This window comes from Cyclopterus lumpus, chromosome 18, assembly GCF_009769545.1.
Source record: "Cyclopterus lumpus isolate fCycLum1 chromosome 18, fCycLum1.pri, whole genome shotgun sequence".
NCBI lineage: Eukaryota > Metazoa > Chordata > Actinopteri > Perciformes > Cyclopteridae > Cyclopterus > Cyclopterus lumpus.
The window spans coordinates 8,846,419-8,900,484 of NC_046983.1; the positions used below are offsets into that span (position 1 = coordinate 8,846,419).

Below are 54,066 nucleotides of genomic sequence, written 5' to 3' on the forward strand. Positions count from 1 at the left end.
AGACAGGTAGGTTGTGAAAGACTTAAGGCTACCACTTTAAGATAATACATTTTTATTTATCATACATCTTCTTAGAACTTGCCATTCACTCTTTATTTCTAAAGGTCTCCTTTTAAAATTGACAAAGAAGCCATTTCTTTTTTCTTAGAGGCAAGCATAAATACTTTATAGGAACAACAAATGCATGCAAGTGCCGAAGCTTCACTCTATCGCAGCAGTTCACTCCCAGGTATAAAGAACCAGGCAACCACAACAGTGGAGAGGACAAGTTTAAGTTCAGTCACAAAACCCTTAAACTTCAGAACACTTTATTTCAATAATCATATACGTATATCTATCATTTATTACTTACTGTTGACTATAAATGTGGCTCGATTTTGAAACGCTGCAGATGATGGATCCAGCAAATCACTTGTAAATGTCTCTTCTTGAGATCTGAAAGTCAATAGCCTTGTTGTAGTGGTAACTGTAGTTGCAGCACTGGGAGCGTCAGAGGTGAACCTGCTCGGCTGGTGAGCGAAAACCAACTCACACTGCATGATGAAGGTGGCACAAGTCTCAAGATCGCCCTCGAACGGTCGTGGGCTGGAGAGGCTCGGCTCCCGGGGTACTGGGTTAGAAACCGCAGGGTTAACTGGGATGGCATCCACAGGGGGCAGGTTCACAGGCTGGTTCAGCGGCTGGGTGGTGAGGGCCACCGTCAACCCCCGCAGCTGTAGCAGGATCTCGGCTTGTTGGTCTGCCGACGCCGCCTGCTGATGAGTCAGGATCTCCACTGAAGCGTGGAGCGGCTGGACCTGGGCCTGGAGGTTCTTCACGGCAACGGAGGCCGCCTCCAGCTGGTGAGTGTGGGTGTTGGTCTGTTGAAGCTGCCTACTAAGGGCAATCTGAACAGAGCTAGACAATCCACTCTCTGTGTCGGCTGTGGTCGTCATGGCGAGTTCGTACTGTTAACAGGAAAGTTTAGTTTTAGCCGAACACACGGCGTAGTTTATTTGAGCATAACATTGTATTAGACAACATTCATTTATATTTGAAATGTGATTAATTAATGACATCTTTAATTGAATACTGCATTTGTTTTTGTCATCAGGAAAGAAGACTGATGTGGATGAGGCCTTGGTCAATATGGTGATTGAGGATTCTCAGCCCTTCACTATTGTCGAGGATAAAGGGTTCAGAAAGCTTGTTTAAGCTTTCAATCCTACCTATGTTCTCCCCACTAGGCAGGTGTGTACATGAGCACATGAAGCATTTCCCCTATTTTCCCATATGTGCCATTCCAAGAGTGTGCCGTTTTGTTTAAATTGCTGCAGACACTTGAATTAATCCAATTTTGTTGGCAAATCTTATAGGAGAGGCTAACACAGATGCAAGAGCAATTGGGCCGGCCAACACTGAAGCTAGTCCAAGAGGTGGATACTCGCTGGAACAGCACCTACCACATGCTCCAACGTATGCATAACCTCATGGAACCTGTGGGAGCAGCTTTGGCAGGTCTACGGACTGACATTGTGCCACTCTCATCCTAACAGTATGACATTATGGCAGAATGTCTGAAAGTGCTGTCGCCTTTCAATGACGCCACAGTTTAGCTTGTCAGAGGAGAAGAGAGTGTCCGGCTCAAAAGTCATTCCTCTTTTATCTATGCTACACCACACACTGGAGGAAGAAATGTGACGTGTCCAAACTCCAGAGACCAAAGCAATGGCTGAGAGTCTGAGGAGACAGTTAAGGGAGAAGCTGTCCACGCTGCAATCAATGAGCGTGATGTCACTGGCGACACTGCTCGATCCCAGGTTTAAAAAGATAGGCTTCTTTAGCCCCAATAAAGTGAGAGATGCCGAGAGGAGGCTCACTTCAGAATGTGCTGGTTTAAGAAACAGTGCGTCTTCCTCCTCCTCCTCGTCAACAGAACCGCAGGTATCAGAAGCTTCTCAGCCTGTGACTCAAGGTAATGGATACTGGATACTTTCGAATTGTGTTATTGTATTTAGTCACTTAAAGCCTGTTTGTCTGTCTTAGGAAGCAAACTGTGGAGTCGTTTGGACACCACAGTCCTGCAAACAAGGACCCCAAATGTCACTGCAGAGGCAACAGTGGAGGTCCAAGCGTACCTGGGTGAACCAAACATCAGAAGATTGGAGAACCCCCTAGAGTATTGGGAAGGGCGGAAAAACGTGTATCCAAATTTGTATACACTCACTGTTGCTTTTCTCTCAATCTCCACTTGATGGCGCAGTAGCGCAAGTGAAGCATCATGAAGCTTCGGCCCATGTGTGAACCAATTGGATGGAAAGCTTCAAAGCTTCAGGAAGCTTCATCTCGCCATCAATAGAAAAAAAAGCTCTAACCAGGTAATCCACTTGAAGGTCGAACAGAAAGTACCGGGTGTCACTGTGTGACCGGGCTGAGGAGGGAGACCGACTGGCTGAGTCCTGACAAACAGTGTATTTTTAACAAGCTGTCCAAGGAAAGGTTACACCGACCATTATTATAGACACGCAGGAAACATCTTTGAATACAAATTTTAATTGGGGAAAACTAGGATTTCAGTTAAAAGGTTGTAGCATGATATCACAAATTATTAGAAAAAAAGTTATGTTAGTTTAAATTATCACTAATATGAGAAAACTATATATCATTCAGATTGAGCTTCCTAGATCCTGTAGCAAAAGCAACCATGTTTGCTCCTGGTCTCATGGAGCTGACTGAAAGAATTAAACTCCCTCCTGAAACAGAAATGCCTGAACATTTCTTGAATTTTATAATAACATATCTGTTTGCATATCTGTGATATTCAAACCTTAAATGTTATGTGACAGTCTACATCCATTAAGGTCTTTATTTTGGATCAGAAAAAAAGGCCAATTATGTGTTATTACATTATAATCGCCTTTCTCAATTATGTGACACCTGTATGTCCATTCCTTACAGCTGACCCTGATCACATCAGATGTAATACACAGGCGTCTTCATTATGTTCTAAACAAGTCTAAATATGATTGGAGTTTTGGTGAGGGAAGTGAATCATGAACCAAATTGCACCTTTTTTCTGGATAACATGCAAAAATCGATTTTTGAAACGAGGCTTAGTTTTACACTGGTGAAACGTCTTTCTCCATTCACACAGGAGGAATGCAAATAATGCAGAACAAAAGATGGGATGGAGTGCCATTATAATGAGCCACACCTTGTATGTCATTCATCGTGATGTTCTTTCTGAAGAAAGATATCATGCATGAATCATGTCATTAAACGTCATTCCATTTCAATATAATTTAAATAGTATTGCATCACTTCCGGTTGCCAGCTAAGCAGCTCGCGATGTTTTCTTCTCCCCCTCCCGCTCCCTCTTGCTCAGAGTGTCTCATGTATAGCTATTCCTCTGCCTCCCTTAATGATAACGGTACATGCAACAAGTGTAGTTCATTTGCTAGGTTGGAGGCAGTTCTAAGTGGGTTAAATGCACGGCTCCGCACCATCGAAGCTCAGACAGTTACTCTAGTTAGCCCGCCTCCCCCCATAGCCGGTGCGGAGCTTTTAGCATTAGCCTCTGTTAGCTGTCCCCCGGCATCCCCCGAGTAGCCGGATGGCTGAGTGACTGTTCGAAGGGGTTTTAAGTCTAAACAGAAGTCCACTGAGCACCGCCAACCTCTTCACGTTTCGAACCAGTTTTCCCCACTCAGCGACGCACCCGCTGAGAAGCCCACTCTGGTTATAGGTAGCTTGTTGGGAGAGTTCACGAGGCAATTTAATCTTTTTTGTGACTCAGCACCTTCACTCACACCTGGAGCAAACACTGTACCCCCGCTACTACTGTACAGTAGTTAGCATAAATAAGCTTTAATTAAGTAATTTTAAATTGGTTCATCTACCAATCCATTTCATGCCGCGTATCCAGACCGAGTTTGTGTTAATTAAAATAATTATATCGCTAAGAATATTTTTAAAGACCATGTTTCCGGTGACTCAATATTCTGTGCCAACGGATGTCCAGAAACAGCATGTTACGTGATAAATAATGGATCTAGGTTTCAAAGTGTGCAACATTGGGCAAATGCCTTGTTCTCAATGACTCAGTAAGGGCACAAATCCGTGTCCAATAATAGACTGTCACATAACATTTAAGGTTAGCATATCACAAATACCAATTTCTTATTATTAAATTCAAGAAATGTTCAGGCATTTCTGTTTCAGGAGGGAGTATAATCCTTTTTTTGTGGTGTTTCAGTAAGCTCCATCAAACCAGGAGCAAACATGATATTTTAAACTAACATACATTTTTTTGTAATAATTTGTGATATCCTGCTACTTGACTGATATCCTAGTTTTTCCACAATTAAAATCTTTATTCAAAGAAATTTCCTCTGTGTCCATTATAATGGTCTGTGTAACCTTTCTTTGGACAGCGCGATAAAAATACACTGTTTTGGATACAAACACACTAGCATCCTGCACTGTAAACCTTAAGAGTACTACTAACTCATAATCATTATTCGTACATCAGGAAAGAATAAGTATAAATCTTTATAAAAAATGTGATACAGTACCGGTTCATGCAGCAATCTCTTTTTATCCTTCACATTCATGGAATTTGACTAGAGATAACAAAAAAAAGAATGCTTTGCTCAAAGACATTTTAGCCTCGTTAATGCTTGTGAGCAGTGGAGATTATTGCACCTGCCTGTTCAAGTACTATGCTTTTTGAGGTACTGCAAGTACACATGTATGTTCCATTAGCTCTAACGTGGATAAGATCTTCATGAAAAATACACCTGAGAAAATGAAGACGGTAAATGAGAAGAAATTTGTTGGTGAGGTGTGAAGAATCAGGAGGAATTTTTCAGACAGGGTTCAAATTCTGAAAACACAAAAGAAGACATGGTTTCTCTTTACCATTGTATTGCATTGAATTACATTGTGGCTGGTGAAGGGAACTGTGCCTTCTCCCAAAAATAATTGATAGCCACTGTTCCAATTGAAATTAAGTTTATTATCATTTGTTAAAATAAAAAAAAAAATAAAAAAAAAGATTAATGAAGAAAAAAGTTGATTTCTGCAGATATTGTTTTATCTATTTAAAACGTAACGAATGAAGCAACAGATTTTGACGTGTCTTAAAAAAAGTTTCTGTATTGTTTAATTTGATAGATTCAGAAAAATAGAAGATGGCTGTTGGAAAGATAGTATCGATTATCCTGATTCTGATAGGTAAGTTGTTTGATGTTAAATGAAATACTTTTGAAGGTTCACAATTACTAGTGAACAAGTTCTAGTGAACAATAAAAATAAAGTTACGGTGAAGTCCTTGGCAACATCTCATCCAATGTTTCTTGTAAAAACTCATAACGACAACAGCCGCCCAAACTAGAACAGCTGTGCCGACAACAGCCGCACCCACAACAACTCCCACTCCGACAACAACAGCCCTTCAGACAACAACTCAGGCACCCACCACAACTCATGCGGCGACAACAACAGCCGCACCGACAACAATGACCACGCCCACAACAACGGCCATACCCAAAACAATGGCCGCACGCACGACAACCGCCGCACTCACAACAACGGCTGCACCGACAACAACAGCTGTGCCGACAATAACAGTTGCCCCAACAACAACTGCCGTGCCGACAACAACAGCCGTGCCGACAACAACAGCGGCACCAACAACAACTCCCGCTCCGACCACAACAGCTGCAGCCACAACAACAGCCGCACCAATAACAACAGCTTTGCCGACAACAACAGCTGTGCCGACAACAACAGCTGTGCCGACAACAACAGCTGTGCCGACAACAAAAGCTGCACCCACAACAATTACAGTTCCGACAACAAGAGTCGCACCCACAACAACAGCCGCCCCAACAACAGCCGCACCAACAACAACTCCCACTCCGACAACAACAGCCCTTCAGACAACAACTCAGGCACCCACCACAACTCATGCGGCGACAACAACAGCCGCACCGACAACAATGGCCACGCCCACAACAACGGCCATACCCAAAACAATGGCCGCACGCACGACAACCGCCGCACTCACAACAACGGCTGCACCGACAACAACAGCTGTGCCGACAATAACAGTTGCCCCAACAACAACTGCCGTGCCGACAACAACAGCCGTGCCGACAACAACAGCGGCACCAACAACAACTCCCGCTCCGACCACAACAGCTGCAGCCACAACAACAGCCGCACCAATAACAACAGCTTTGCCGACAACAACAGCTGTGCCGACAACAACAGCTGTGCCGACAACAAAAGCTGCACCCACAACAATTACAGTTCCGACAACAAGAGTCGCACCCACAACAACAGCCGCCCCAACAACAGCCGCACCAACAACAACGGCTGCACCGACAACAACAGCTGCACCCATAACAGCGGCCGCACCGACGACAACAGCCTCCCCAACAACAACGGCTGCACCAACAACAACAGCTGTTCCAACAACAACAGCTGCACCCACAACATCTCCAGTTCCGACAACAACAGCCGCCCCAACAACAACAGCCGTGCCGACGAGAGCTGCACCCACAACAACGGGCGCACCAACAACAGCTGTGCCGACAACAACAGCCGTACCAACAACAACAGCTGTGCCGACAACAACAGCCGCACCCACAACAACTCCCGCTCCGACAACAACAGCTGCACCCACAACAACGGGCGCACCAACAACAGCTGTGCCGACAACAACAGCCGTACCAACAACAACAGCTGTGCCGACAACAACAGCCGCACCCACAACAAATCCCGCTCCGACAACAACAGCTGCACCCACAACAACAGCTGTGCCGACAACTACAGTTGCACCCACAACAACAGCCGCACCGACAACAACAGCTGTTCCAACAACAACAGCTGCACCCACAACATCTCCAGTTCCGACAACAACAGCCGCCCCAACAACAACAGCCGTGCCGACGAGAGCTGCACCCACAACAACGGGCGCACCAACAACAGCTGTGCCGACAACAACAGCCGTACCAACAACAACAGCTGTGCCGACAACAACAGCCGCACCCACAACAACTCCCGCTCCGACAACAACAGCTGCACCCACAACAACGGGCGCACCAACAACAGCTGTGCCGACAACAACAGCCGTACCAACAACAACAGCTGTGCCGACAACAACAGCCGCACCCACAACAAATCCCGCTCCGACAACAACAGCTGCACCCACAACAACAGCTGTGCCGACAACTACAGTTGCACCCACAACAACAGCCGCACCGACAACAACAGCTGTGGCAACAACAACAGCTGTGCCGACAACAACGGCCGCGCCGACAACAACAGCCGTGCCGACAACAACAGCTGCACCCACAACAACTCCCGCTCCGACAACAACAGCTGCACCCACAACAACAGCTGCCCCAACAACAACGGCCGCGCCGACAACAACAGCTGTGCCGACAACAACAGCCGCACCCACAACAACTCCCGCTCCAACAACAACAGCTGCACACACAACAACAGCCACCCCAACAACAGCCGCATCGACAACAACAGCTGTGCTGACAACAACAGCCGCACCCACAACAACTCCCTCTCCGACAACAACAGCTGCACCCACCACAACAGCTGTGCCGACAACTACAGCCACAACGACAACAACGGCCGCACCAACAACTCCCGCTCCGACAACAACAGCTGCACACACAACAACAGCCGCCCCAACAACAGCAGCACCGACAACAACTGCTGTGCTGACAACAACAGCTGCACACACAACAACAGCCGCCCCAACAACAGCCGCACCGACAACAACAGCTGTGGCAACAACAACAGCTGTGCCGACAATAACAGCTGCCCTAACAACAACAGCTGTGCCGACAACAGCCAAACCAACAACAACAGCCGTGCCGACAAGAACAGCTGCACCCACAACAACAGCTGCCCCAACAACAACGGCCGCGCCGACAACAACAGCCGTGCCGACAACAACAGCCGCACCCACAACAACTCCCGCTCCGACAACAACAGCTGCACCCACAACAACAGCTGCCCCAACAACAACGGCCGCGCCGACAACAACAGCCGTGCCGACAACAACAGCCGCACCCACAACAACTCCCGCTCCACAACAACAGCTGCACACATAAGTATAATGTCATCTTCACTGACGAATATGGCGAACTTTTCAACTTCTCTTATGTGATTGAGTTCAGGTAACATTTACTATGTTGAGAGTCCTACTTACTCTATTAACAATGTTTAAATGTTATAATGACACAAAAATTCAATAATAAACATATACATACATTTATAAGTTATTAATGTTAATATAATTTGATACATTTATTTTCTTTCATGATGCAGCCAAGCTGCCAACGCAACACGAGCGGATCAGACTAATTCAAAGGTCGGGCTTGTTTTCGCTCAAACTAATTCGACTCAAGAAATCCCAAAGGCTGCAGATGTTTCAAAAACCTTAGTAAACGCTGTGTCCAACAGTACCTTTAACGTCACTGTTGGTGCCGCTTCCGTCACTGTACTTCGTAAGTATACACTAAGCCTGAATTTGTTAACGGACAGAAATATCTATCAGAGTCTTTGAGTTGGTGTGTGTCCTTTTTTTTTACCATTTAAACTACCATGAAGTCCACTGTGACATTAACTGTGACTTAGCAAAGATATACTCATGTGTCTGTTTGTTCAATAGAATGCACTCTGGCTACTATTATTCATTTATTCCATCTTTTTTTTGTTTTTTACTGAAGAAACAACTACATTAAATTCGACAACTGCATCCCCCACCATTGCTGCAACTACAGCTTCCAGTGCTGCAACTACAGCTGCCAGTGCTGCAACTACAACTGCCAGTGTTGCAACTACAGCTGCCACTGCTGCAACTACAGTTACCACTACAACTGCTGAAACAGTCATAACAAGGCTATTGACTTTCAGATCTCAAGGAGAGACATTTACAAGTGATTTGCTGGATCCATCATCTGCAGCGTTTCAAAATCGAGCCGCATTGATAGAGTCAACAGTAAGTATTAGATGATAGATTGTTTCCCGTTTCAAAATTGGCAGCAAATAAGTGCCATTTTATTCCTGGTGTTGAGTTTTCAAATGAAATATTATTGAATACAGATCAATTATCTGGTAGTCATTAAAAACATTGGAATAGTGATACTACCGGCAGTTGTAGGTGAATTAAAAAGACAATGCACAAGTAAAGAAACACAAGCAAATTAAATAAATGTAGTAACAAATGATTTGTTTGTATTTCTGCAGCTCAGACCTTTACTCAAAGAAGCTTTTCCTTCGTTCCGCAATATCCGTGTGATTTCATTCAGGTAATTTGTTTATGTTATGATGATAAAATCTTAACAGCACTAATCATGAATGTATACGAATGAAACAATATAATATTTTGTAATTCCTTTTGCAGTAATGGATCAATCATCCAAAACTCACTCATTGGATTTTCATCAACATCTGCTCCTAATGGCACTGAGATTCGAAAAGTTTTGGTCGCAGCAGCTTCAAGCATCACAGCCTTCAACATTGACATCAACTCCATTTCTGTGGATGGCACACGTAAGCAATATTGAATGCTAGCACTTTTTTTTTAGATTATAGATTCCTTTTTTAATTTTTTTAAGCAATGTCTTGTTTTCTTTTCTCAACCTTTACAGAGGTTTCAAGTGGAGTAAGCCACAACATCAGTCTCATCACTGCATCCTTCCTTGTGCTGATGTCATGGATCCTGTCAAGCCAGCAATAGCATCATTGCTGATTACTGTTTGAATTTGCATTATTGCATGACTGCCATCACTAGCATGAAAAATGACTTCTTGATTCTTGTCAAAGAAGTCTTGTACAGCGTCAGATATACTTACTATCACATTTCATTTTGCAATTACTGCACATATTTAAGACAGTGGATTAGGTTTATGTCAATCTTAACACGTTTCTAGGTTTCACTTTATTCCATATCATTACATTACATTGCATAGAAATATCAGAGAGCATATTGTAAAGGGAACATGTGTCTAAAGTTAATTAAAGGAACAACACTGCAGGTCATCATGAGTCGTGGAACCAACCGTGAACCAAATCGTTTTATCATCATTATATATACGGCATATATGTCAAAAATATTGCAGTCAATTTGTTTTATTTATTCAAGGTGTATTTCTGTATTCATGCATAGTTTCATTCTGTGAGATTTCTAAATGTTTGTACAATATTTGTCAGAAACTTTACAATGATCAGAATAAAAGTCTTTGAAGAATTTAAATCATCTCTCGTTTGATGCTTTGCGAATTTGGTGGGAAGTTTATCAGGGAATGATTAATGTCTTACAATGAGCCTCAGCTGTTGGTGTGTCAGTTAATCAGGTTTGTTAAGAAGGAGAACTGGGAGGGGTGCAAAGTGTACTTGCCTATGAGATTATTCTATCTATTCACACACCACCAGACACGTTGTTATTAAATCAGCACCAGAAGCGCACATTTTTCATTTTCAAAATGACTCTCATAAATAGGAAGCATTTTAATAGATAGGTAGGTTGTGAAAGACTTAAGGCTACCACTTTAAGATAATACATTTTTATTTATCATACATCTTCTTAGAACTTGCCATTCACTCTTTATTTCTAAAGGTCTCCTTTTAAAATTGACAAAGAAGCCATTTCTGTTTTCTTAGAGGCAAGCATACACACACTTTATAAGAACAACAAATGTTGCATTGATGTCCATTAAAAAAGAAAAATATGCGTACATGACTTTCAAAAAATGAACAATTGAATAAAATTGTGAATTTTCAAACCAAAGCTTGTCTGGTAGTTTGTAGTCCTAGCAGGACAGACACAAGTACAATATCAACTATGAAGGGTGCTCTGTTTATCTGCTGCAGTAGCCCACAGAAGGTAGAAAATACACACAAGTATTAATGTACATGGAGTGAGTCGTAAATGCTCTTTCAGATACCAAGATGATGCTGGACGCACTGAGGCCTGAGGACTGCTCAGGAATGTGGACAGGGGTTGGGTTGACTGACACCTAACATGGAGAAAGAGAAATAACAACAGAACGAGGTCTTGTCCAATCGATGGACTGGAAGAGGATGAAGGGGGGCTTGACTTTAAGCTTACAAAGCTGGAAAATGTGGAAGATCAGGAGATCTCTTTGTGCCGACTGCCGGGCAGGTAAAACGATCTACGCCGGTCTGCCTGGGGCCGGGCACTGGATCTCTGTCCCATGGGATATATGTTGTGTAGTTATTGTTGTGATTCAATTTGTAATTGTGTTCGCTGTACTTTTTATATAGATCATTTTTATTGTATTTGGCTCAATTCTGTTAACCAGGCAACAGTGGGGAGGACAAGTTTAAGTTCAGTCACAAAACCCTTAAACTTCAGAAAACTTGAGTACAATAATAATATACGTACATATGAATACAATAAATATGACATCTACTTTTCACCCATACAAAGCATTTAGGAACAGTGGAATCTCTGCATAGTAATGTCAGGATCTGTAGTTATATGTTGTGTTTCCTGTTTTATTTTGAAGTCAGTGTTGGTCCATCCTGGTTAGATCCATAGTGATTGCTTGTGTTGGACCTGTTATTCCTCAATTTAAGTAATTCCACTGGTTAAGTGAAGAATAAAGTTTCTTTTCAACGTTGTTGGCATTTGGGTCCTGTCTCTCATGACAGGATTCTTTGGTTCATTTTGTGAAAGTCATCTGGACAATTATTTATTCTTTAATGAAGACCACTGCAACATGTTTTGTTCTTTTAAAGTGTGTTTACCATTGCCTTTTTAAAAGGAGAACTTTAGTAACATACTAACTTTAATAAGTGAATAACAAGTTTCTGAGAAGATGTATAATAAATACAAAAAATATTATCTTAATATGGTAGCCTTTAGTCTTTCACAACCTAGCTGTCTTTTAAATTGCTTCTTATTTGTGAGAGTTATTTCTGAAAATAAACAAAGGGTGCTGCTGGTGTTCACTTTAAGGTGATTTAATATCAATGTGTCTGGTGGTGTTTGAATAGATGGAAGAATCTCAAAGTTAAAGTACACTTTGCACCCCTCCCAGTTCTCTTTCTTAACAAACCTGATTAACTGACACACCAACAGCTGAGGCTCATTGTAAGACATTAATCATTCCCTGATAAACTTCCCACCAAATTTGCAAAGCATCACACGAGAGATGATTTAAATTCTTCAAAGACTTTTTATTCTGATCATTGTAAAGTTTCTGACAAATATTGTACAAACATTTAGAAATCTCACAGAATACAGCTATTCATGAATACATAAATACACCTTGAATAAATAAAACAAATTGACAGTGCAATATTTTTGACATATATGCCGTATATATAATGATGATAACACTCTAGGCCTATTTGGTTCACGGTGGGTTCCACGACTCATGATGACCTGCAGTGTTGTTCCTTCAATTAACTTTAGCCACAATATGCTCTCTGATATTGCTATGCAATGTAATGTTATGATATGGAATGAAGTGAAACCTAACATTTTAGTTGCATTTTTGGACAACAAAAGTGTTGTTCTGCTCGGTGAAGGATCCTGGACATTCCCACCCAGAAACGTGTTAAGATTGACATAAACCTAATCCACTGTCATAAATATGTTCCGTAATTTCAAAATAAAATGTGATAGTAAGTATATCTGACGCTGTACAAGACTTCTTCGACAAGAATCAAGAAGTAATTTTTCATGCCAGTGATGGCAGTCATGCAATAAAGCCAATTCAAACGGTAATCAGCAATGATGCTATTGCTGGCTTGACAGGATCCATGACATCAGCACAAGGAAGGATGCAGTGATGAGACTGATGTTGTGGCTTACTCCACTTGAAACCTGTGTAAAGACTGAGAAAAGAAAACAAGACATTGCTTTAAATAATACAAAAAAGGAATCGATGATATAAAAAAGTGGTAGTATTCAATATTGCTTACGTGTGCCATCCACAGAAATGGAGAATGTGTCAATGTTGAAGGTTCTGATGATACAAGATGCAGCGGCAAAAACCTTTCCAATCTCAGTGCCATTAGGAGCAGATGTTGATAAAAATTCAATGACTACGTTTTGGATGATTGATCCTTCGCTGCAAAAGGAATTACAAAATATTATATTGTTTAATTTGTATAAATTCATGATTAGTGCTCTTAAGATTTTATCTTAATAATATGAACAAATTACCTGAATGAAATCACAGAAATATTGTGGAACGAAGGAAAGGCTTCTTTGAGTAAAGGTTTGAGCTGCAGAAATACAAACAAATCATTTGTTACTACATTTATTTCATTTGTTTCTGTTTCTTTACTTGTGCATTGTATTTTTAATTCACCTACAACTGCCGGTAGTATCACTATTCCAATGTTTTCAATGACTACCAGATAATGTATCTGTGTCCTATTTGCTGTAAATTAAATAATTTTTAATTTGAAAACTCTTATTTGCTGCCAATTTTCAAAAAAAACAATCTATCATCTATTACTTACTGTTGACTCTATCAATGCGGATCGATTTTGAAACGTTGCAGATGATGGAACCAGCAAATCACTTGTAAATGTCTCTCCTTGAGATCTGAATGTAACCAATAGCCTTGTTGTAGGGGTAACTGTAGTTGCAGCACTGGCAGCTGTAGTTGCAGCACTGGCAGCTGTAGTTGCAGCACTGGCAGCTGTAGTTGCAGCAATGTTGGGGGATGTAGTTGTCGAATTTAATACAGTTGTTTCTTCAGAAAAAGAGAAAAAAAAGATGGAATAAATGAATAATGGTAGTAATAATAGTGCCTTCTCTTGAACAAACAAACACATGTGTAAATCTTTGCTAAGTCACAGTTAAGGTCACTGTGGACTTTATGGTAATTATGATTTTAAATGCTCATTGTCAAACCAGCAAACAAAAGATCAGGGCCCTATTTCTCGTACGTGTCTAACGTGTTTAGCGGGATAATTTCGCGGATGAGATTACACAAGCGAGGCTTTTCGATTCCTCGAAGCAAGTTTGGAAAAATCACCATAGCAACACATCAAAAAATTCAGTCTAGCTGGATAATCTGGCCCCGCCCCCTGAAGAAAGTGGCAGCTCATCTCCTCATTGATGAAGGAGCGATATTAGTTAGATTAACGTTTTATAGGGAGAGAGTTCTTATGACGTGATGATGACTTCCTATATGAGCGCTATCCATTCTGCCCACAAGGAATCATTTATTAAAGACCTTCTCGAGCCGTACATTGAACACGAAACGCCGCAGCATTGACTGCTTGCAGAGCCTTGTGGTACATTGTTGTACAGTGTGGTACATTGTTGTACAGTGTCGGTGATGCAGAACATCGGGAAAGCCGCTGTATGCCGTTGGTTTTGGTGAAATTTATGGATGTGTTCATTAAGTTCCCTGGCCATGTCCGAGTAAATGCAATACAAGTTATCCCGTATATGGTCATCTCCACATACATGAATATACACTTATATATTATCTACTTGTTCTGAAAGAGTTGAGATAGTTATGTTAGATCTCATTGGATGATGCATGCCATTACACCGACTGCCAGCAGGCACATTTAAAGAATGAGGCACTTAAAATGAGCCGATACATTTTCCACTGATGCTGCGTTGTGAGTAGATTCATGAATGTCAATGCAGACAAATGGATGTGAATAAAGAGGATTTCCATCCACTTATCTAAACGTATAGTCGGTGAAAGTCACCGAGCTGTGTGAGCCTACGGGTGATGTTATGTATAAATATATATATATATATATATATATATATATATATATATATATATATATATATATATGATATTAATGTTATGAACCCAAAGACGAGAGCATTAGATGTTCCGACGTTTGTGGGATTTCCACAACAAGTATAAAGCAGAAATAGTGGTTACTTTTTAATCCATGGTGAATGGCGGAAGTAATAAATGTTTCCATGGAGATAAGCCACGCCCCTCTCAAGCGCAAGTGAAGTGAATGAATTGATTAGATTTTGCTCTGATTATGGTCTGGAATTCCTCATATACGTTCATGATCATCTCCTGCTCCTCAGCGGAGAAAAACAGTCTCTTCCTTTGAGTTTATTTGCCTTTGTGGTGTTAGTAAATCATGGTTTCTGTAATCGACGCTTCTCCCTTTTGAAGTCGGACGGGCACGCGCAACTATCCTGTGAACTGACATCTGGTTCAAATTAACGAGATGGTTTGAGGGCAGATCAGCCTTTGAGAAACCAGGATAGCCTGATGTCAATCATCTTGTTAATTTTAGCTCGCTAATAGGACATTTGCTCGACTTTGTTGAGCCACGTACGAGCAATAGGGCCCTGGTAAACACACACACCAACTCACAGACTCTGATAGATGAATTACAAATTATATGGGATATATTTCTTTCCGTTAACAACTGTAGGAGTGAAATGCAGGCTTAGTGTTTACTTACGAAGTACAGTGACGGAAGCGGCAACAAAAGTGACGTTAAAGGTACTGTTAGACACAGCGTCTATTAAGATTTTTGCAACATCTGCAGCCTGTGGGATTTCTTAAGTCAAATTAGTTTGAGCGAACACAACCCCGAACTTTGCATTAGTCTGACCCGCTCGGGATGTGTTGGAAGATTCGCTGCATCATGAAAGAAAATAAATGTATCAAATTATATTAACATTACATGTGTAATATTACATTTTTCTTTAATTTTAACATTTAAACATTGTGAACTCTCAACATAGTAAATGTTACCTGAATTCAATCACATAACAGACGTTGAAACTGCCATATTTGGCACTGAAGATGCCATTACACTGTAGGAATAAAGAAAATAGTTAAAGTTAAAATAAGGTAATCTCCAAATTAAGTGAAGAACTGCAAAAGCAACAAAGAGAAAAATATTGAGAGTAAGTACTAACCACATCTATGAATCTTGCCTCAAGATCAATATATTGCGTGCTGCTTGTATTATTGAGTTCTTCTAAATATGGTTCATCGATGTCTGTTGAGAGGATCACAACTGTGGGAGCTTCAATAGTTGCTGCCAGCGCAGGAGTTGTTGTTGGTGCAGGAATCATTGCAGGTGTTGTTGGCGCTGGAGTTGTTGTAGGTGCGGCCGTTGTTGTCGGTGCAGCTGTTGTTGTAGGTGCGGCCGTTTTTGTCGGTGCGGCTGTTGTTGTCGGTGCGGCCATTGTTGTCGGGGCAGCTGTTGTTGGGGCGGCTGTTGTTGTTGGTGCGGCTGTTGTTGTCGGCACAGCTGTTGTTGTCGGTGCGGCCGTTGTTATCAGTGCCGCCGTTGTTGTCGGTGCAGCTGTTGTTGTTGGTGTAGCCGTTGTTGGTGTGGCCGTTGTTGGTGCGGCCGTTGATGGTGCGGCCGTTGTTGTCGGTGCGGCTGTTGCTGTCGGTACAACTGTTGTTGTTGTGGCGGCTGTTGTTGTCGGTGTCGCCATTGTTGTCGGGGCAGCTGTTGTTGCGGCGGCTGTTGGTGGTGCGGCCGTTGTTGTCGGTACAGCTGTTGTTGTCGGTGTCGCCGTTGTTGTCGGGGCAGCTGTTGTTGGGGTGGCTGTTGTTGTTGGTGCGGCTGTTGTTGTCGGTACTGCTGTTGTTGTCGCTGCGGACGTTGTTGTTGGGGCGACTGTTGTTGTCGGCACAGCTGTTGATGTCGGTGCGGCCGTTGTTATCAGTGCGGCCGTTGTTGCCGTTGTTGTAGGTGCGGCGGTTGTCGGAGCGGCTGTTGTTGTCGGAGCGGCTGTTGTTGTCGGTACAGCTGTTATTGTTGGTGCGGCCATTGTTGTTGGTGCGGCTGTTGTCGGTACAGCTGTTGTTGTTGGGGAGGCTGTTGTCGGCGCAGCTGTTGTTGTCGGTGCGGCCGTTGTTATCAGTGCCGCCGTTGTTGTCGGTGCAGCTGTTGCTGTCGGTACAACTGTTGTTGTTGTGGCGGCTGTTGTTGTCGGTGTCGCCGTTGTTGTCGCTGTCGCCGTTGTTGTCGGTGCGGCTGTTGCTGTCGGTACAACTGTTGTTGTTGTGGCGGCTGTTGTTGTCGGTGTCGCCGTTGTTGTCGGTGCGGCTGTTGCTGTCGGTACAACTGTTGTTGTTGTGGCGGCTGTTGTTGTCGGTGTCGCCGTTGTTGTCGAGGCAGCTGTTGTTGCGGCGGCTGTTGTTGTTGGTGCGGCCGTTGTTGTCGGTACAGCTGTTGTCGGTGCGGCTGTTGTTGTCGGTGCAGCTGTTGTTGTTGGTATGGCCGTTGTTAGTGTGGCTGTTGTCGGTGCGGTAGTTGTTGTCGGTGCGGCCGTTGTTGCCGTTGTTGTAGGTGCGGCCGTTGTTGTCGGAGCGGCTGTTGTTGTCGGTACAGCTGTTGTTGTTGGTGCGGCCGTTGTTGTCGGCACAGCTGTTGTTGTTGGGGAGGCTGTTGTCGGCGCAGCTGTTGTTGTTGGGGCGACTGTTGTTGTCGGCACAGCTGTTGTTGTCGGTGCGGCCGTTGTTATCAGTGCCGCCGTTGTTGTCAGTGCAGCTGTTGCTGTCGGTACAACTGTTGTTGTTGTGGCGGCTGTTGTTGTCGGTGTCGCCGTTGTTGTCGGTGCGGCTGTTGCTGTCGGTACAACTGTTGTTGTTGTGGCGGCTGTTGTTGTCGGTGCGGCTGTTGCTGTCGGTACAACTGTTGTTGTTGTGGCGGCTGTTGTTGTCGGTGTCGCCGTTGTTGTCGGGGCAGCTGTTGTTGCGGCGGCTGTTGTTGGTGGTGCGGCCGTTGTTGTCGGTACGGCTGTTGTTGTCGGTGTCGCCGTTGTTGTCGGGGCAGCTGTTGTTGGGGCGGCTGTTGTTGTTGGTGCGGCTGTTGTTGTCGGTACTGCTGTTGTTGTCGGTGCGGACGTTGTTGTCGGGGCGACTGTTGTTGTCGGCACAGCTGTTGTTGTCGGTGTCGCCGTTGTTGTCGGGGCAGCTGTTGTTGCGGCGGCTGTTGTTGTTGGTGCGGCCGTTGTTGTCGGTAGAGTTGTTGTCGGTGCGGCTGTTGTTGTCGGTGCAGCTGTTGTTGTTGGTGTGGCCGTTGTTAGTGTGGCTGTTGTTGTCGGTGCGGTCGTTGTTATCGGTGCGACCATTGTTGTCGGTGTGGCCGTTGTTGTCGGTGCGGCCGTTGTTGTCGGTGCGGCCGTTGTTGTCGGACCGGCTGTTGTTGTCGGAGCGGCTGTTGTTGTCGGTACAGCTGTTGTTGTTGGTGCGGCCGTTGTTGTCGGTGCTGCTGTTGTCGGTACAGCTGTTGTTGTTGGGGAGGCTGTTGTCGGCGCAGCTGTTGTTGTTGGGGCAGCTGTTGTTGTCGGCGCGGCTGTTGTTGTTGGTGTGGCCGTTGTTGACGGTGCCACCGTTGTTGTCAGGGCGGCTGTTGTTGTCGGTACAGCTGTTGTTGTTGGGGTGGCTGTTGTTGTCGGTACAGCTGTTGTTGTTGGGGCGGCTGTTGTTGTCGGGGCAGCCGTTGTTGTCGGTGCGGCCGTTGTTGTTGGTGCGGCCGTTGTTGTCGGTGCAGCTGTTGTTGTTGGTGTGGCCGTTGTTGGTGTGGATGTTGTTGTCGGTGCCGCCGTTGTTGTCGGTGCAGCTGTTGTTGTTGGTGAGGCCGTTGTTGGTGCGGCTGTTGTTGTCGGGGCAGCAGTTGTTGTTGTCAGTGCGGCTGTTGTTGTCGGTGACGCCGTTGTTGTCGGTGCAGCTGTTGTTGTCGGTACAGCTGTTGTTGTCGGTACCGCTGTTGTTGTCGGTACCGCTGTTGTTATTGGGGCAGCTGTTGTTGTTGGGGCGGCTGTTGTTGTCGGTGACGCCGTTGTTGTCGGTACAGCTGTTGTTGTCGGTACCGCTGTTGTTATCGGGGAAGCTGTTGTTGTTGGGGCGGCTGTTGTTGTCGGGGCAGCTGTTGTTGTTGGTGTGGCCGTTGTTGTCGGGGACACCGTTGTTGTCGGTGCAGCTGTTGTTGTTGGGGTGGCTGTTGTTGTCGGTGACGCCGTTGTTGTCGGTGCAGCTGTTGTTGTCGGTACCGCTGTTGTTGTCGGTACCGCTGTTGTTATTGGGGCAGCTGTTGTTGTTGGGGCCGCTGTTGTTGTCGGTGACGCCGTTGTTGTCGGTACAGCTGTTGTTGTCGGTACCGCTGTTGTTATCGGGGAAGCTGTTGTTGTTGGGGCGGCTGTTGTTGTCGGGGCAGCTGTTGTTGTTGGTGTGGCCGTTGTTGTCGGGGACACCGTTGTTGTCGGTGCAGCTGTTGTTGTTGGGGTGGCTGTTGTTGTCGGTGACGCCGTTGTTGTCGGTGCGGCTGTTGTCGGTACAGCTGTTGTTGTCGGTACCGCTGTTGTTGTCGGTACCGCTGTTGTTATTGGGGCAGCTGTTGTTGTTGGGGCGGCTGTTGTTGTCGGTGATGCCGTTGTTGTCGGTACAGCTGTTGTTGTCGGTACCGCTGTTGTTATCGTGGAAGCTGTTGTTGTTGGGGCGGCTGTTGTTGTCGGGGCAGCTGTTGTTGTTGGTGTGGCCGTTGTTGTCGGGGACACCGTTGTTGTCGGTGCAGCTGTTGTTGTTGGGGCGGCTGTTGTTGTCGGTGACGCCGTTGTTGTCGGTGCGGCTGTTGTTGTCGGTACAGCTGTTGTTGTCGGTACCGCTGTTGTTATCGGGGAAGCTGTTGTTGTTGGGGCGGCTGTTGTTGTCGGGGCGGCTGTTGTTGTTGGTGCGACCGTTGTTGTCGGAGCGGCTGTTGTTGTCGGTACAGCTGTTGTTGTTGGTGCGGCCGTTGTTGTCGGTGCGGCTGTTGTTGTCGGAGCGGCTGTTGTTGTCGGTACAGCTGTTGTTGTTGGTGCCGCTGTTGTTGTCTGTACAGCTGTTGGGGCGGCTGTTGTTGTTGGTGCGGCTGTTGTTGTTTGGATCGCCGTTGTTGTTGGGGCGGCTGTTGTTGTTGGTGTGGCCGTTGTTGTCGGGGTCGCCGTTGTTGTCGGTGCTGCTGTTGTTGTTGGGGCGGCTGTTGTTGTCGGTGCTGCTGTTGTTGTTGGGGCGGCTGTTGTTGTCGGAGCCGCTGTTGTCCGCACAGCCGATGTTGTTGGAGAGAATGTTGTCGGCGCAGCTGTTGTTGGTGGGGCGGCTGTTGTTGTCGGTACAGTTGTTGGGGCGGCTGTTGTTGTCGGTGCGGCTGTTGTTGTCGGAGCGGCTGTTGTTGTCGGTACAGCTGTTGTTGTTGGGGCGTCTGTTGTTGTTGGGGCGGCTGTAGTTGTTGGTACAGCTGTTGATGTCGGTGCCGCCGTTGATGTCGGGCCAGCTGTTGTTGTTGGGGCGGCTGTTGTTGTCGGGGCAGCCGTTGTTGTCGGGGACGCCGTTGTTGTCGTTGCGGCTGTTGCTGTCGGTACAACTGTTGTTGTTGTGGCGGCTGTTGTTGTCGGTGTCGCCGTTGTTGTCGGTGTCGCCGTTGTTGTCGGGGCAGCTGTTGTTGCGGCGGCTGTTGTTGGTGGTGCTGCCGTTGTTGTCGGTACGGCTGTTGTTGGGGCGGCTGTTGTTGTTGGTTCGGCCGTTGTTGTCGGTACAGTTGTTGTCGGTGCGGCTGTTGTTGTCGGTGCAGCTGTTGTTGTTGGTGTGGCCGTTGTTAGTGTGGCTGTTATTGTCGGTGCGGTCGTTGTTGTCGGTGCAGTCGTTGTTATCGGTGCGGCCGTTGTTATCGGTGCGGCCGTTGTTATCGGTGCGGCCGTTGTTGTCGGTGCGGCCGTTGTTGTCGGTGCGGCCGTTGTTGTCGGTGCGGCCGTTGTTATCGGTGCGGCCGTTGTTGTCGGTGCGGCCGTTGTTGTCGGTGCAGCCGTTGTTGTCGGTACAGCTGTTGTTGTTGGGGAGGCTGTTGTCGATGCAGCTGTTGTTGTTGGGGCAGCTGTTGTTGTCGGCGCGGCTGTTGTTGTTGGTGTGGCCGTTGTTGACGGTGCCACCGTTGTTGTCAGGGCGGCTGTTGTTGTCGGTACAGCTGTTGTTGTTGGGGTGGCTGTTGTTGTTGGGGCGGCTGTTGTTGTCGGGGCAGCCGTTGTTGTCGGTGCGGCCGTTGTTGTTGGTGCGGCCGTTGTTGTCGGTGCAGCTGTTGTTGTTGGTGTGGCCGTTGTTGGTGTGGATGTTGTTGTCGGTGCCGCCGTTGTTGTCGGTGCAGCTGTTGTTGTTGGTGTGGCCGTTGTTGGTGCGGCCGTTGTTGTCGGGGCAGCAGTTGTTGTTGTCAGTGCGGCTGTTGTTGTCGGTGACGCCGTTGTTGTCGTTGCGGCTGTTGTTGTCGGTACAGCTGTTGTTGTCGGTACCGCTGTTGTTATCGGGGCAGCTTTTGTTGTTGGGGCGGCTGTTGTTGTCGGTGCGACCGTTGTTGTCGGAGCGGCTGTTGTTGTCGGTACAGCTGTTGTTGTTGGTGCGGCATGTGTTGTCGGTGCGGCTGTTGTTGTCGTAGCGGCTGTTGTTGTCGGTACAGCTGTTGTTGTTGTTGCCACCATTGTTGTCAGGGCGGCTGTTGTTGTCGGCGAGGCTGTTGTCGGAGCGGCTGTTGTTGTTGGTACAGCTGTTGTTGTCGGTGCCGCCGTTGTTGTCGGGCCAGCTGTTGTTGTTGGGGCGGCTGTTGTTGTCGGAGCAGCCGTTGTTGTCGGGGACGCCGTTGTTGTCGGTGCGGCTGTTGTTGTCGGAGCGGCTATTGTCGACGCAGCTGTTGTTGTCGGAGCCGCTGTTGTCGGCGCAGCTGTTGTTGTCGGTGCCGCCGTTGTTGTCGGCACAGCTGTTGTCGTCGGTGTGGCCGTTGTTGTGGGTGGTGCCGTTGTTGTTGGGGCAGCTGTTGTTGGTGTGGCCGTTGTTGTCGGGGACGCCGTTGTTGTCGGTGCGGCTGTTGTAGTCAGTGCGGCTGTTGTTGTTGGTACAGCTGTTGTTGTCGGTATCGCTGTTGTTGTCGGGCCAGCTGTTGTTGTTGGGGCGGCTGTTGTTGTCTGAGCGGCTGTTGTCGGCGCAGCTGTTGTTGTTGGTGCCGCCGTTGTTGTCGGCACAGCTGTTGTTGTTGTGGCAGCTGTTGTTGGTGCGGCCGTTGTTGTCGTTGGTGCCGTTGTTGTCGGCACAGCTGTTGTTGTTGGTGCGGCCGTTGTTGTCGGTGGTGCCGTTGTTGTCGGTGCGGCTGTTGTTGTCGGGGCGGCTGTTGTTGTCGGTGCCGCTGTTGTTGTCGGGGCGGCTGTTGTTGTCGGCACAGCTGTTGTTGTTGGTGCGGCCGTTGTTGTCGGTGGTGCCGTTGTTGTCGGCACAGCTGTTGTTGTTGGGGCGGCTGTTGTTGTCGGTGCGGTCGTTGTTGTCGGTGCGGTCGTTGTTGTTGGTGCTGCCGTTGTTGTTGGGGCAGCTGTTGTTGTCGGTGCGGCTGTGGTTGTCGGTACAGCTGTTGTTGTCGGAATGGGAGTTGTTGTGGGTGCGGCCGTTGTTGTTGATTCCACTGTTGTATGCGGCACTGGTATGAGTTTTACAAGAAACATTGGATGAGATGTTGGCAAAGTCTTCACCGTAACTTTTTTTTTGTTGTTCACTAGAACTTGTAACTGTGAACCTTTTAAAAGTTTGTGATTTAATATCAAACAACTTACCTATCAGAATCAGGAGAATCGATACTATCTTTCCGACATCCATCTTCTTTTTTTCTGAATCTATAAAATTAAACAACAATAAACTTTTTTTAAGACCCGTCAAAATATTTTGCGCCTCATTCGTTACTTTTTAAATAGATAAAACAATATCTGCAGCAATCAACTTTTTTCTTCATTAATCTTTTTATTTTTTTAATTTATTTTAACAAATGATAATTAACTTAATTTCAATTGGAACAGTGGATACCAATTATTGTTGGGAGAAGGCACAGTTCCCTTCATTAGCCGCAATGTATTTTAGTACAATACAATCGTAAAGAAAAACTATGTCTTCTTTTGTGTTTTCAGAATTTAGTGCTTACTGAACCCTGTTTGAAAAATTCCTTCTGATTCTTCACACCTCACCAACTAGTTTCTTCTCATTTACCATCTTCATTTTCTCATGTGTATTTTTCATGAAGATCTTATCCAAGTTTGAGCTAATGGAACATGCATGTGTACTTGCAGTACTTCAAAAAGCAAAGTACTTAAACAGGCAGGTGCAGCAATCTCTACTGCTCACAAGCATCAACCAGGCTGAAATGTCCTAGAGCTTAGCACTCTTTTTTTTGTCATCTGTACTCAAATTCCATGAATGAGAAGGATGAAAAGAGATTGCTGCATGGACCGGTACTGTATTACATTTTTTATAAAGATTTATACTTATTCTTTCCTGATGTAGGAATAATGATCATGAGTTAGTAGTACTCTTAAGGTTTACAGTGCAGGATGCTAGTGTGTTTGTATCGAAAACAGTGTACTTTCATCACGCTGTCCAAAGAAAAGTTACACCGACCATTATAATGGACACAGAGGAAATATCTTTGAATAAAGATTTTAATTGGGGGAAAAACTAGGATTTCAGTCAAAAAGGTTGTAGAAGGATATCTCAAATTATTACAAATAAACTTATGTTAGTTTAAAATATCATGTTTTCTCCTGGTCTGATGGAGCTTACTGAATGACCAGAAAAAAGAATTAAACTCCCTCCTGAAACAGAAATGCCTGAACATTTCTTGAATTTGATGATAAACATATTGGTATCTGTGATATGCAAACCTTAAATGTTATGTGACAGTCTACATCCATAAAGGTCTTTTTTTTAAAACAGAATAAAGGCAAATTATGTGTTATTATGTTATAATCGCCTTTCTCATTTATGTGACACCTGTATGTCAATTCCTTACGGCTGCCCCTGAACGCATCAGACGTAATACACGTGTGTTTGTTTTATATTCTAAACAAAGCTAAATATTAACAGAGTTTTGGTGAGGGAAGCTGAACTTGAGCAGCCGAATATGGATATAATCCGACCCCCTGGATTTAAAGCCGGAAGAATTTCGCTACTTCTTCCACCCAACTTGGAAAGAGCGAAGCGAATCATGAGCAAAATTGCACCTTTTATTGGACACGGATTTGTGCCCTTAATGAGTCATTGAGAAAAAGGCATTTTCCCCATGTTGCACACATTGAAACCTAGATCCATTATTCATCACGTAACATGTTGTTTCTGGACATCCGTTGTCACAGAATATTGTGTCACCAGAAACGTGCTCTTTATCAATGTATACTTTTATTTAAAAATATTCTTAGCTATATAATTATTTTAATTAACGCAAACTTGATATAGATACGCGGCATAAAATGGATTGGTAGATGAACTAATGTAAAATGAAATAATTAATGCTTATTAATGCTTTTGCTTAAATTGACCCTTGCCCAATAAGAGCCAATCAGCTAACTACTGTACAGTAGTAGCGCGAGTACAGTGATTAAATTGCCTGCTGAATTCTCGCAACAATCTCCCTTTCAGATTGTATGGATCTATGTTCTGACAATAATATCAATAGATTTAAGAATGTACTTACCCAAAATGATAAGATATAAGATGAAACGTTATGAATTCCTCCTCTATTTCTGCTCTCAATGTTTTAAACTCTTTCAGTGTCTCATAATTCAGTCCAGGTCACATCTGTCACAGTGCAAACCTTTTACCTTATGTGACAGCCCAAATCTATGAAGGCCTTTATATTGAAACAGAATAAAGGTTAATGACGTAACTTTTTTTAACTTGTGATGAAGAGAAAACAAAGTGTATTTTTAATTGCAGCATTCAATCTGTTAGTTCCTTTGCATAATATCATAGGACACTCCCTTCTTTTGTCCTGTGAATTTCTGGTGCATGTGAATGTTAAAAGAAGTTCTACCAGTATGACAGTAAAACAAAGCTATAAAGTAGTGACGCAGCAATGGAGCAGAATTTACCATGTTAAAGGTCAGCTTTTTTTTAGACCTTTTTAAGACTACACAATGTACATTCATGCCATAATGTCATGTTCATAGTGGCCAAAATATGGAAATATGATTAAAAACCAGTAGAGGATACAGCATAAGATTATTTGTTACTATATCACACTTGGACTTGGATGAATGACATACAATTGGTTGATGGATTAACCAAAGTATAACTACATTTTTTACTTTAGCTAAAGTTGAATCTTGCCCATTATGAGTCAGTGAGCTTCCAGCTGTAGGTAGTAATTAGCTCGCTTACAGTGTTTGCTCGAATTCTTATGGTGCTGTCTGAAACTCTACAAAAAAGGTTTAAACTCTCTTCTGAACTCACAATCCACTAAATGATAGAAGATTATTACTCTTATTTATAATTTGAGCTACCTCCTTTACCTATATAAACCATCTTTTCTTAGTTATACAAAGACCTAATAATGTATTTGATTATAAATAAAAGAGTTTTTAACGATTTCACTATCTTTTAATTCAGTCCACGTCACATCTGTCATATTGCAAATCTTTCCCCTTATGTGATACATTAACAAAACGCCTTTACATTGAAATGGAATGAAGTTTAATGACATGATTCATACATGATATCTTTTCTTAGGAAGAACATCGCGATGAATGACATACAAGGGGTGGCTCATTATAATGGAACTCCCTCCCATCTTTTGTCCTGCATTATTTGCATTCACGTACAGCCACGTACGAGAAATAGGGCCCATGATGCTTTTGCTACAGGATCTAGGAAGCTCAATCTGAATGATACATCATTTTCACATGATATTTTAAACTAACATAACTTTTTTCAATAATTTGTGATATCCTGCTACAACTCTTTGACTGATATCCTAGTTTTTCTGCAGCAGCTTGCCTCCCTCTGTGTCTGCGTGCTGTTGCTGCTGCAGAGAAGGTAGTAATGGCATCACGTGACATTGTGGGGTATGGTGAGCTCACACTGATGGTTCCTCATGCTGTTTCACATATCCTGCACACTCAGAGAACATCTCACTTGTCAGCACAGCGATGGCTGAGGTATCACACAACCTTGTTAGATTTGCCTAACATTATTGTTAAACGATGCACTACCCTTGATCCTGCAACTCTTTTTCCCACTCCAGCAGAGGGGGAGTCACATAATTGTGTTGTTTCTCTTGAACAGGTCTGCACACCGAGACCCGATCTCAAAGACACACCCTTTCCGAATGCTGATTGGGAGCTGTATGTGGACGGTTCGGCTTCTCGCTTGCAGGACACGGGAGAAGGATTGATTGGGTTTGCAGTAGTTTCACAATATGACACTTTGTGCAGCGATAAGTTGGCATCACACTTGTCTGCTCAAACTGCAGAACTTGTGGCTCTTACAGAACTGCCTGTAAGCTCGCTGCTGATGAAACAGTTAACATCTACACAGACTCTCGCTAGGCCTTTGGTGTGGTACACGATTTTGGCGCTCTGTGGAAACACAGAAGGGTTTTGGACATCATCTGGTAAGCCATTACACACCACCAACTTGTGGCCGACTTGCTAGAAGCCAGATCGCTCCCTAAAACTGTTTGTGTTATGAAATCTGAAGCTCACACTAACGATGCTGATCCTATTTCAACAGGTGATGCTGCATATGCTGCTGAAAGAGAAGTTTAATTAAGTTCCTTTTCAGCTCATAACACTTATGCTAGGTGTGCCTTCACAAATATATTTCACTTATGATGTTAAGGTATAGCAGACGTTGGCAAACCAGAGTGAAGGGTCGGGCCTCATCTGGTGCAGTTTTAAAATGATCTATGGGAGGACCAGACAAATGCTAAGTGCTCTCTTCCATTGTTACGCTAAATTAGCTCACAGCAGAGATAACTGAGCAAAAGGGGAAATATGTATATGTATTTGATTATAAAGATGCCTCCACATTGTGTACAGTTTTTTAAAGTAAACGTCACTCTAAAAGACAGCAGAAATAAGTGATAAAAAAGAGGAGTAGGTTGAATTGACATACTTTGGTATTGTCCAATGCAGATTATAACCATTTTTGTTCAACTGTTCATTAAGAATATGAAGTGTCATCAAAGCAAATAAAAGCACTTAAATACAGATAGTATACATGTTTTAGAACATTTTATATATCTTATATGATTTCAATTCACAGGAAAACATTAAATAATATGAATGGAGCTATAGCGCAAGTTCAGACAGGAAGACCATACCCCTCAAGCCCACCATTTATTCCTCATACATTTGCCAATAATTTCTCACACACGCTCACTCATTGTTTACTCGCTGTCATCGTTCGGCGCCGTCAATCATGACACCAGCTGCACAGATCAGCTGGTCCCCTCTATCCAATAAGCACAGGGAAACAATGGCATGGCTCGCCTATCATCTTGCTGCTGTCTCATTTAAATATGACTGTCTCTCTACCTTCAGTTCATTTATGTTGCTGTTACGGACCCCTCCACCTCCCCATCTCCACCCAGTCTTCACGGATCCATCAGCTTCATCAACTCATCATTCTATCGTCTCATCAGCCACCACCAGGTCTGAACTCTACAGTCGGCCCTCAATTACAAATCTCCCCGTAGAGTCCAAGCGCCAAATTAGGGGAAAACCTGATCTGATGAGGAGACATGGCATTCATCCCATTTTGGATGGAGCCGGTCTCATTTCTGAAAATATGACCAAGTTGATTAACAGACTTAATCCATGACAACCCAAAGTTCAGATCAGGAAGCAGAAGCAGAGTTGTAGTCCTAGACCCTTCTCTGCACTTCCATTCGAGCAGTTACCCACCCACAACTCTATAGAGACTGTGTCTGTCCCACGGCCACTTCAATTAATTAAATCAAAAGTAACCAGAAGAGGAATCATACAAAATAACCTCATAAAGGTTAACACCACTATTTCAGCAGTCCAACAAAACAGAATAATTAAATGTGGACTCCTAATTATTAGATATCTGTCATCTAAAGCTGTATTAGTAAATGATATAATATCAGACAATCACATTGATTTATTTTGTCTTACTGAAACCTGGCTGAGTCATGAAGAATATGTCAGCCTAATTAATACTTATATTCCTCAAGGCACCGGCCGAGAAGGCGGAGTAGCAGCCATCCTAGACTCGAGCCTATTAATAATAAATCCTAAACCTAAATTAAACTACAACTCATTGGAAAACCTTGTTCTTAGTCTTTCACATCAAACCTGGAAAACATTACAGCCAATTCTATTTGTTATACTGTACTGGCCACCAGGTCCATATTCAGAATTTACAGTATATCTGAATTTTCACAGTTTCTATCAAGTTTAGTCATTGACATTGAGCATTTGGAGGTCTTCCCATAGCACCCTCTTCTGTCAGACCATTACCTCATAACTTTTGAGTTTTTACTACCGGAGTGTACAGAAATTTCTACACCAGATGTCTAACTGACAGTGCTGTAGCTAAATTTAAAGAAGTGATTCCTTCTGCATTTGATTCAATACCACGTCTTAATGTGACGGAGGACTCCTGTGCTGACTTCATCCCAGATTGATCATCTTCCTCGATTGTGTTACAGGCTCACTGAGAATAACACTAGACTTGATAGCCCCTCTGAAGAAGAAGACGGTGAGGCAAAAGAGGTTTGCTCCCTGGTATAACCCTCAGACCCGCAAACTAAAGCAAACATCACGTAAACTTGAAAGCATAAGGCGTTCCACCAATCTGGAAGAATCACTCTTAGTTTGGAGGGATAGTCTTAAAACACAAAAGAAGGCCGTCCGTAATGCCAGAGCCATCCCATAAACCCCTAATCTGCAGAACAAGACAAACTGTTAAAACTGTCCAAGTCTGGAGAGAAGAGTCCACTTCTCTGCTCCAGGATTGTTTTGAAAAAAGATGTTCGTGCAGAGCACAGACCTGGAGGAATACAGCTCATCTGTCTTGGCTTGCATAGCCTTCTGCACTGAGACCGTGCTCACCACCAAAACCACCAAGGTGTTCCCAAACCAGAAACCATGGCTGGACAGGAATGTTCAGTCTCAGCTCAGAGCACGAGATGCTGCCTACAGGTCAGGAGACAGCCTGGCTTACAGCAATGCCCGCAAAGAACTAAAGAAAAGCATCAGAGAAGCCAAGAGCAGATACCAGCAGCGTATCGAGGGCATTTTGAAAATAACAACCCCTGCAGCATGTGGAGAGGCATTAAAGTCTTAACAGACTATAAAAACAGCACCTCACAGACCAGCCATGAAGTCATGCTTCCTGACGTCTTGAACCAATTCGTTGCTCGCATTGACAACCACACCAGCAGAAGAACCCGTGAGAACCTCAACAACACCACCATCGGAGGACCCTGCCCTCGTCCTACAGTACTACCAGATGATGTCCACTCTGATGAAGATTGACATTACCAAAGCGGCAGGACCAGACAGGATACCAGGCCGTACACTGAAGTCATGTGCCGACCAACTAGCAGGGGTGTTTACCAACATCTTGTACCTCTCACTGCAACAGTCTGTTGTCCACATATGCCTCAAATCCACTACCATTACCCAAAAAACAAATAGTCAAAGGTCACAACGACTACCGCCCAATAGGCCTGACACCAATTGTGATGAAGTGCTTTGAGAGACTTGTACTATCTCACATCAAAGCCAACATCCCCAATGATCTGGACAGCCACAAATTTGCCTAGCGGGGAAACAGATCAACAGAAGATGGTGTCTCAATAGCCCTCCGCTCATCCCTGTCCCATCTGGAGAATCAAAACACGTACGCCAGGATGCTATCTGTTAATTTCAGCTCCGCCTTCAACGCAATAGTCGTGGATAATTGTATTATCCACTACACTCTGCTCATTGATTATGGACTTCCTTACAAACAGAAATCAAACATTCAGAATAGCAAGAAGGCTCGCAACATCAGCAAGGACAGGACCCACCCACCGCTAAAATGTAACAATCTTACTGAAACACTTGACACTTTATACTCTTCTACTATTACATTACATTACATGTCATTTAGCTGACGCTTTTATCCAAAGCGACTTACAATAAGTGCATTTAACCGTGAGTCCAAACTCAGAACAACAAGAATCAAGCAAGTACAATTTCTTCAATAAAGTTAAACTACAAAGTACTGTCCGTAAGTGCCATTTAAGTGCTACTAAAGTGCTATGGGTAAGGGACATTTAAGTGCTCCTACAGCATTTAAGTGCTACCTATTCAAGGAATAGTAGAAAAAAACAAAACAAAAACAAAAACACATATTCTATCTTATTTGACTTAGTAACATTTTGTATTCCTCTTGTGTATTTTTATCTTGTACATTGTTTATCCTTGTTTATTTTTTATCTTGTACATTGTCTATCTTTGTTGTTTCCTGATACTGGCAGGCTGTGGGCCATCAAACGAAATTCCGTTGTATAACAACAATGACAATAAAAGCCTCAGTATCTTATCTTTATCTTTATCTTTGTTCAGTTTCAAACATGCTGAATTAAATGTGTGTGTGAACATTAACTGCTAAAGACTATGTTTGTGTTGAGTCGGCTGCAATACACTTTGTACACTTAGTCGGAGCAGAGAAATAAAGCCAACAAGGAAGAGCAAAGATATGCAGTTCCTCGAATGGCCACTTGAGGTTGGCTCCAAAATACAGTCAATCTCCATTGAGCTTCGTATTAAAAGGCCCAACTTTACAGCAGTTAAAGTTAAACATAATTGAGGGCGTGGTCACTTTGAGTGACAGGTTGGTACAGTCTTGGTTCCCTCACCACAGCTGTTTGCTCTGCTGCTCAACATAGTTCACTGATGGTCCAACGGTTTGCCCATTTTTGACCTCGCCAATAGACCTATACCTATAGTCAGAGCAAAGGGAGGCCTTTAAATGTTGTTTGCTTCTCTCTAAGCTTTTTCCGCTCTATGAAGAACCAAATTGTCAATTTTAAATTCATCATCTATGATTTACTGGAGCCATGTTTCAGAAATGTCATGATATTGGGTTCATAACAAATAACAGAAATCGATCTTTGAAACAAGGCTTAGTTTTACACTGGTGAAATGTCTTTCTCCATTCACGCAGTAGGAATGCAAATAATGCAGAACAAAAGATGGGAGGGAGTGCCATTATAATGAGCCACCCCTTGTATGTCATTCATCGTGATGTTCTTTCTAAAAAAAGATATCATGCATGAATCATGTCATTAAACTTCATTCCATTTCAATGTAAAAGCGTTTTGTTATTGTGTCACATAAGGGGAATGATTTGGAATTTGACAGATGTGACGTGGACTGAATTAAAAGATAGTGAAATCTTTAATAACTCTTTTATTTATAATTAAATACATTATTAGGTCTTTATATAACTAAGAAAAGATGGTCTATAGAGGTAGAGGAGGTAGCTCAAATTATAAATAATAATGTGGAGATTAGTCAAGAACGAGTCAATTAAAGATGATTTATCTGGACATTTTAAATTGGTGTGTGGGTCTTTCAATGAGCTGCATACGATTTAATGAAACAGAGGAATCTTTGAAGGCATCAGAGTTAGAATTTAGCCAATCCCAATTTAGATCACCAGTTAATATTATTTAATTATAGGTCAGCTCAGCTAATAGCTGATTCAGAGAAGTTAGCGCTTCGGCAGTAGCTGATGGGGGTCTATAGCAGCCCACAACAGTAATGAAAAAAACATTTGAAATCATTTATCCAAGTCTGAAAAAGTGTGATATAGTAAGAAATAATCTTACGCTGTATCCTCTACTGGTTTTTAATCATATTTCCATATTTTGGCCACTATGAACATGAAATTATGGCATTAATGTACATTGTGTAGTCTTAAAAAGGTCTCAAAAAAAGCTGAAATTTAACATGGTAAATTCTGCTCCATTGCTGCGTCACTACTCTTTATTTATAGCTTTGTTTTACTGTCATACTGGAAGAACTTCTTTCAACATTCACATGCACCAGAAATTCACAGGACAAAAGAAGGGAGTTTCCTATGATAATAACCAAAGGAACTAACAGATTGAATGCTGCAATTAAAAATACACTTTGTTTTCTCTTCATCACAAGTTAAAAAAACAACATATGAGTTACGTCATTAACCTTTATTCCGTTTCAATATAAAGGCCTTCATAGATTTGGGCTGTCACATAAGGTAAAAGGTTTGCACTGTGACAGATGTGACCTGGACTGAATTATGAGACACTGAAATAGTTTAAAACATTGAGAGCAGAAAGAGAGGAGGAATTCATAACGTTTCATCTTATATCTTATCATTTTGGGTAAGTACATTCTTAAATCTATTGATATTATTGTCAGAACATAGATCCATACAATCTGAAAGGGAGATTGTTGCGAGAATTCAGCAGGCAATTTAATCACTGTACTCGCGCTACTACTGTACAGTAGTTAGCTGATTGGCTCTTATTGGGCAAGGGTCAATTTAAGCAAAAGCATAAATAAGCATTAATTATTTCATTTTACATTAGTTCATCTACCAATCCATTTTATGCCGCGTATCTATATCAAGTTTGCGTAAATTAAAATAATTATATAGCTATGTGCAACATGGGGAAAATGCCTTGGTGTCAATGACTCAGTAAGGGCACAAATCCGTGTCCAATAAAAGGTGCAATTTTATCCTTCTACAATCTTTTTGACTGAAATCCTAGTTTTTCCCAAATTAAAATCTTTATTCAAAGATTTTTCCTCTGTGTCCATTAAAATGGTCGGTGTAACCTTTCTTTGGACAGCGTGATGAAAATACACTGTTTTGGATACAAACACACTAGAATCCTGCACTGTAAAACTTAAGAGTACTACTAACTCATGATCATTATTCGTACATCAGGGAAGAATAAGTATAAATATTTCAAAAAAATGTAATGCAGTACCGGTCCATGCAGCAATCTCTTTTCATCCTTCTAATTCATGGAATTTGAGTACAGATGACACAAAAAGAGTGCTAAGCTCTAGGACATTTCAGCCTGGTTGATGCTTGTGAGCAGTAGAGATTGCTGCACCTGCCTGTTTAAGTACTATGCTTTTTGAAGTACTGCAAGTACACATGCATGTTCCATTAGCTCAAACGTGGATAAGATCTTCATGAAAAATACACGTGAGAAAATGAAGATGGTAAATGAGAAGAAATTAGTTGGTGAGGTGTTCCTTCTGATTCTTCAATCAGAAGGAACTTTTCAGACAGGGTTCAGTATAAGCACTAAATTCTGAAATCACAAAATAAGACATAGTTTGTCTTTACGATTGTATTGCATTGAAATACATTGCGGCTAATGAAGGGAACTGTGCCTTCTCCCAACAATAATTGATATCCACTGTTCCAATTGAAATTAAGTTAAATTTGTTAAAATAAATTAAAAAAGATTAATGAAGAAAAAAGTTGATTGCTGCAGATATTGTTTTATCTATTGAAAACGTAACGAATGAGGCGCAAAATATTTTGATGTGTCTTAAAAAAAGTTTATTGTTGTTTAATTTTATAGATTCAGAAAAAGAGAAGATGGATGTCGGAAAGATAGTATCGATTCTCCTGATTCTGATAGGTAAGTTGTTTGATATTAAATCACTAACTTTTAAAGGTTCACAGTTACATGTTCTAGTGAACTAAAACAAAAAAAGTTACGGTGAAGTCCTTGCCAACATCTCATCCAATTTTACTTGTAAAACTCATACCAGTGCCGCATACAACAGTGGAATCAACAACAACGGCCGCACCCACAACAACAGCCGCACCGACAACAACGGCCGCACCAACAACAACGGCCGCACCAACAACAACGGCCGCACCAACAACAACGGCCGCACCTACAACAACGGCCGCACCCACAACAACGGCCGCACCGACAACAACAGCCGCCCCAACAACAACGGCTGCACCGACAATAACGGCTGCACCGACAACAACGGCCGCCCCGACAACAACAGCGGCACCGACAACAACAGCCGCCCCGACAACAACAGCCGCACCGACAACAACAGCCGCCCCAACAACAACGGCCGCACCGACAACAACCGCCGCACCTACAACAACGGCCGCACCAACAACAACGGCCGCACCTACAACAACGGCCGCACCAACAACAACAGCGGCGACCACAACAACAGCGGCACCGACAACAACGGCGGCACCGACAACAACGGCCGCACCGACAACAACAGCCGCCCCAACAACAACGGCCGCCCCGACAACAACGGCTGCACCGACAACAACGGCTGCACCGACAACAACAGCCGCCCCGACAACAACAGCCGCCCCGACAACAACAGCGGCACCGACAACAACAGCCGCCCCGACAACAACAGCCGCACCGACAACAACAGCCGCCCCAACAACAACAGCTGCACCGACAACAACAGCCGCCCCAACAACAACGGCCACACCAACAACAACAGCCACACCGACAACAACAGCCACACCGACAACAACAGCGGCGCCGACAACAACAGCGGCACCGACAACGGCCGCACCGACAACAACGGCGGCACCGACAACAACGGCGGCACCCACAACAACGGCCGCACCGTCGACAACGGCCGCACCGACGACAACGGCCGCACCGACAACAACAGCCGCCCCAACAACAACGGCCGCACCTACAACAACGGCCGCACCCACGACAACGGCCGCACCGACAACAACAGCCGCCCCAACAACAACGGCTGCACCGACAATAACGGCTGCACCGACAACAACGGCCGCCCCGACAACAACAGCGGCACCGACAACAACAGCCGCCCCGACAACAACAGCCGCACCGACAACAACAGCCGCCCCAACAACAACGGCCGCACCGACAACAACCGCCGCACCTACAACAACGGCCGCACCAACAACAACGGCCGCACCTACAACAACGGCCGCACCAACAACAACAGCGGCGCCGACAACAACAGCGGCACCGACAACGGCGTCACCGACAACAACGGCGGCACCGACAACAACGGCGGCACCGACAACAACAGCCGCCCCGACAACAACAGCGGCACCGACAACAACAGCCGCCCCGACAACAACAGCCGCACCGACAACAACAGCCGCCCCAACAACAACAGCGGCACCGACAACAACAGCCGCCCCAACAACAACGGCCACACCAACAACAACAGCCACACCAACAACAACAGCCACACCAACAACAACAGCCACACCAACAACAACAGCGGCACCGACAACGGCCGCACCGACAACAACGGCGGCACCGACAACAACGGCGGCACCGACAACAACAGCGGCACCGACAACAACAGCCGCCCCGACAACAACAGCCGCACCGACAACAACAGCCGCCCCAACAACAACAGCGGCGCCGACAACAACAGCGGCACCGACAACGGCCGCACCGACAACAACGGCGGCACCGACAACAACGGCGGCACCGACAACAACGGCGGCACCCACAACAACGGCCGCACCGACGACAACGGCCGCACCGACGACAACGGCCGCACCGACGACAACGGCCGCACCGACGACAACGGCCGCACCGACAACAACAGCCGCCCCAACAACAACGGCCGCACCAACAACAACAGTGGCACCAACAACAACAGCGGCACCGACAACAACAGCCGCCCCAACAACAACGGTGGCACCGACAACAACAGCCGCCCCAACAACAACGGCCGCACCGACAACAACGGTGGCACCAACAACAATGGCCGCACCAACAACAACAGCCGGCCCAACAACAACGGCGGCACCAACAACAATGGCCGCACCAACAACAACGGCCGCACCGACAACAACGGCGGCACCAACAACAACGGCAGCACCGACAACAACGGCCGCACCGACAACAACAGCCGCCCCGACAACAACGGCAACACCAACAACAACAGCCGCACCAACAACAACGGCCGCACCAACAACTACGGCGGCACCGACAACAACGGCCGCACCAACAACAACGGCCGCACCTACAACAACGGCCGCACCAACAACAACAGCGGCGCCGACAACAACAGCGGCACCGACAACAACGGCGGCACCGACAACAACGGCCGCCCCAACAACAACGGCCGCACCGACAACAACGGCCGCACCTACAACAACGGCCGCACCTACAACAACGGCCGCACCAACAACAACGGCCGCACCGACAACAACAGCCGCCCCGACAACAACGGCTGCCCCGACAACAACGGCTGCACCGACAACAACGGCCGCCCCAACAACAACGGCCGCACCGACAACAACAGCCGCCCCAACAACAACGGCCACACCAACAACAACAGCCACACCGACAACAACAGCCACACCGACAACAACAGCGGCGCCGACAACAACAGCGGCACCGACAACGGCCGCACCGACAACAACGGCGGCACCGACAACAACGGCGGCACCCACAACAACGGCCGCACCGACGACAACGGCCGCACCGACGACAACGGCCGCACCGACAACAACAGCCGCCCCAACAACAACGGCCGCACCTACAACAACGGCCGCACCCACAACAACGGCCGCACCGACAACAACAGCCGCCCCAACAACAACGGCTGCACCGACAATAACAGCTGCACCGACAACAACGGCCGCCCCGACAACAACAGCGGCACCGACAACAACAGCCGCCCCGACAACAACAGCCGCACCGACAACAACAGCCGCCCCAACAACAACGGCCGCACCGACAACAACCGCCGCACCTACAACAACGGCCGCACCAACAACAACGGCCGCACCTACAACAACGGCCGCACCAACAACAACAGCGGCGCCGACAACAACAGCGGCACCGACAACGGCGGCACCGACAACAACGGCGGCACCGACAACAACGGCGGCACCGACAACAACAGCCGCCCTGACAACAACAGCGGCACCGACAACAACAGCCGCACCGACAACAACAGCCGCCCCAACAACAACAGCCGCACCGACAACAACAGCCACACCAACAACAACAGCCACACCAACAACAACAGCGGCGCCGACAACAACAGCGGCACCGACAACGGCCGCACCGACAACAACGGCGGCACCGACAACAACAGCGGCACCGACAACAACAGCCGCACCGACAACAACAGCCGCCCCAACAACAACAGCGGCACCGACAACAACAGCCGCCCCAACAACAACGGCCACACCAACAACAACAGCCACACCAACAACAACAGCCACACCAACAACAACAGCGGCGCCGACAACAACAGCGGCACCGACAACGGCCGCACCGACAACAACAGCCGCCCCGACAACAACAGCGGCACCGACAACAACAGCCGCCCCGACAACAACAGCCGCACCGACAACAACAGCCGCCCCAACAACAACAGCCACACCAACAACAGCCACACCAACAACAACAGCGGCGCCGACAACAACAGCGGCACCGACAACGGCCGCACCGACAACAACGGCGGCACCGACAACAACGGCGGCACCCACAACAACGGCCGCACCGACGACAACGGCCGCACCAACAACAGCCGCACCAACAACAACGGCGGCACCGACAACAACAGCTGCCCCGACAACAACAGCTGCCCCGACAACAACGGCGGTACCGACAACAACAGCAGCCCCAACAACAACAGCCGCCCCGACAACAACGGCCGCACCAACAACAACGGCCGCACCAACAACAACAGCGGCACCGACAACAACAGCGGCACCGACAACAACGGCCGCACCGACAACAACGGCGGCACCGACAACAACAGCCGCCCCAACAACAACAGCTGCCCCGACAACAACGGCCGCACCAACAACAATGGCCGCACCAACAACAACGGCGGCACCGACAACAACAGCCGCTCCGACAACAACAGCCGCCCCAACAACAACAACTGCCCCGACAACAACGGCTGCCCCTTCAACAACGGCAGCACCGACAACAACAGCCGCCCCAACAACAACGGCCGCACCGACAACAACGGCCGCACCGACAACAACGGCTGCACCGACAACAACAGCTGCACCGACAACAACAGCCGCCCCAACAACAACAGCTTCCCCAACAACAACGGCCACACAAACAACAACAGCCGCCCCAACAACAACAGCTGCACCGACAACAACGGCCGCACCAACAACAACGGCCGCACCAACAACAACGGCCGCACCAACAACAACGGCGGCACCGACAACAACAGCCGCTCCGACAACAACAGCTGCCCCGACAACAACAGCGGTACCGACAACAACAGCAGCCCCAACAACAACAGCCGCCCCGACAACAACGGCCGCACCAACAACAACGGCCGCACCAACAACAACGGCCGCACCAACAACAACGGCAGCACCGACAACAACGGCGGCACCGACAACAACAGCTGCCCCGACAACAACGGCTGCCCCGACAACAACGGCTGCTCCGACAACAACAGCCGCCCCAACAACATCAGCTGCCCCGACAACAACGGCCGCACCAACAACAACGGCGGCACCGACAACAACGGCGGCACCAACAACAACGGCGGCACCGACAACAACGGCCGCACCAACAACAACGGCGGCACCGACAACAACGGCGGCACCGACAACAACAGCTGCTCCGACAACAACAGCCGCCCCAACAACAACAGCTGCCCCGACAACAACGGCCGCACCGACAACAACGGCGGCACCGACAACAACGGCGGCACCGACAACAACAGCGGCACCGACAACAACGGCGGCACCGACAACAACGGCGGCACCGACAACAACGGCGGCACCGACAACAACGGCAGCACCGACAACAACGGCAACACCAACAACAACAGCCGCTCCCACAACAACGGCTGCACCGACAACAACGGCAGCACCGACAACAACGGCAACACCAACAACAACAGCCGCTCCGACAACAACGGCCGCACCAACAACAACGGCTGCACCGACAACAACAGCCGCCCCAACAACAACAGCTTCCCCAACAACAACGGCCACACCAACAACAACAGCCGCCCCGACAACAACTGCGGCACCGACAACAACAGCGGCACCGACAACAACGGCCGCACCAACAACAACGGCGGCACCGACAACAACAGCGGCACCGACAACAACAGCCACCCCAACAACAACAGCTGCCCCGACAACAACGGCTGCCCCGACAACCACGGCTGCCCCGACAACAACGGCAGCACCGACAACAACAGCAGCCCCAACAACAACGGCCGCACCGACAACAACGGCTGCACTGACAACAACGGCTGCACTGACAACAACAGCTGCACCGACAACAACAGCCGCCCCGACAACAACTGCGGCACCGACAACAACAGCGGCACCGGCAACAACGGCCGCACCGACAACAACGGCCGCACCAACAACAACGGCCGCACCAACAACAACGGCTGCACCAACAACAACGGCCGCACCAACAACAACGGCCGCCCCAACAACAACAGCTGCCCCAACTACAACGGCCACACCAACAACAACAGCCGCCCCAACAACAACTGCGGCACCGACAACAACAGCGGCACCGACGACAACGGCCGCACCGACAACAACGGCTGCACCGACAACAACGGCTGCACCGACAACAACGGCCGCACCAACAACAACGGCCGCACCGACAACAACGGCGGCACCGACAACAACAGCTGCCCCGACAACAACGGCTGCTCCGACAACAACAGCCGCCCCAACAACAACAGCTGCCCCGACAACAACGGCCGCACCAACAACAACGGCCGCACCAACAACAACTGCAGCACCGACAACAACGGCGGCACCGACAACAACAGCGGCACCGACAACAACGGCCGCACCGACAACAACGGCGGCACCGACAACAACAGCCGCCCCAACAACAACAGCTGCCCCGACAACAACGGCCGCACCAACAACAATGGCCGCACCAACAACAACGGCGGCACCGACAACAACAGCCGCTCCGACAACAACAGCCGCCCCAACAACAACAACTGCCCCGACAACAACGGCTGCCCCTTCAACAACGGCAGCACCGACAACAACAGCCGCCCCAACAACAACGGCCGCACCGACAACAACGGCCGCACCGACAACAACGGCTGCACCGACAACAACAGCTGCACCGACAACAACAGCCGCCCCAACAACAACAGCTTCCCCAACAACAACGGCCACACAAACAACAACAGCCGCCCCAACAACAACAGCTGCACCGACAACAACGGCCGCACCAACAACAACGGCCGCACCAACAACAACGGCCGCACCAACAACAACGGCGGCACCGACAACAACAGCCGCTCCGACAACAACAGCTGCCCCGACAACAACGGCTGCCCCGACAACAACAGCCGCTCCGACAACAACAGCCGCACCAACAACAACGGCCACACCAACAACAACAGCCGCACCGACAACAACAGCTGCCCCGACAACAACAGCTGCCCCGACAACAACGGCCGCACCGACAACAACGGCCGCACCAACAACAACAGCGGCACCGACAACAACATCTGCCCCGACAACAACAGCTGCTCCGACAACAACAGCTGCCCCAACAACAACGGTTGCACCGACAACAACAGCCACCCCAACAACAACAGCCGCACCGACAACAACAGAGGCACCGACAACAACGGCCACACCCACAACAACAGCCGCTCCGACAACAACAGCGGCACCGACAACAACTGCCACACCAACAACAACAGCCGCTCCGACAACAACAGCGGCACCGACAACAACTGCCACACCAACAACAACGGCCGCACCGACAACAACAGCCGCACCAACAACAACGGCGGCACCGACAACAACGGCCCCACCAACAACAACAGCCGCTCCGACAACAACAGCGGCACCGACAACAACGGCCGCCTCAACAACAACAGCCGCACCAACAACAACGGCGGCACCGACAACAACGGCCACACCAACAACAACAGCCGCACCGACAACAACGGCCACACCAACAACAACAGCCGCTCCGACAACAACGGCGGCACCGACAACAACGGCCCCACCAACAACAACAGCCGCTCCGACAACAACAGCGGCACCGACAACAACGGCCGCCTCAACAACAACAGCCGCACCAACAACAACGGCTGCCCCAACAACAACAGCCGCACCAACAACAACGGCGGCACTGACAACAACGGCCCCACCAACAACAACAGCCGCTCCGACAACAACAGCGGCACCGACAACAACGGCCGCCTCAACAACAACAGCCGCACCAACAACAACGGCGGCCCCAACAACAACAGCCGCACCAACAACAACGGCGGCACTGACAACAACGGCGGCACCGACAACAACGGCCGCACCGACAACAATGTCGGCGGCGCCAACAACAACAGCGGCACCGACAACAACGGCCCCACCAACAACAACAGCCGCTCCGACAACAACAGCCGCTCCAACAACAACGGCGGAACCGACAACAACGGCGGAACCGACAACAACAGCTGCCCCGACAACAACGGCGGAACCGACAACAACAGCCGCTCCGACAACAACAGCGGCACCGACAACAACTGCCACACCAACAACAACAGCCGCACCGACAACAACAGCCGCACCAACAACAACGGCGGAACCGACAACAACAGCTGCCCCGACAACAACGGCGGCACCGACAACAACAGCCGCTCCAACAACAACAGCAGCACCGACAACATCGGCCGCACCAACAACAACAGCCGCACCAACAACAACGGCGGCACCGACAACAACGGCCACACCAACAACAACAGCCGCACCGACAACAACGGCCACACCAACAACAACAGCCGCTCCGACAACAACGGTGGCACCGACAACAACGGCGGCCCCAACAACAACAGCCGCACCAACAACAACGGCGGCACTGACAACAACGGCGGCACCGACAACAACGGCCGCACCGACAACAATAGCGGCGACGCCGACAACAACAGCTTCCCCGATAACAACGGCCGCACCGACAACAACAGCTGCCCCGACAACAACGGCGGCACCGACAACAACAGCTCCCCCGATAACAACGGCCGCACTGACAACAACGACTGCACCGACAACAACAGCTGCCCCGACAACAACGGCGGCACCGACAACAACAGCCGCCCCAACAACAACAGCCGCACCGATAACAACATCGGCACCGACAACAACGGCCGCACCAACAACGGCGTCACCAACAACAACAGCCGCACCGATAACAACGGCCACACCAACAACAACAGCTGCACCAACAACAACAGCCGCACCAACAACAACAGCCGCACCGATAACAACAACGGCCGCACCAACAACAACAGCCGCACCAACAACAACAGCCGCCCCTACAACAACGGCCGCACCAACAACAACAGCCGCCCCAACAACAACAGCCGCACCGACAACAACGGCCACACCAACAACAACGGCCGCCCCAACAACAACAGCCGCACCGACAACAACGGCCACACCAACAACAACGGCCGCACCGACAACAACAGCCGCCCCAACAACAGCTGCCCTGACAACAACAGCTCCCCCGATAACAACGGCCGCACCAACAACAACAGCCGCACCGATAACAACAACGGCCGCACCAACAACAACAGCCGCACCAACAACAACAGCCGCACCGATAACAACATCGGCACACACAACATCGGCACAAACAACAACGGCCGCACCAACAACGCCGTCACCAACAACAACAGCCGCACCGACAACAACGGCTACACCAACAACAACGGCCGCCCCAACAACAACAGCCGCACCGACAACAACGGCCACACCAACAACAACGGCCGCACCGACAACAACAGCCGCCCCAACAACAGCTGCCCTGACAACAACAGCTCCCCCGATAACAACGGCCGCACCAACAACAACAGCCGCACCGATAACAACAACGGCCGCACCAACAACAACAGCCGCACCAACAACAACAGCTGCACCGACAACAACGGCGGCACCGACAACAACAGCTCCCCCGATAACAACGGCCGCACTGACAACAACGACTGCACCGACAACAACAGCTGCCCCGACAACAACAACAACAGCCGCACCGATAACAACATTGGCAACAACATTGGCACCGACAACAACGGCCGCACCAACAACGGCGTCACCAACAACAACAGCCGCACCGACAACAACGGCCACACCAACAACAACAGCCGCACCGATAACAACATCGGCACCGACAACATCGGCACCAACAACAACGGCCGCACCAACAACGGCGTCACCAACAACAACAGCCGCACCGACAACAACGGCCACACCAACAACAGCCGCACCAACAACAACAGCCGCACCGATAACAACAGCGGCACCGACAACAACGGCCGCACCAGCAACGGCATCACCGACAACAACGGCCACACCAACAACAACAGCCGCACCAACAACAACAGCCGCACCGATAACAACAACGGCCGCACCAACAACGGCCGCACCAACAACGGCGTCACCGACAACAACAGCTGCCCCGACAACAACGGCGGCACCGACAACAACAGCCGCCCCAACAACAACAGCCACACCAACAACAGCCGCACCAACAACAACAGCCGCACCGATAACAACAGCGGCACCGACAACAACGGCCGCACCAGCAACGGCATCACCGACAACAACGGCCACACCAACAACAACAGCCGCACCAACAACAACAGCCGCACCAGCAACGGCATCACCGACAACAACGGCCACACCAACAACAACAGCCGCACCAACAACAACAGCCGCACCGATAACAACAGCGGCACCGACAACAACGGCCGCACCAGCAACGGCATCACCGACAACAACGGCCACACCAACAACAACAGCCGCACCAACAACAACAGCCGCACCAGCAACGGCATCACCGACAACAACGGCCGCACCAACAACGGCCGCACCAACAACGGCGTCACCGACAACAACAGCTGCCCCGACAACAACGGCGGCACCGACAACAACAGCCGCCCCAACAACAACAGCCGCATTAACAACAACAGCCGCACCGATAACAACAGCTCCCCCGATTACAACGGCCGCACCGACAACAACGATGGCACCGACAACGATGGCACCGACAACAATGGCGGCACTGATAACAACAGCCCCAACAACAACGGCCGCACCTACAACAACTCCAGCGCCAACAACACCTGCAATGATTCCTGCACCAACAACAACTCCTGCGCTTACAGCAACTATTGAAGCTCCCACAGTTGTGATCCTCTCAACAGACATCGATGAACCATATTTAGAAGAACTCAATAATACAAGCAGCACGCAATATATTGATCTTGAGGCAAGATTCATAGATGTGGTTAGTACTTACTCTCAATATTTTTCTCTTTGTTGCTTTTGCAGTTCTTCACTTAATTTGGAGATTACCTTTTTTTAACTTGTTTGTTTTTTTCTATTTTCTTTATTCCTATAGTGTAATGGCATCTTCAGTGCCAAATATGGCAACAGTTTCAACGTCTGTTATGTGATTGAATTCAGGTAACATTTACTATGTTGAGAGTTCACAATGTTTAAATGTTAAAATGAAAGAAAAATGTAATATTACAGATGTAATGTTAATATTATTTGATACATTTATTTTCTTTCATGATGCAGCGAATCTTCCAACACATCCCGAGCGGGTCAGACTAATGCAAAGTTCGGGGTTGTGTTCGCTCAAACTAATTCGACTCAAGAAATCCCAAAGGCTGCAGATGTTGCAAAAACCTTAATAGACGCTGTGTCTAACAGTACCTTTAACGTCACTTTTGTTGCCGCTTCCGTCACTGTACTTCGTAAGTAAACACTAAGCCTGCATTTCACTCCTACAGTTGTTAACGGAAAGAAATATATCCCATGTAATTTGTAATTCATCTATAAATGTGAGAAATCGAAAAGCCTCGCTTGTGTAATCTCATCCGCGAAATTATAGAAATAGGGCCCTGATCTTTTGTTTCCAAATTGCTGGTTTCGCAATGAGCATTTAAAATCATAATTACCATAAAGTCCACAGTGACCTTAACTGTGACTTAGCAAAGATTTACACATGTGTTTGTTTGTTCAAGAGAAGGGACTATTATTACTACCATTATTCATTTATTCCATCTTTTTTTCCTCTTTTTTTGAAGAAACAACTGTATTAAATTCGACAACTACATCCCCCAACATTGCTGCAACTACAGCTGCCAGTGCTGCAACTACAGCTGCCAGTGCTGCAACTACAGCTGCCAGTGCTGCAACTACAGCTGCCAGTGCTGCAACTACAGATGCCAGTGCTGCAACTACAGCTGCCAGTGCTGCAACTACAGCTGCCAGTGCTGCAACTACAGTTACCCCTACAACAAGGCTATTGGTTACATTCAGATCTCAAGGAGAGACATTTACAAGTGATTTGCTGGTTCCATCATCTGCAACGTTTCAAAATCGATCCGCATTGATAGAGTCAACAGTAAGTAATAGATGATAGATTGTTTTTTTTGAAAATTGGCAGCAAATAAGAGTTTTCAAATTAAAAATTATTTAATTTACAGCAAATAGGACACAGATACATTATCTGGTAGTCATTGAAAACATTGGAATAGTGTTACTACCGGCAGTTGTGGGTGAATTAAAAATACAATGCACAAGTAAAGAAACAGAAACAAATTAAATAAATGTAGTAACAAAGGATTTGTTTGTATTTCTGCAGCTCAAACCTTTACTCAAAGAAGCCTTTCCTTCGTTCCACAATATTTCTGTGATTTCATTCAGGTAATTTGTTCATGTTATTAAGATAAAATCTTAAGAGCACTAATCATGAATTTATACAAATTAAACAATATAATATTTTGTAATTCCTTTTGCAGCGAAGGATCAATCATCCAAAACGTAGTCATTGAATTTTTATCAACATCTGCTCCTAATGGCACTGAGATTGGAAAGGTTTTTGCCGCTGCATCTTGTATCATCAGAACCTTCAACATTGACACATTCTCCATTTCTGTGGATGGCACACGTAAGCAATATTGAATACTACCACTTTTTTATATTATCAATTCCTTTTTTGTATTATTTAAAGCAATGTCTTGTTTTCTTTTCTCAGTCTTTACACAGGTTTCAAGTGGAGTAAGCCACAACATCAGTCTCATCACTGCATCCTTCCTTGTGCTGATGTCATGGATCCTGTCAAGCCAGCAATAGCATCATTGCTGATTACCGTTTGAATTGGCTTTATTGCATGACTGCCATCACTGGCATGAAAAATTACTTCTTGATTCTTGTCGAAGAAGTCTTGTACAGCGTCATATATACTTACTATCACATTTTATTTTGAAATTACGGAACATATTTATCACAGTGGATTAGGTTGGCGTCAATCTTAACACGTTTCTGGGTGGGAATGTCCAGGATCCTTCACCGAGCAGAACGACTCTTTTGTTGTCCAAAAATGCAACTAAAATGTTACGTTTCACTTCATTCCATATCATAACATTACATTGCATAGCAATATCAGAGAGCATATTGTGGCTAAAGTTAATTGAAGGAACAACACTGCAGGTCATCATGAGTCGTGTAACCCACCGTGAACCAAATAGGCCTAGAGTGTTATCATCATTATATATACGGCATATATGTCAAAATATTGCACTGTCAATTTGTTTTATTTATTCAAGGTGTATTTATTTTATTCATGAATAGCTGTATTCTGTGAGATTTCTAAATGTTTGTACAATATTTGTCAGAAACTTTACAATGATCAGAATAAAAAGTCTTTGAAGAATTTAAATCATCTCTCGTATGATGCTTTGCAAATTTGGTGGGAAGTTTATCAGGGAATGATTAATGTCTTACAATGAGCCTCAGCTGTTGGTGTGTCAGTTAATCAGGTTTGTTAAGAAAGAGAACTGGGAGGGGTGCAAAGTGTACTTTAACTTTGAGATTCTTCCATCTATTCAAACACCACCAGACACATTGATATTAAATCACCTTAAAGTGAACACCAGCAGCACCCTTTGTTTATTTTCAGAAATAACTCTCACAAATAAGAAGCAATTTAAAAGACAGCTAGGTTGTGAAAGACTAAAGGCTACCATATTAAGATAATATTTTTTGTATTTATTATACATCTTCTCAGAAACTTGCTATTCACTTATTAAAGTTAGTATGTTACTAAAGTTCTCCTTTTAAAAAGGCAATGGTAAACACACTTTAAAAGAACAAAACATGCTGCAGTGGTCTTCATTAAAGAATAAATAATGGTCCAGATGACTTTCACAAAATGAACCAAAGAATCCTGACATGAGAGACAGGACCCAAATGCCAACAACGTTGAAAAGAAACTTTATTCTTCACTTAACCAGTGGAATTACTTAAATTGAAGAATAACAGGTCCAACACAAGCAATCACTATGGATCTAACCAGGATGGACCAACACTGACTTCAAAATAAAACAGGAAACACAACATATAACTACAGATCCTGACATTACTATGCAGAGTCCACTGTTCCTAAATGTTTTGTATGGGTGAAAAGTAGATGTCAAATTTATTGTATTCATATGTACGTATATTATTATTGTACTCAAGTTTTCTGAAGTTTAAGGGTTTTGTGACTGAACTTAAACTAGTCCTCCCCACTGTTGTAGTTGCCTGGTCAACAGAATTGAGCCAAATACAATAAAAATGATCTATATAAAAAGTACAGCGAACACAATTACAAATTGAATCACAACAATAACTACACAACATATATCCCATGGGACAGAGATCCAGTGCCCGGCCCCAGGCAGACCGGCGTAGATCGTTTTACCTGCCCGGCAGTCGGCACAAAGAGATCTCCTGATCTTCCACATTTTCCAGCTTTGTAAGCTTAAAGTCAAGCCCCCCTTCATCCTCTTCCAGTCCATCGATTGGACAAGACCTCGTTCTGTTGTTATTTCTCTTTCTCCATGTTAGGTGTCAGTCAACCCAACCCCTGTCCACATTCCTGAGCAGTCCTCAGGCCTCAGTGCGTCCAGCATCATCTTGGTATCTGAAAGAGCATTTACGACTCACTCCATGTACATTAATACTTGTGTGTATTTTCTACCTTCTGTGGGCTACTGCAGCAGATAAACAGAGCACCCTTCATAGTTGATATTGTACTTGTGTCTGTCCTGCTAGGACGACAAACTACCAGACAAGCTTTGGTTTGAAAATTCACAATTTGATTCAATTGTTCATTTTTTGAAAGTCATGTACGCATATTTTTCTTTTTTAATGGACATCAATGCAACATTTGTTGTTCTTATAAAGTGTGTGTATGCTTGCCTCTAAGAAAACAGAAATGGCTTCTTTGTCAATTTTAAAAGGAGACCTTTAGAAATAAAGAGTAAATGGCAAGTTCTAAGAAGATGCATGATAAATAAAAATATATTATCTTAAAGTGGTAGCATTAAGTCTTTCACAACCTACCTATCTATTAAAATGCTTCCTATTCATGAAAATGAAAAATGGGTGCTTCTGGTGCTGATTTAATAACAACGTGTCTGGTGGTGTGTGAATAGATAGAATAATCTCATAGGCAAGTACACTTTGCACCCCTCCCAGTTCTCTTTCTTAACAAACCTGATTAACTGACACACCAACAGCTGAGGCTCATTGTAAGACATTAATCATTCCCTGATAAACTTCCCAGCAAATTTGCAAAGCATCAAACGAGAGATGATTTAAATTCTTCAAAGACTTTTTATTCTGATCATTGTAAAGTTTCTGACAACTATTGTACAAACATTTAGAAATCTCACAGAATTCAGCTATGCATGAATAAAATAAATACACCTTGAATAAATAAAACAAATTGACTGCAATATTTTGACATATATGCCGTATATATAATGATGATAACACTCTAGGCCTATTTGGTTCACGGTTGGTTCCACGACTCATGATGACCTGCAGTGTTGTTCCTTCAATTAGCTTTAGACACATGTTCCCTTGACAATATGCTCTCTGATATTGCTTTGCAATGTAATGTAATGATATGGAATGAAGTGAAACCTAACATTTTAGTTGCATTTTTGGACAACAGAAGAAGACCAAGAAGACTATAACTGCACAACAGTGTGAAATCTAGAGCTACAACTGCATTCTGACTTTTCCACTTGTACTTGTTTACGTTTTGGCGTGACACATGTGAAAAGATTAGTCACTGTCATTAGGTTAAATATTGCTAGAACCCATTTTCTCAGGGCTTAACCCTTGTATGGTGTTCATTGTTTTGTTACTCAGCAGGTGTTGTGGGTCTGTTGGACCCGCCGTATTTTTGGGTGTATTTAATTCAACACAATCAAACTATTTTATGTTAAATTACTCAACAGATGTTTTCTTCAACCCAATTAGAAGCAATATAAACAGCAAACATGGTTAATATTTGCCCTTTAACTTTGTTATCACACATTTACAAATTAAAGTGCTACTCGTTTTTGGGGGTTTTGTTGATAAAATCAAGAAAATCAATTATAATCATGATGTGAGTGGACAAAATTCAACACATTTACAAATGTAGCAAGGTTGCTCATAACAATTGATTTTTATTTATTTGAATTTCACTGAATTTCATTAGTAATCAGGTCATTTTACATAACACAACACAAAGTTTACATTGAACACATTACATTGTTGAAAACATTACCTTTTCATACCAGCCTATACAACACCAGCCTATTCAACACATGAGTGGCAGAGTTTTACTGTGTGTGTGTTGCATATGTACTTCTTGCACTTGATGCATGTCACACACTTCGCAGCGTTTCTTTTTGTTGCTGCCGGCCGCAACCTAGAAAGATGAAAAGATCATGAATTTTACTAAAACCTCTGTCTCGCAAGGTATGAGTGTCAAACATATACTGCAACAGCATCACACATTGTCCTCCTGAATCCTCCTCACGGTGGCTGCAGAGGCTGAGGTTCTCGGAACATGCTGTCTTCTCAGGATTTGTTGTTTCACCAGTGCCTTTCCAAGTTCCTCAAGAAAGAGGCGTCTCCTCTGGAGCTTCCCCCTGTTCCACTCTGGGTTCAATGCCATCCAGATGACAAAGGCGTTGTACGCCGAGATGTCCAGAATGTCAAAGAAAATAACCAGTGGCCAGCGTAGGGTCCTCCTCTTGCAGCTGTAGGCAGACACCAGCTTGTCCATGTTGTCCACCCCTCCTTTTGTGGCATTGTAGTCCATGATTATCTCTGGTTTCTGATGCTCCAGGCCACAGATTCCCTGTGCAGTGTACTCATGAGTACCACATTCTTGGTTTTCTTTGGCACATAGGATACCAGGGACGTGTCAGCCGTGTAGACAAACTTGGACGAGTTGACAGGCCTGTTCTTTGTAGGCAGCAATTGAGGAGGGAGCTCAGACCGTTTTTTTCTCATCGTTCCTACCATGGTCAGCTTCCTCTTTAGAAGCTCCTGTCCCAGCTTGTACGATGCACGCACACGCACACGCACACGCACACGCACACGCACACGCACACGCACACGCAAACGCACACACACACACACACACACACACACACACACACACACACACTTACAGCAGGCCCAGACATGAGGAGGACAGACTGAAGGTACACAGGACCTACAATGTCCACACTTTTATTTCCCGGGTTCAGTGGACCCGAACACCCTGTGTGTAATATAAATGTGTAGGGGGGGGTTACGGTGTGCGGTCGATGAAAATGTTGTCTGATATATGTTCTTCGCAGAAAATGAGCCAAGGCCATTAAGTTTGAGCTTAAAAAAATAATGAATCATATTGTTTTTGTTTCGATGAAAAATGAAAACGGGTCCCACAGACCCGAACACCATACAAGGGTTAAAGTGATAGCCTTAAGTCTTTCACAACCTACCTGTCTATTAAAATGCTTCCTATTCATGAAAATAAAAATGCGCGCTTCTGGTGCTGATTTAATAACAACGTGTCTGGTGGTGTGTGAATAGATAGAATAATCTCATAGGCAAGTACACTTTGCACCCCTCCCAGTTCTCCTTCTTAACAAACCTGATTAACTGACACACCAACAGCTGAGGCTCATTGTAAGACATTAATCATTCCCTGATAAACTTCCCACCAAATTTGCAAAGCATCAAACGAGAGATGATTTAAATTCTTCAAAGACTTTTTATTCTGATTATTGTAAAGTTTCTGATAACTATTGTACAAACATTTAGAAATCTCACAGAATTCAGCTATGCATGAATACAATAAATACACCTTGAATAAATAAAACAAATTGACTGCAATATTTTGACATATATGCCGTATATATAATGATGATAACACTCTAGGCCTATTTGGTTCACGGTTGGTTCCACGACTCATGATGACCTGCAGTGTTGTTCCTTCAATTAGCTTTAGACACATGTTCCCTTTACAATATGCTCTCTGATATTGCTATGCAATGTAATGTAATGATATGGAATGAAGTGAAACCTAACATTTTAGTTGCATTTTTGGACAACAGAAGAAGACCAAGAAGACTATAACTGCACAACAGTGTGAAATCTAGAGCTACAACTGCATTCTGACTTTTCCACTTGTACTTGTTTACGTTTTGGCGTGACACATGTGAAAAGATTAGTCACTGTCATTAGGTTGAATATTGCTAGAACCCATTTTCTCAGGGCTTAATGGTATTTCGTGTGGATTATTAGTCTTGCTGTGTCGTTCTGCTCGGTGAAGGATCCTGGACATTCCCACCCAGAAACGTGTTAAGATTGACATAAACCTAATCCACTGTCATAAATATGTTCCGTAATTTCAAAATAAAATGTGATAGTAAGTATATATGACGCTGTACAAGACTTCTTCGACAAGAATCAAGAAGTAATTTGTCATGCAAGTGATGGCAGTCATGCAATAAAGCCAATTCAAACGGTAATCAGCAATGATGCTATTGCTGGCTTGACAGGATCCATGACATCAGCACAAGGAAGGATGCAGTGATGAGACTGATGTTGTGGCTTACTCCACTTGAAACCTGTGTAAAGACTGAGAAAAGAAAACAAGACATTGCTTTAAATAATACAAAAAAGGAATCGATGATATAAAAAAGTGGTAGTATTCAATATTGCTTACGTGTGCCATCCACAGAAATGGAGAATGTGTCAATGTTGAAGGTTCTGATGATACAAGATGCAGCGGCAAAAACCTTTCCAATCTCAGTGCCATTAGGAGCAGATGTTGATAAAAATTCAATGACTACGTTTTGGATGATTGATCCTTCGCTGCAAAAGGAATTACAAAATATTAGATTGTTTAATTTGTATAAATTCATGATTAGTGCATGATTTTATCTTAATAACATGAACAAATTACCTGAATGAAATCACAGTAATATTGTGTAAGGAAGGAAAAGCTTCTTTGAGTAAAGGTTTGAGCTGCAGAAATACAAACAAATCCTTTGTTACTACATTTATTTCATTTGCTTCTGTTTCTTTAATTGTGCCATATCTTTTTAATTCAACTACAACTGCGGGTAGTAATGTTTTCAATGACTACCAGATAATGTATCTGTGTCCTATTTGCTGTAAATTAAATATTTTTTAATTTGAAAACTCTTATTTGCTGCCAATTTTGAAAAAACAAACAATCTATCATCTATTACTTACTGTTGACTCTATCAATGCGGCTCGATTTTGAAACGCTGCAGATGATGGAACCTGCAAATCACTTGTAAATGTCTCTCCTTGAGATCTGAAAGTAACCAATAGCCTTGTTGTAGGGGTAACTGTAGTTGCAGCACTGGCAACTGTAGTTAAAGCACTGGCAGCTGTAGTTGGTGCTGCCGTTGTTGTCGGTGCTGCCGTTGTTGTTGGGGCAGCTGTTGTTGTCGGTGCGGCTGTTGTTGTCGGGGCAGCTGTTGTTGTTGGGGCGGCTGTTGTTGTCGGGGCAGCCGTTGTTGTTGGTGTGGCCGTTGTTGTCGGGGACGCCGTTGTTGTCGGTGCGGCTGTTGTTGTTGGGGCGGCTATTGTTGTCGGTACAGTTGTTGTTGTTGGGGCGGCTGTTGTTGTCGGTGTGGCCGTTGTTGTCGGTGCGGCTGTTGTTGTTTGGATCGCCGTTGTTGTTGGCGCAGCTGTTGTTGTTGGGGCGGCTGTTGTTGTTGGTGTGGCCGTTGTTGTCGGGGACGCCGTTGTTGTCGGTGCTGCTGTTGTTGTTGGGGCAGCTGTTGTTGTCGGAGCGGCTGTTGTCGGCACAGCCGTTGTTGTTGGGGAGGCTGTTGTTGGCGTTGTCGGTGAGGCCGTTGTTGTCGGCACATCCGTTGTTGTTGGGGAGGCCGTTGTTGTCGGGGACGCCGTTGTTGTCGGTGCTGCTGTTGTTGTTGGGGCAGCTGTTGTTGTCGGAGCGGCTGTTGTCGGCACAGCCGTTGTTGTTGGGGAGGCTGTTGTCGGCGTTGTTGGTGAGGCCGTTGTTGTCGGTGCGGCCGTTGTTGTCGGAGCGGCCGTTGTTGTCGGTACAGCTGTTGTTGTTGGCGCGGCTGTTGTTGTCAGTGTGGCCGTTGTTGTCAGTGTGGCCGTTGTTGTCGGTGCCGCTGTTGTTGTCGGTGCGGCCGTTGTTGTCGGTGCGGCCGTTGTTGTCGGTGCGGCCGTTGTTGTCGGTGCGGCCGTTGTTGTCGGAGCGGCCGTTGTTGTCGGTACGGCCGTTGTTGTCGGTACGACCGTTGTTGTCGGTACAGCTGTTGTTGTTGGTGCGGCTGTTGTTGTTGGTGTGGCCGTTGTTGTCAGTGCGGCTGTTGTCGGTACAGCTGTTGTTGTTGGGGAGGTTGTTGTCGGTGCGGCCGTTGGTGTCGGTGCGGCCGTTGTTGTCGGTGCGGCCGTTGTTGTCGGAGCGGCCGCTGTTGTCGGTACAGCTGTTGTTGTTGGGGAGGTTGTTGTCAGTGTGGCCGTTGTTGTCGGTGCGGCCGTTGTTGTCGGTGCGGCCGTTGTTGTCGGTGCGGCCGTTGTTGTCGGCGCGGCTGTTGTTGTCAGTGTGGCCATTGTTGTCGGTGGGGCTGTTGTTGTTGGTGCAGCCGTTGTTGTTGGTGCAGCCGTTGTTGTCGGAGCGGCCGTTGTTGTCGGTGCGGCCGTTGTTGTCGGTGTGGCCGTTGTTGTCGGTGCGGCCGTTGTTGTCGGTGCGGCCGTTGTTGTCGGTGCGGCCGTTGTTGTCGGAGCGGCCGTTGTTGTCGGTACGGCGGTTGTTGTCGGTACGACCGTTGTTGTCGGTACAGCTGTTGTTGTTGGTGCGGCTGTTGTTGTTGGTGTGGCCGTTGTTGTCGGTGCGGCTGTTGTCAGTACAGCTGTT

General features: G+C 46.2%; 2 protein-coding genes and 5 long non-coding RNA genes across 7 annotated transcripts; 4 read left to right on the forward strand and 3 right to left on the reverse strand.

The window, feature by feature from the left end:
• The first annotated feature begins 9,262 nt into the window (after window positions 1-9,262).
• LOC117747665 lies at window positions 9,263-10,079 on the forward strand. The gene is made up of 3 exons (XR_004611449.1): window positions 9,263-9,320; window positions 9,416-9,564; window positions 9,663-10,079. It is a non-coding gene; the product is annotated as an uncharacterized LOC117747665 (long non-coding RNA).
• A 2,471-nt stretch (window positions 10,080-12,550) lies between these two features.
• LOC117747663 lies at window positions 12,551-16,150 on the reverse strand. The gene is made up of 7 exons (XR_004611447.1): window positions 15,917-16,150; window positions 15,750-15,811; window positions 15,454-15,632; window positions 13,513-13,748; window positions 13,211-13,272; window positions 12,967-13,115; window positions 12,551-12,879 (listed from the first exon to the last, which is right to left on the reverse strand). It is a non-coding gene; the product is annotated as an uncharacterized LOC117747663 (long non-coding RNA).
• A 6,206-nt stretch (window positions 16,151-22,356) lies between these two features.
• LOC117747681 lies at window positions 22,357-24,563 on the reverse strand. Its single transcript, XR_004611465.1, has 3 exons — window positions 24,487-24,563; window positions 22,580-22,639; window positions 22,357-22,446 (listed from the first exon to the last, which is right to left on the reverse strand). It is a non-coding gene; the product is annotated as an uncharacterized LOC117747681 (long non-coding RNA).
• A 7,501-nt stretch (window positions 24,564-32,064) lies between these two features.
• Window positions 32,065-33,683, forward strand: LOC117747676. The gene is made up of 3 exons (XR_004611460.1): window positions 32,065-32,178; window positions 33,400-33,459; window positions 33,593-33,683. It is a non-coding gene; the product is annotated as an uncharacterized LOC117747676 (long non-coding RNA).
• A 7,813-nt stretch (window positions 33,684-41,496) lies between these two features.
• Window positions 41,497-42,616, forward strand: LOC117748149 (mucin-2-like; the record flags this gene model as incomplete). Its single annotated transcript, XM_034557782.1, has 2 exons — window positions 41,497-42,420; window positions 42,593-42,616. Coding segments are annotated over 2 exons (948 nt in total), but the record flags the coding sequence as incomplete, so codon positions are not given.
• Window positions 42,617-43,741: 1,125 nt separating this feature from the next.
• On the forward strand, window positions 43,742-46,192 carry LOC117747658 (ice-structuring glycoprotein-like). The gene is made up of 7 exons (XM_034557066.1): window positions 43,742-44,094; window positions 44,209-44,273; window positions 44,391-44,569; window positions 44,903-45,222; window positions 45,463-45,524; window positions 45,620-45,768; window positions 45,856-46,192. Exons 1-7 carry the CDS (start codon window positions 43,831-43,833, stop codon window positions 45,951-45,953), a joined length of 1,137 nt encoding a protein of 378 aa, XP_034412957.1. The 5' UTR covers window positions 43,742-43,830; the 3' UTR covers window positions 45,954-46,192.
• Window positions 46,193-51,450: 5,258 nt separating this feature from the next.
• On the reverse strand, window positions 51,451-52,595 carry LOC117747667. The gene is made up of 4 exons (XR_004611451.1): window positions 52,398-52,595; window positions 52,105-52,166; window positions 51,865-52,013; window positions 51,451-51,777 (listed from the first exon to the last, which is right to left on the reverse strand). It is a non-coding gene; the product is annotated as an uncharacterized LOC117747667 (long non-coding RNA).
• Between the last annotated feature and the right edge of the window lie 1,471 nt (window positions 52,596-54,066).

Bases quoted from the DNA above. Each gene is read 5' to 3' on its own strand.
- LOC117747658 (XM_034557066.1), top strand. From the start codon at position 43,831: ATGGCACCGACAACGATGGCACCGACAACAATGGCGGCACTGATAACA. The intron at 44,095-44,208 runs GTTAGTACTTAC...TTATTCCTATAG, and splicing joins AGGCAAGATTCATAGATGTG to TGTAATGGCATCTTCAGTGC. The intron at 44,274-44,390 runs GTAACATTTACT...TTCATGATGCAG, and splicing joins TGTTATGTGATTGAATTCAG to CGAATCTTCCAACACATCCC.